A 72,089-nucleotide genomic window follows, 5' to 3' on the forward strand; every position below is an offset into this window, starting at 1 on the left:
AAACAATGGACTACGCCACCGAGCAAACTTGTAACGTGATTTCATGCACAGTAACTGTCAAAGAGTGTCTACATTTTCCTGGAAGACTATATTTCAGTGTACGTGATATGCGGGACGCATCTATGGAAGTAAGTTACGAGGCGTAGGCCAGCCTACGAGGTCGAATAAACTACAGAAAGAGGGCAAGGGAGGCGGTTAATGTTCAGATGTGACCGTGTCCAGGTCCGAAGGAAACAGCCGAAGTTACTCTGAGAGAAAACATGCATAAAAGACTTGTCTGAGGTCTTCGAATAACCTTTTTATCCCAAAATATTCCTTGACTTACCACCTTGTACTGGAGGTAAGTCTCAAATGGTTCAAATGGCTCTGAGCACTATGGGACTTAACATCTACGGTCATCAGACCCCTAGAACTTAGAACTACTTAAACCTAACCAACCTAAAGACATCACACAACACCCAAGGTAAGTCTCATGGAGGAAGTTGTAGGAAAGTTTTTTGGCTTGATTAAGAACAGAAGCCTGGTGGCTTGCAACTATTCTCAGATGTTACTAGTGTGTTCGATAGTCTTTCAGAAGACAAGGTGTACTTGAATGGAAGCGGGACTATTTAGGTTGTTTGTCGGTGAGGTTATTGCTATTGGGAGTGATGTTCAGCTATCTGTGGAATTAAGCATATTTATAAATTGAACTCCAATTAGAGTACTCTGTTCTGTTTGTGAAAGTTAACTGAGCGCTGGAGTCGGGATGTGGGGAATGAAACAGCATACAGTAGAGCGTAACTGATTATGGGAATGGTATTCCAGATAAGCCACCCGGAACTCGAATTTCTCAGGAAAGTGGTGTGAATGATGGTAAGATTTATTCACGCTAACTGGGAGAGAGCAGTTTTGGTAGTATAAGTATATTGTTGATGAGACGGTGTAATGCTTTGTAAAACTTCATACAGTGCGAAGCTGAGATTTATTCGTTTGTTTTGTGTCTCCTGGAGTTTCTTTATTACTTTTCATCGTGTTTGAAAAAGCCACTTAGTGTTGTTAAACAATGCGATTCCGGCTGGCTGCCCTCTCTTAACGCTTAGCAGAGCGCTGAACCCGATCGCCGTCTTAACGCTTGTTTGGACCTCATCCGATTAACCGGGGAGGGGCGGAGACACAAACTGGGTTAGGGGACACGTCGCAGCCAGTGTGTAGCAGGTATCAGGTAGCAGGTAGCAGGTGCTGGCAGTGCGGCAAACCTTGTTACTGCCGCCGGGCTGACGCCTCTGCCAGACAACGGGATTACGGCGGACCCTGCCTGCTGCTGAACACGCACCAGGCAGAACCTGCGGATGGTTGCAGGCAGATCCGGCGTGTTTACGGGGCGGAACGACAATCTCACTTTGGGTCATTAGCAGCCCAGGGATCAAATCAAGTCATGCCAACGACGGACGGGACGAAGCGCTACACAAATTCGGAAAGGACAATGCTGTGTATGTCATTTTAATGTCACCCGTACTCACACCCGCTTCAGATTACTTTAAGCAACCATAGAACATTGTATTTTAACAACTCCATCACGGCGGCTACAGCCCAGCGGTACAGTTTCTTTTTGCAAATCCACTGTTTCTTTAGTATTTGTGTCGATGGTTCGTAGATTAGCTGTTGCAGTGTGCAAGAATTTACTATAACGCGTTCAACTTACTGGGGGAAAGTGTAAGATCACTCTAGGTCTTCACTAATAACGTTCAACCTTAGCAGGGAGCCCAAAATGAAATGAAATGTCGTGTGGCTAGGGCCTCCCGTCGGGTAGACCGGTCGCCTGCTGCAAGACAAAAGACTCAATGTTGACGCAACTTCGGCGACTTGCGTGTCGATGGGGATGACAGGATGGTGAAGACAACACAACACACAATCCTTGAGCGGGGAACATCTCCAACCCAGCCGGAAATCGAAGCTGGGCCGCTTTGAACAGCATTCGTCCGCGCTAACCACTCAGCTATCGAGGCGGACACATGAAGCCCCTAAAGAATGGGAGATTAGTGTTCAGCATTAACTTACTCCGTTGCTGAAGAATGTCAGCATGGCCAGTTGGCGTGCGCAGCATCCGTTGTTCCAGTAGAGCTGTTCCGCAGTGTTCGCGACTTTAAATAGCTCATAAGACACACAGCCTCGCGTTAACACCACAGCTACACTGATGCAACGAACTGCGCAGTGTAGGCGAAAAGACTCTTTTTTATATGTTTAGACGCCTACATTGGAACCATTCACATCTGTACGTACGGACCGTGTTTAAAGTGGAACAACCGCATAAAACTAATCCCCGGAAAGGCGGATGCCACACTTAGGTACGTCGGAACAATCCCCAGGAAGAGCACTCCGTCCACAAAGAAGGAACCTTAACAATGAAATTCCAAAATGTTCAAATTTGTGTGAATTCCTAAGGGACCAGACTGCTGAGGTCATCCGTCCTTAGACTTACACACTACTTAAAGTATCTTAAACTAACTTATGGTAAGAACAACACACACACCCACGCCCGAGGGAGGACTCGAACCTCCGGCAGGTGGGGCCGCGCAATCCGTGACATGGCGCCTCTAACCGCGCGGCATGGAATTCTAAAACCGCTGAAAAAGCAGTGGCTGTTGCAGTTTGAGTTCAAAAGGAAACGCCCAAATGATGACCGGCAAAAGATACAGAACTTCGTGCGTCTGTAAAAAGATCGACGCACGAAGCTTAGAACGACTACCATTGTCATACGTATGCAATAGATCTTGCCGAGAACCCGAGAAAATTCTAATCGTATGTAATCGCTTGACCAGTTTGGTGTGGCAGTAGAAGATAGCAAAAAGAGCCGTAGTTCCAAATTTCGCATTTATGAAATTGTTCGCGCAGTAGAATCGTACAAACTTACCGTCGTTTAATCATCGCACAGACTCGCGTATGGAGGACACAGCATTAACCATCCTTGGTGTAGAGAAACAGTAAAGTCGCCAGGTCCGGATGGAATCGCAGTTCAGCTTTACAAAGAGTACTGTACGGCATTGGCCCCTTACTTAGCCTGCATTCATCGCGAATCTCCCTCCCAGCGCGACTGGACAAAAGCAGAGCTGACTCCTGTATATAAGAAGGATAAAATAACGGACCCACAAAATTACAGGCCAATATCTTAAACATCGGTTTGTTGCAGCTTCCTTGAACATATTCTCAGTTCGAATATCGTAAACTGCCTTAAGAGGGGAAAGCTTCTGTCCAGAAAAGAGCGTGGTTTTAGGAAGCATCGCTCCTGTGAAACTCAGCTAGCCCTTTTCTCTGTTAAGATGCAGCCAACCATGGATGAAGGGCATTACGAAAATTGCAAATATCTAGATTTCGGTAAAACTGTCGACTGTTAACAGAGGCACAAGCAAACGGAATAGGCTGTCAGGTATGTGACTGGTTCGAAGATCTATTAAGTAACAGAACCCAGTATGTCGTTCTCGACAACGACTATTCATCAGAGACGAGGATGTCGGCAGGAGTGCCCCAGCGAAGTGCGATTTGCCATATATGTATATGATCTGGCGGACACGGTATGCCGGCCGCTGTGGCCGTTTGGTTGTAGGCGCTTCAGTCCGGAACTACGCGGTTGCTATGGTCCCATGTCCGAATCCTGCATCGGGCATGGATGTGTGTGATGTCCTTAGGTTAGTTAGGTTTAAGTAGTTCTAAGTTTATGGGACTGATAACCTCAGGTGTTATCCCATAGTGTTTAGAGCCATTTGAACCATTTGACACGGTATGCAGCAGTCTGCAGCTGTTAGGTGACGACGCTACGGTGTATGGGAGGGTTCCGTCGTTAAGTGACTGTATCAGCTTACGAGATGACTTGACAAACTTTTTAGTTGCTGTTGAACCAATGGTAGCTTCTTCTAAGTGTAGAAAAATATAAGTTAATGCTAATGAGTAGGAACAACGAACCCGTAACCTTCGGGTACAGTATTAATGGTGTCCTGCTTGACATAGTCAAGTGCATTAAACATCTAGTCGTAACGCTGAAAAGCAGTATCACATGGAAAGAGCGTGTCGGGATTGTAGTAGGGAAGACAAGTGGTCGACTCCGGTTTACTGGGAAAGTTTTAGGAAAGAGTGGTTCATCTGTAGAGGAGAGTGGAGACCGCTTAGAGGGCACTAGTGCAACCCGTTTTTGAGTACTGTTGGAGTATTTGGGATGCGCATAAGGTCTTTTTAAAGGGAGACATCGAAGCAATTTAGAGGCGGGCTGCTACATTTGTTACCGGTACGTTCAAACAAGTAAGCTATGCGAGATGCTTCGGGATCTCGACTCGGAATCGCTAGAGGGAAGACGACGTTCTTTCGGAGGAGCACTATTGCGAACATTTAGAGGAGCAGCATTTGAGGCAGACTGCAGAACGATCCTACTGGTGCCAACGTCCATTTCTCCTACTGTTTATGAAGATAAGACTAGAGGTATTCGGGCTCGGACGGAGGCATATAGATAGATGTACCTCCTTCGCCCAGTTCGCGGGTGAAACAGACAGAGCAGTGCACCCTTCACCACGCGCGGTACCGTGACTTCAGGAGAGTTTATGTAGTGCAGAACCTTACAGAACCACCAGCTGTCCGATATTTCAATACTTTAGTGAATGCAGGACACGTACGAGATGCTAATAACAGATGAAACAGATGAGGTTCAAAGAAGAGTAGTGCGTTTCGTCACACATTCTTTGAGTAAACGTCAAAGCGTCTCGGCATAAAATCAGAGAGGTTCGAACTCACGAGGAGGCAGTTGACCACGTACCTTCCGGTGCGCCATTGGCGGCAGGAAGAAAAGAGGACGGAAGTGACCCTTGGGTCACAAAATACACTCTTCCACACGTTGTAAGAATGTTTGCGGAGAATAGCTTACAAGCACATGTAAATGCAGATTCAAGTCGCACTCGTTTCAGACATCAAATGAAATTTAGCAAGAAATTGTGTCTTCACCTTATCATCACAGTATGTTAAATCTCATGTCGTGCTTTTGGTGGAATATTCTTGGTTTTATAAATTATTCTCCAGTGTTATTGAACAACTAGCCTTACGTGGAACGACTGTTACTTGCCATACAACTTACGGTAATGTGTGGTAACTCAACAATAATAATAGCTACTAAAACCGTACAATAGTATAATTTGTATAGATGTTTGTTGAGGCAATCAGATTGATACGTGTTTTTAATGAGGTATAGTCTCTGAATATGAAAATAAATCTTATGACTGACTATGACTACCTAATGTATGTCGTCGTCCGTGAGAGGATGTTACCAAACGTCTTGAGGCATTCTGTTTTAGGCTGCGGTGAATGACCACTGCCATGTGCAACAGTACGAAAACGACAGATATCTTTTTAGTAAGGAAAGACAGAACGGAGGAAGCATCTCGAAGGTATTTTCCAGTGACTACCGTAGAGTTACTAATCACCTTATTGTCCATCAAGGTTAGTTTATTCTGTGAACCAACACACGGGTAAAATTATTCCATGCAGAATCTGTTTAATTCGTGGCATTTTTCTAAAGTTAATGACCACGTCTCTGCCCACGTATACACAATTGAAATCAACGTGTTGTTTTTTAAAGCTAGCGTTATGTTTTACCTCTAGCATCCATAAATGTTCGAATCTTTATCATCTTTCTTTGGTACATTGGCAGTGGATCCAAATATTCGGAAGCCGATCTTTAAACAATGCCTTTCTTTCCAAGTCAACCATTCCTCTATGCGGTCTCTATACATACTTCCATCTATTTGGATGGTTCTGCATACAATGGCTTTGTAATCCTTTACACAGACTCTGTACTCGGCCCCTTCTAACATTCAAACAAAAAACAAAATCATGCATCTCAGAAAATCCTCAGCGACCTTATATTCTCCTATTATCACAACGTTCTTAGTCCTTTTAAAAATCTGAGCTCATGCTAAAATTTTGAATAAAAAATTATCGGTAAATACAGCAGAGGACTTCCAGTATACTGACTCACACACAGTCTGCTAACGGTCTCGTCAAAGAGCCAGATAGGGTGGAGGGGAGGACCCAAAGTCGGGGGAGCCTTTTGCCCTGCTTCTAAGGGCACGAGAATAAGCAGTGATTAACAGTAGAAGGCAATGGAGACACATAATGTGTACCCAAACGACTTGTGCGTTGTATTTAAAGAAGTTGTCATGATGGTGTCTCCACTGGGAGAATATTCCGGAGGCCATGAGAAAGAGACTGAATTAGGAAAGTGCAACAATTCTTGGGCCAAGTCTGAATATGACAAGTAAACCAGAAAATCTGGGAAGGGAAACTGAGAGTTGTTGTTGTTGTCTTCAGTTCTGAGACTGCTTTGATGCAGCTCTCCATGCTACTCTATCCTGTGTAAGCTTCTTCATCTCCCAGTACCTACTGCAACCTACATCCTTCTGAATCTGCTTAGTGTATTTATCTCTTGGTCTCCCTCTACGATTTTTACCCTCCACGCTGCCCTCCAATACTAAATTGGTGATCCCTTGATGCCTCAGATCATGCCCTACCAACCGATCCCTTCTTCTTGTCAAGTTGTGTTACGAACTTCTCTTCTCCCCAATCCAATTCAATACTTCCTCATTAGTTATGTGATCCACCCATCTAATCTTTAGCATTCTTCTGTAGCACCACATTTCGAAAGCTTCTATTCTCTTCTTGTCCAAACTATTTATCGTCCATGTTTCGCTTCCATACATGGCTACGCTCCACACAAATACTTTCAGAAATGACTTCCTGACACTTAAATCTATACTCGATGTTAACAAATTTCTCTTCTTCAGAAACGCTTTCCTTGCCATTGCCAGTCTACATTTTATATCCTCCCTACTTTGACCATCATCAGTTATTCTGCTCACCAAATAGCAAAAATTATTTAATATTTTAAGTGTCTCATTTCCTAATCTAATTCCCTCAGCATCATTCGACTTAATTCGACTGAATTCCATTATCCTCGTTTTGCTTTTGTTGATGTTCATCTTATATCCTCCTTTCAAGAAACTATCCATTCCATTCAACTGCTCTTCGAAGTCCTTTGCTGTCTCTGACAGAATTACAATGTCATCGGCGAACCTCAAAGTTTTATTTCTTCTCCATGCATTTTAATACCTATTCCGAATTTTTCTTTTGTTTCCTTCACTGCTTGCTCAATATACAGATTGAATAACATCGTGGAGAGGCTGCAACCATGTCTTACTCCCTTCCCAACCACTGCTTCCCTTTCATGTCCCTCGACTCTTATAACTGAAATCTGGTTTCTGTACAAATTGTAAATAGCCTTTCGCTCCCTGTATTTTACCCATGCCACCTTTAGAATTTGAAAGAGAGTATTCCAGTCAACATTGTCAAAAGCTTTCTCTAAGCCTACAAATGCTAGAAACGTAGGTTTGCCCTTCCTTCATCTAGATTCTACTTTAAGTCGTAAGGTCAGTATTGCTTCACGTGTTCCAGTATTTCTGCGGAATCCTAACTGATCTTCCCCCAGGTCGGTTTCTACTAGTTTTTCCATTCGTTTGTAAAGAGTTCGAGTTAGTATTTTGCAGCTGTGGCTTACTAAACTGATTGTTCGGTAATTTTCACATCTGTCAACACCTGCTTTCTTTGGGATTGGAATTATTATACCCTTCTTGAAGTCTGAGGGTATTTCGCCTATTTCATACATCTTGCTCACCAGATGGTACAGTTTTGTCAGGACTGGCTCTCCCAAGGCCGTCAGTAGTTCTAATGGAATGTTGTCTACTCCGGAGGCCTTGTTTCGACTCAGGTCTTTCAGTGCTCTGTCAAACTCTTCACGCAGTATCGTATCTCCCATTTCATTTTCATCTACATCCTCTTCCATTTCCATAATATTGTCCTCAAGTTGCCATCTGAGCTCTTGATATTCATACAATTGGTTCTCTTATCTCCAAAGGTCTCTTTAATTATCCTGTAGGCAGTATCTATCTTACCCCTAGTGATATAAGCCTCTACATGCTTACATTTGTCCTCAAGCGATCCCTGCTTAGCCATTTTGCACTTCCTGTCGATCTCATTTTTGAGACGTTTGTATTCCTTTTTGCCTGCTTCATTTATTGCATTTTTATATTTTCTCCTTTCATCAATTAAATTCAATATTTCTTGTGTTACCCAAGGATTTCTACTAACCCTCGTATTTTTACCTACTTGATCCTCTGCTGCCTTCGCTACTTCATCCCTCAAATCTACCCATTCTTCTTCCACTGTATTTCTATCCCCCCTTCCTATCAATTGTTCCCTTATGCTCTCCCTGAAACTCTTACCATTATATAATCTATCTGATACCTTTTAGTATCTCCAGGGTTCTTCCATGTATACAACCTCCTTTCATGATTCTGAAACCAAGTGTTAGCTATGATTAAGTTGTGCTCCGTGCAAAGTTCTACCAGGCGGCTTCCTCTTTCATTTCTTTGCCCCAATCGATATTCACCTACTACGTTTCCTACTCTTCCTTTTCCTACTACCGAATTCCAGTCACCCATGACTATTAAATTTTCGTCTCCGTTCACTATCTCAATAATTTCTTTTATTTCATCATACATTTCTCCAATTTTTCGTCATCTACAGAGCTAGTTCGCATATAAACTTGTACCACTGTAGTAGGTGTGGGCTTCGTATCTATCTTGGCCACAATAATGCATTCACTATGCTGTTTGTAGTAGCTTACCCGCATTCCTATTTTCCTATTCATTATTAAACCTACTCCTGCGTGACCCCTATTTGATTTTGTGTTTATAACCCTGTAGTCACCTGACCAGACGTCTTGTTCCTCCTGCCACCGAACTTCACTAATTCCCACTATATCTAACTTTAACCTATCCTTTTCCCTTTTTAAGTTTTCTAACCTACCTGCTCGATTAAGGGATCTGACATTCCACGCTCCGATCCGTAGAACGCCAGTTTTCTTTCTCCTGATAACGACATCCTCTTGAGTAGTCCACGCCCGGAGATCCGAATGGGGGACTATTTTACCTCCGGAATATTTTACCCAAGAGGACGCCATCATCATTTAATCATACAGTAAAGTTGCATGCCCGCGGGAAAAATTACGGTTGTAGTTTCTCCTTGCTTTCCGCCGTTCGCAATACCAGCACAGCAAGGCAGTTTTGGTGAGTGTTACAAGGCCAGATCAGTCAATCATCCAGACTGTTGCCCTTGCAACTACTGAAAAGGCTGCTGCCCCTCTTCAGGAACCACACGTTTGTCTGGCCTCTCAACAGATACCCCTCCGTTGTGGCTGCACCTACGGTACGGCTATCTGTATCGCTGAGGCACGCAAGCCTCCCCACCAAAGGCAAGGTCCATGTTTCATTTGGGGGTGAGAGAGCCAACCTAAATATAAAATTCTGCTCAAAAACGTAAGACAAAAATACCAACATTTCCGTAACGAAAGTATGACATAGTCACCACTGCTTACCTGTTTCTTTCCTTAATTACTTTCGGTGTGAATACATACGGAAAAAAATCAGAGCACCTATAAGGAATTGTGCGACATAAAGGAAAGTTGATAGGCCTGTTTCTACATCTGAAAGATCATTTCTATTAAAATTTCACACCAGTCGCAGAAGAGTGGCGCCAGTATCGCCACTATGAGATATGCTCTAAATGCACGCCGTAACAGTTGTTAGCTTAGTTACCTTTGAGTCAGGACATGATGAGTTGACGTTAGTGAAGAATAGCTTTAAGACGATGAAGACGCCTTTATCAACGTCTCACTGAATGTGAACGAGGTCGTGTAATTGGGATACGAAAAGCTGGATGTTCCGTCTTCTGTGTCGTCCGAACAAGACACAGCCAGACGAAAGCACCGCAGGCGAGCTGGCGCCTGGCCAACAGAGACTCGCCACTTGCGCGACGTCCATCGGCGCCACGGCCAGCGCTGAGGATGAAGATGTCGACTAGGCCTCGGGCAGCAGCCGGCCGTGTTCAGTGCGCCAGTGACCGGACCACAGCGGACAGGCATGACAGCAGCTGTCGCTCACTTTGCTATAGACCGTCGTCCAGGGCTGGCGGCGTTTACTCAACTCTTAGTACTGAACATACAGCTATAAATAGCATTTGCTATGTACCGTAAAGTTTACCTGCGGTTATTTGCACTTAGCCATTGAGGCCCCTTTTGTGTTGTATTACATGCAGCGTTACTGACTTTATTATTCAACTAGTGACAAACATAAGTAATTCTTTTAACCTACTTGTGTAACTTTTTTACTGATTTGTTGGACTGTCGTAGAACTTTCGTTTACCTATCTAGTTACCTGACACTCGAGCATAGCTGTGTAATAGCGGCAGGGAGAAATTGTCTTAGTAGTGTACTGCTCCAGAAGGCGTCTCACGAACTCACAAACTCGGCCTACCGTAACAACAGTGGCAACACGACCTCCACAATAGTAGTGGTGTGACAGCAGGAGCATTTTACCGCAAATTTCTACGTCAGCCTCCAGATTCTACCTTTTGTGTCGCCATTCCTGAACAGCATTAGGGGTGGTGTTTTACAATTGGTTAACGCTCGTCCACACACCGCTGTTGTAACGCAACAAGCTCTAAGGAGTGTCGACATGTCGCCTTCAACTACTCGATCGCCAGATCTGTCTCCAATCGAGCTCATATAAGACATCGTTGGACAACATCTCCAACGTCATTCACAAACAGCATTAACCATCCCAGGACTGACCGACCTAGTGCAACAAGCGTGGAGCTCCATTCCACAAACTCACATCCGGCACTTGTACAACTCGACGTATGCTCGTTTTGCATGCTTGCGTTCAACAGTATGGCGGTTACACTAGTTATTAATTTACCAGCATTCCTTATTTTCATTGGGTTATCTCGCCCTTACATTAACCTGTGATCTTACAATGTTAATCGCTTACGTATGTTACCTAGACAAATGCATTCCCCAAATTTCATCACGCTCTAGTAATTACTTTTTGGTTTTGCGAGTTTTTCCGTCAGTGTAAGTGGTTAGACAGACAACATAGTTTCTCAAAGATTTTAATGTTTAAAATTATGATGAAACTGAAAAAACTGAATTAAAATTTGTACTATGGCTGGGACTTGAACCCATGTCTTCTTGCTTACTTGGCACCAATGGTAGCTGTTTCACTACCACAGCTCACATTGCTGCATGGACTATCCAAGTCCAGTGCTCTCCCCAACACAAAATTCACTTCACATCTTCAGCTTATTTCCTCATTCTTGGGGACGGCGTTGGAGGCGGGTAGTCCATGCAGCAATTCAGCAATTCAGCTATAGTGCTGCAGTGGTAAAATGGCTAGAATTCCTGCCGAGTACTCAAGGAGACCCTGGTTCAAGTCCCAAAAATGGTTCAAATGGCTCTGAGCACTATGGGACTTAACAGCTGTGGTCATCAGTCCCCTAGAACTTAGAACTACTTAAACCTAACTAACGTAAGGACATCACACACATCCATGCCCGAGGCAGGATTCGAACCAGCGACCGTAGCAGTCGTGCGGTTCCGGACTGCGCACCTACAACCGCGAGACCACCGCGGCCGGCTTGAAGTCCCAGCTTCGGTACAAATTTTAATTACATTAACGTAGGTAAAGATGAGTCTCAAATTTCTAGAGGAAAATTTAATCAAAAGGTATACAAATCCACATGTTTGTAGTCACTGAGCTAAACAAAAGTGCATTATACAAACAACAACGTAAATATGACTTACAAAACTTTTTAGGGGGTTTTGTGTTACTTTTACCATGACACATAAAGTTGGGCTAGGTAGGTACCTAAACTTTTATCCACTTTCGGTCCAAATCACCGAAGTCATCCTTAATACAATGATAATATTCTACCATTACTACTACTTGCTAAAACCTTTCGCCACTATATACATTACTTCTAATCTCTGTTTACTCCTTCAAAAGACTCTTAACCACGTATCTGCAAAATTTTTCCTATGTCAGTTCACAGTGAACAGGTTGAATGGAATGTTGGTTTCTGTTCTTAATTTCCTGTTTGCATGTCCTCTCACTGGAACAAGGGGATAACAGGCTAAAAGTAAGATTTGAAAGTAGGTCATAAACTACTTTTGTAAGCAAGGGAGATAATGGGAGAGAGCCAGTGCCACTTACGTAACAAAATGGACGTGATTAATTTGTACAATTTTATGGAAAGGTTATTATATAGTATACATTTAGTATCGTAATACCGAAAAACTGGTCGCAGATGGAGCAGCAGTTTGTAAGAAGAAGAAGATACCAGTGCAAGAAGACTATCGGATTTGCAAAGCTTCGAGGATTGGTGGAGAGACGCTGGATGTAACCCACTGTGCACATATAGAGGAAGAAATCCAGCACTCGTACACCATCGCTGGAAACAGTGGTTACTGTAAAATACGTTGGAGTAATCGACGTAAAGTGGAATGAGGCGATGTGCCCGAGCGGTTCTAGGCGCTTCGTCCGGAACCGGGCTGCTGCTGAGGTCGCAGGTTCGAATTCTGGCTCGAGCATGGATGTGTGTGATGTCTTTAGGTTAGTTAGGTTTAAATAGTTCTAAGTCTATGGGACTGATGACCTCAGATGTTAAGTCACACAGTGCTTAGAGCCATTTGATCCATTACTTTTTGGAGTGGGTAGATTAGCAGAACGGAGGCCGAGCTGTGAGAAATGTTAAGGAAATCTAATTCATCCACGGAAGAAGTCGTTTCTCAAACACTACTACTTATAAAATGGCGTAATGGCGCTACATGATTGGTTGTGACGAATCATGTCGCTGTTAGGATTGTATTAGTTTAGTATTTCCATTTGAATAGGTAACAGGAAAAGCTCACGGAATTCACAGGGAAATGACGACGTAAATCTCGCAAAACATTATGGGGTTGATATGCATTCAAAAATGCATTCAGCGAAGATTGTGATATTATTAATGCGGGTGTTACAAATCAGGTTTCTCAGTACAGTTTCTCTAAGGACATTAGGATCGTCTGGGAAAGTTGCTGCATTTCTTCTACAGAATCTAGTTTAAATTACAACAAAACTTATGTATCGTACACTAGTGTGATTACAAATCGGTGTTCGCTATGATAGTGTTTTCGTTTTAGGACCTAAGCAGTGGAGAGGCTAATGACCTGTCGGAGGTCGCTAACCTTGGTGGTGGTATGGGACCTAATATCGAATGTGAATCAACTTTTCCTAACATTAGCGGTTCTTCGATGTTGTGCAGGAGTCATGGGAGCACGCCGGTTTCGTCGTTGTGGATGAGTACACTGTTGGACGATCGTGAAACTGAGATGTAGCAATTACAGAAAGAGAGGAATGCAGTGCTAACAAGTAGGCAGTGTAACGAATAGACTTAAACGCGGCTGTATTACAGAAATTACTTCTTGGTTTCTGTAACAGAGGGATGAAATGTACGCTACCCTACGCTGAATCCTATATCAGAGTCATTCTACTCTCGAATAACATGTGTGAGAAACGAACAGTGCACTAATCTTTACATATCTCGTTGTTATGTGTGTAGCTTTGTAAAGCAATATAGATCTGGAAGTATTAATTTTACTTTTCGATCTACATACTGTATACCACAGAGCATTGTACATGGCGGAGAATATGTGGCACACTTTTTTTATTGGTTTTTCAGCCATGTTAAGCAGCGGAATAGCGCATTTCGATGAGATATAAAACTCCTATTGCTGCCCAAAAAAGAATCTGTATGCGCCTGCGCATTAAGAAGGAGGTGTTAAATATTTAGATTTTATTTGTGTGTTCTAAATATTTTACAAAACAAAACATGATTAGGCTGCATGTTAATGTTGTTCATTTAATACGTTTGGTTAGCTAATTTCGAGTCTGCATCATTCTCAAGTACCTCAAATTAAAATATACCAATGTGGAAGAGAATAATACAGTCTGCACACTTAGTTTTGTAAATTTAAGGCATTATACAGATCTCATTAACGTGACCAAACCATAGTATGTGGCCACTCGCCATGATTCACATATAAATATCGACAGAATCCACATCATGACGCTACGCATCACGTGTCCTACAACAATAACACTAACTGCGTGTACTGCAGTCCCAAAATACTAACAGCTTTTCGAGCACTTCTAGGCGCTTCAGTCCGGAACCGCGCTGCTGCTACGGTTGCAAGTTCGATGTGATGTCGTTATGTTAATTAGGCTCAAGTAGTTCTAGGTCGAGGGGATGTTAAGTCCCATAGTGCTTAGAGTCATTTGAACGATTTTGAACTAACAGCTTTTATCATATTGTCAAAGATATTCTTATATCTAACAAGGCATAACTACCGATAGCAACATACATGTGATATAGGTCCCGAGTTCGAGTCTCGGTCCGGCCCACAGTTTTAATCTGCCAGGAAGTTTCATATCAGCGCACACTCCGCTGCAGAGTGAAAATCTCATTCTGGATACATGAGATACATTACACAATTTCCTAACGTGTCGGGTGTAAATCCCGTATTGTGTAATAAGTGTACAGTGACGGAAGGATGTTTGATTTTGTTGAGAGATCCACAACCTCACTTTCACTTGCATTGCTCCATCACTACCAAAGTGATCCTCGAAGGTGTGTTTTAAATTCTGGAAACACATGAAAATCAGATGAGGCCAAGTCGGGACTGTGTGGAGGATGAACAATGACAGTGATCGTAAGGCGTCGGGTTGTTGAAGGTGTCGCAGCACTAGTGTGCTGGGGAAGAACGAAGAGGTCGACTTTCACTGCATTTGTTTTGTTTAAAGTTTCCATATAAAAGAAGTGGAGGCAATGATTCTCAGTCCGCCCCCATACCTACATTCGAACTCGAGAGTTACGGCACGTGGAAGACAAAGATAGATAGAGAGAGAGGGGGGAGTGGCAGTGGGAGGGAGGAAGGTAGGGTTTATGTGTGTATGATAAATCCCTTCACTGGGGAATTTCCTCTCTTCATACCTGAAGACGTGTCACTGACCTCATGTGTACTGAGACTGTAACACACGCAGCCTAGTAACCTCTACCGCCATGAGTGGAACGCATAAGTTCCTGATGATGTCTTCTACAGTTGTTGTCGTCTGCGCAAACAACAGCACGTCGGTCGCGAGTTCTTTAGCCTGAGGTTGTAATAGATTGTTAGCGAGGAGCTGGTATTGTATAATTAAATTTTAAATTGGTTTGTTTAAAAGAGATGCCACTCACTTTTTATTATCAGATTACGAGGAGCTGCACAATTATAGTCCACTTTATGAAACACAAATACTTATCTTTCTTCACACTTTCAAGGAAATAAAGAAAATAGTGACTTGCGTCTATGCCTAAGTGCTATCAAAGTAGTTTTCAACTACATGTTAAAAAAAAACAGAGTCTGATAATTAAGGTCTTAACCGATATCGGCCGCGGCAGACTACATGTCTGTCTTCCGAGGCTGCCTAACCAGTTCTGATCTTACAGTCGAACCACCTTGCCCGCCATCCAAGTTAAGCGAGACCCGAAGATCTTCTAAGTACTTTGGCTGCCTTTTCGTTTAGCAACTATTTAATATTATGCTGGTGATTAACATGTTAGAGATAGAGGATAGCCTGCTTTTGAGAGACACTTTTTACATGAAATGCAAGTACATTTCCTTTTTAGTTTTATTAATACAGAAATTTGTCATTTTGGCGCGCTACTTCCGAACACATCAGCCAATCGCGGAGAGGAACCACAATTTTAGGGCTGTTTCTGACGTTACTCGTACCGATTGAACCATCTGTAACCGGTACGTCAGACGCAATTACGTCGTCTTTCCACTGCCTTCTAAACTGCTCTGAGTAGAGCTTCTTGTAGCTGAAAATAAGTATTACATAGTCTTCCTACTCTTTTTATTCTTCCTGAGTGTGGTCTCTGTTCTCCAATGACGTTTCATGATACTGATCGACAGACGTAGAAAGTACGAGTAGTGAGTCCACTTGATGATCATGAGTGTCATCCCCAGACGAAGAAAGGGGAGGAGCTATCACAAAAATGGCGTGTCTTGCTGCCGACTTATACGTCATCCAGAACCTCAAGGTGACCATAAAGGTAAAAGCTACTCACAGCCATGTTATTATAGTAGGTCATAAATCAACCTTCGTGAAGCAAGTGAAAGAAACCGAAAGCGCAAGTGTGCTCCTGGGTGGGTAACACGAAAGAACTGCCAAAGAAACTCGCCGGTCTTAAATACGTAATCTATAAGACCACAAGTGAGCGGCATGTTTAACATAATGGCTCAGGCAGGGCTTTTTTACTCACAAAGCCTAGTGACCGGTTTGTTTACGTAAAAGATCTTTGGGTCCCTACCCAATCGTCTCTTACGGGGTACCTAACAGGATGCTGCTTTCAAGGATAGGTATACAATAATTCCAGCAAATCACATTAATAGTTTTTATTACAATAAAGAAGATTGACAGAACTTAACTTTGGAATTACCACGACTCGTGACAGTTTGTGGGTCACAGATAACGGCTATCGTAGTGCTCTCTTGTAAGGCGTGGTTCCTACCAGCGTCCGTCTTCTCCTCTCCCTTTACTGTCCGGCCGAGGCTGAACGGAGCGGCGCTCATGTTCTCGTCTTGCGAAGACCGCTCCTGTCGCCGTGCCGTCCTTGTCAGCGGGATACTGGCTGCTTTCGTCTCACGGCCTTCTCTGCTCTTCCGTTCGTTGCCTTCGTGCTTTCGCTTGTCGATACGCCGGAACATTCCTCCCCCCAAAGCGACGGACCGTCGTCTTGTAGGGAGTACAGCCACGGCGGGGGAGGCAGGAGAGAGGGCGCATCGCGGGACCGGGAGCTGTGGCTGCAGGGGGCGTGAAGCTTCCGCACGTACCCAACCATCCGGTCTAACGTCTGGCGGAAACGTCCCCTGGAAAACGTCCAGAAGGATACGCGTCCACCTCCTGCTGTCACGAGCCAGATGAAGAAGGCGGTGACTGCTGAAGTGTGGGCGGATCCAGCTCCATTGGTAGGACGAGGAGGCGGAGGCGGAGGCCTCTTCCCGGTAGGGTCGTCCGGCGTTGTCGTGATGACACCCTCTGGCAGCTGATGTGGCCGCGCTGTCCTCTGGATCCGCGAATGAGGGGGAAGAGGCACTGAAAGATAGTTGATTTCGGTGGCGGCGCTGCAAGTCATCTGGTTCTGAAATAAGATACACTCAAGCGCCAAGTCGACGGACGATGTCGCCTCGCGTCCATCCTCTGCTGCCACTAAAAGCCCTATAAACAGCAATATCATGCGGCGCGAAAGTATTTGCGACTTTCCTTCGGTGGCGGATGCTGAGGAGGGTGGAGCGGGCGGAGCAGTGTCTGAGGGCGACCGCCGTGAAGCAATTCCACCTGCGATGGTCCATCTCGTGGGTGCGAACGATATGAGGCGAGAAACAGATGCAATGCTTGATCCCTGGTCTGTGCGGAGCGAAATTTGGCCATGTACTGCTTGAAGGTTCTGACAAAACGTTCCGCTTCGCCGTTTGGCCGTGGATGGAACGGTGCACTAGTTACATGCTGAATGCCATTGTTCAAAGAATGTTTCAAATTTATTTGAGTTAAACTGAGGTCCGTTGCCTAACACTATTACTTCAGGTAACCACTCAGTTGAGAGGCAGCTTCTACAAACAAGGAATGTTGAGGAAATATTGAGAAATAGCGAATTGTTTAACAATTTCGGAAAACTGATAAACAAAATCCCAAAGGAATCTCAGGGAGCCTACCTGCGGAGATGTTAAATGGCGTGTGCGCGCTCAAGATCTACTGCGCAAATGTAAATATGAAAATATATTGTTTGTTTAAGTCTGTGATTGTCTGTAGATTGTAGTTGTGGTTAGTTCAATATGGTGGTGGAGGGAATACAAGAATGGTAGTAGGTTAGGGACGGGAAACTCTCCGGGAGGATTCCAGAGAGGCTAAGAGGCCGTTCAACGATGTTGTTGTTGTGGTCTGCAGTCCTGAGACTAGTTTGATGCACCTCTCCATGCTACTCTGTCCTGTGCAAGCTTCTTCATCTCCCAGTACCTACTGCAACCTACGTCCTTCTGAATCTGCTTAGTATAGTCATCTCTTTGTCTCCCTCTACGATTTTTACCCTCCACGCTGCCCTCCAATACTAAATTGGTGATCCCTTGATGCCTCAGAACAAGTCCTACCAACCGATCCCTTCTTCTGGTCAAGGTGTGCCACAAACTTCTCTTCTCCACAGTCCTATGCAATACTTCCTCATTAGTTATGTGATCTACCCATCTAATCTTCAGCATTCTTCTGTAGCACCACATTTCCAAAGCTTCTATTCTCTTCTTGTCCAAACTATTTATCGTCCATAATCGCTTCCATACATGACTACACGCCACACAAATACTTTCGGAAATGACTTCCTGACACTTAAATCTATACTCGACGTTAACAAAATTCTCTTCTTCAGAAACGCTTTCCTTGCCATTGCCAGTCTACATTTTATATCCTCTCTACTTCGACCATCATCAGTTTCTTCAGTTTTAATCTACATTTCATAACCAATAGATTGTGTTCAGAGTCCACATCTGCCCCTGGAAATGTCTAACAATTTAAAACCTGGTTCCTATATCTCTGTCTTACCATTATATAGCCTATCTGAAACCTGTCAGTATCTCCAGGCTTCTTCCATGTATACAGCTTTCTTTTATGATTCTTGAACCATGTGTTAGCTATCGTTCAATGATGCATAATGATACATACTATTATCAATGATACATACTATTATTTTGTTTAGTTGCTTGGAAGTGTGGTCACATTAGGAAATAACTTTTGTAAAACTAATAGCAAAGTTTAATGTTAACATACCCACTCAAAAGTCTTAGAAATTCGGTTATGTATGTATCAGTATAGAGAAAAAAACTGGAAATGTCCATACCCTGCCAAGTACAGTGTGGATGCGCTAACTGTTTCGTACGAACAATCCCCCAGTATCCTTGGTGAAAAAAAAACGCAATTTTTTTTCACAGCTTTATGGATCAACACACGTGACTGTCCACCGTCATTTTGAACAAAAATGACACCGGTCTGTTCAGCGAGGCTATGCCAGCGCTCTATAGAGTTCTTTGTGCAATGCGGAATGCAAGGAACGAGGCCTAGATGTTCAAATCCGAATCAGTTTCCGTGGCCTGTGCATTTTTCCTACAGTTCAGCGGAAAAACGTAAGTCCGTTTGAATAGGGCATGGAAGGCCCACTGGTACCGACCGGCCGCCGTGTCATCCACAGCCCACAGGCGTCACTGCATGCGGATATGAAGGGGCATGTGGTCAGCACACCGCTCTCCTATCCGTAAGTCAGTTTACGAGATCGGAGCCGCTACTTCTGAGTCAAGTAGCTCCTCAGTTTGCCTCACAAGAAAGTTCAGCGGAAAAGATTGAAGCTATTCAGAATGCCGAGCATCGATGTGACAACAAATGCAGCGGAAGCGTCAAAGTCTGTGCCAGGGCCAATCGGAAAAGGTGAAAGTGCGTCAGCATTACCGTGTTAGCCTTCGGACGGTGCACGATCTCGTACTGGTATTGAGACAACGACAAAGCTCATCTTTGCAGTTTTCGGGCAGTCCGTAGAGGAACGGGTTTCATCGGATGAAACAAGGACTGCAAAGGCGTGATCCGTTACTAAGGACTCGAATTTTGTGCCCTACAAATAGTGGTGAAATAGCTAAATCCTCTTTATCAATTTGTGAGTAGTTATACTGCACGTTGAACAACGCTTCAGGTGCGAAAGTGATAGGCCTGTTTTCATCACCAATTCTGTGCGAAAGCACTGCACCGTTTCCATAAGAGGAAGCGTCAACTTGCAACAAAACTGCTTTGTCAGCATCAAAGTGAACTAATCATTGATCACTTAGCAATGCGTCTTTAAGTTTTTGAAAAGCTACTTGGAACTCAACTGTGAAAAAAAAGGGAGGGGGGGGGGGGGGAATTCTTGCTACGCAAGCGATGCAATGGAGCCGCTATTTGCGCAGCATTCGGTATGGTTCAAATGGCTCTGAGCACTATGGGATTTAACATCTATGGCCATCAGTCCCCTAGAAGTTAGATCTACTTAAACCTAACTAACCTAAGGACACACACAACACCCAGTCATCACGAGGCAGAGAAAATCACTGACCCCGCCGGGAGTCGAACTCGGGAACATTCGCTATGAACCGAATGTAATAGTTTATAACAGTTCATTTTCCCTAACACAGACTGCAATTCTTTGAGATTGCGAGGAACTGACAAGTCTCATATGGCTAACAAATGCTACTGAAAAGGATGTACCCCCTGGCTGTTTATGACATGACCAAGATACTGCAATTCAGGTTTAAAAAAATCACACCGGTCCAGTCCACGCTTAATTCCCGCATCATACAACACACGGAAGAAAGCACGTACATTTGTAGCATGCTCTTCAGGTGCACCACCTGCTACGACAATACCGTCAAGATATATTGAACGGTTTGGCACTTGTGCAGACAGCTGTTCCAAATACCATTGGACAATGGTGGGTGCGGAAGCACTGCCAAAAGGTAAACGCAAATATTTGAACAAACCCAAATGACTATTTACGATGCGCACTTTTTTTGTGAATTTTCACCGCGTGGTATTTGGAGATATGCTTCGTGCAAATCTATTTTAGAAAAGTAGCGTCCAGAGCCTAATTTGTCTACAAGATCCTCTGGGCGTGGCAACAGGTAAGTATCAGTAACAGTTGGTGGGTTGGCTGTAGATTTAAAGCCAACACAGAGATGAATGCGGCTTGAAGGTTTGAGGAGCAAAGCCGGTGGACTTGCCTACTGACTAGCTTGTATGGGAGAAATAGTCCGATATCTTGCAATTATTTAAGTTCAGCAGCGATTTTGACCCGTAATGCAGTGGGAACAGGTCCGGCCGGCAAAATTTTGGCTGAGCATTGTCTTTCAGAGTAATACGTGCAACAAAATTGTTAGCCTCGCCTAAGCCTTCAGAAAAGAGTTCTGGGAATTCCTTTAGCAAGCTAGCTGCACTGTCTTTTGTATTGAATGCAGACACTGACAACACATTGTCCTGAATGTTAAGCCAAACAAATCAAATGAATCAAGACCAAATACGTGGTCCCGGCGGAGGTTCGAGTCCTCCCTCGGGCATGGGTGTGTGTGTTTGTCCTTGGATAATTTCGATTAAGTAGGGACTGATGACCTTAGCAGTCAAGTCCCATAAGATTTCACACATATTTGAACATTTTTTGAACCAAATACCTTCTCACACTCGCATGATTGTAGCACTGTTAAAGTCACTGTTCGCGTATGCGAGGGATACATGGCAGGCAAAGTACACTTTCCGACATTAGGAATGGCTTGTCCACTATAAGGCGTCAGTTGCGTGCTAGTTTTAGACAGGGGTGGGGAGCGTAACAGTTAATATGTGTGACGATTCAGCAACGTGACAGAGGCACCAGTGTTCCCACGTTTCCCACAAAGAAGTAAATGAACAAAAAGCTTGTTGGACTGGCTTATTACTGAAGAAATGGCAGGCTTGCTAGGTTTGCTAATGCCTGTAGCAGAATTAGAATAAACTTCATTAATGCTATCAGCCTTGTGACTAGATTTTTGTGAGTTGGCCGGATTCCTATGTTTCTTCTGTTGCAAACATACGGATTGCACGTATCCTTTCCTACCACAAGCGTTACACTGAGCCTGTTGGAGTTTGTGTCGTGAATAACACAGAGGGTAATACTTAATTATGTTCACCTGTGTAGCCGCCTGCTTACGCAGTGTGGAAAGGTGTTCACTCGGCTTGGCTAGCGCAAGCTGCCGCCAACTGGCTCAATGCGACAAATAGCTGGCAGCTCAAATTTATCGACTGATAGGGCACCTAATTTGTACTGATCCAGTATGCTCACTACCTCCTGAAATAATGGATCGGACTGCTTCAAAATCTGTTCCCTAACTTTGACATCAGACACATTGTACACGATCGCATCACGCAACATCCTGTAACATTTGAATACAAAGCACCACAAGTACATCTGAACTTGCATATCCTTATCATACCCTGAAAATATGTTATCCACTCGCAATAGCCGGCCGCTGTGGCGGAGCGGTCCTAGGCGCTTCAGTCCAGAGCCGCGCTGCTGCTACGGTCGCAGGTTTGAATCCTGCCTCGGTCATGGATGTGTGTGATGTCCTTAGGTTAGTTATGTTTAAGTAGTTCTAAGTTCTAGGGGGCTGATGACCTCAGATTTTAAGTCCCATAGTGCTTAGAGGCATTTGAACCACTCGCGGTAAGTTTATTCTGATCGTTTTTGTCAGTTAAAGAATTAATACCTAGCTGCTACCACATTCACTTGGTCATAATAGTTCGTTAGCGAGTCTACCAGTTGTTCATAAAACTGTTCACTCTGATTGGCGTTAGGAAACAACTTCTGAGTTAAACGGTACACTGCACTTCTGACCGTGGATGGATATGGAAGTTTCACAGTACCTGGTCCGTTGTGAGCTAGTAGGTGTACCTCGAAATGGGACAAACACTCGAACCATTCCTCTTCTTGTTCACAAAACTGTCGAAAACGTCGTACAGCAGCTGTGGCAGGCGCTGCCTGTTTCCCCGGGCGCAGCGTTGACCAGTATCTGCTACACAGTGTTGAGTAACGTAGGATTTGCTTGTCTGGAACTGGAACATCTGCATTAGCTGTGTCGCATCTAACGCTTGCGGCTGAGGGATCTGAGCAGGGGTCGGACTGTTGGGGTGGGCATGTTGGAAGAGACAAATGCAACAAACAGACAAGGCAAGCATGCGGAATAAGGACAAAAGCAAAGAAAATTTCTGGAATGCCCACCTGCAAACAGTGATTAGCAAATACGACAAGAAACATTTTCTTCATCTAATTCTTTAATTTCTGTAGATCATTCTTATAACATTCTACGAAAAATTTTGTATATCGTCTTCACTGCATGTGTTATGGCTGGTTCAAGAGTATTTTATATAACAACTAAAAGATATTGGTATTAGTTTTCGATGTTTATTAAGAGAAGCTTTAAAAGTATTTAGTTGCCAAGAACTAAAAATTTTTAAAAAACGTTCGAAATCAACATGTATCAAGGAAGGTACACTTAATTAATTATTACAGTTTTTCTGTTTAATTTTTTCTCCCTTGTTAGGTACGACAGTTATTACTTTTTGCATCTTTACAATTGTTTTCGTGGTTGTCTAATTTTTCTAGAGAATAAAAAAAATCTTAAAGATCTGTCACAAATACAAATTTATGATAGATGTTTAGTTTTTTGTGAACTAATTAATCTAGATGAATCTCTTATCCAGTGATAATACATACTGCCCTCTTTTTTAATTAAAGCATGACTAACATGTTTTTTTGTTTATCTATTAGTATGGTAAAGAGGATACAAAATAAATTTTTTCATTACAAGCCTAAACATTAATAGAAATAGTTTATTTCTCTTCAAATCTTTTTCTCAAAAACTTTATCACTTCTAGGCCAATACTTTTAGATTTACTAATTCATTCCTCATCAAGCTTGCTGGATGTAAAGCCCATATGGGAAACATTTCTGATTATTTTTCAAATGAGTCACACCTTTTTTATCTTTGATTACTTTTAGTAAATAGATATCTCAAGAGCCAATAATTGGATTGTGTCCGTTAACAAGTAATTCTAATTCTTCTCTGGATTATAAAGACCAAGTTGATGGCTGTCTTTGCGGTTCTTCCATTTCAGTTAGTAATTTATTTGTTGATCATTGTAAATAATCATTTAAATCTGTTTTTCTTAGTAAAACTTGGTTGCTTGTGTAAAAACTAAAGTCCTATGCTTCCTCATGTCTCTCAAAAGTACAATAAAATCTCATTAACTTTTTTGGTTTTTATAAAGAAAAAGTTTATAATATATTTTTAAAAATATTAATCCATTTAGATTTTTAAATCAAAATTATTATGAAGTTTAAATAAATAGAGTTACATATAAAAATATCACATAACAAATTTAACATTTCGATTTAGTACTTTTATTTTTTGTTTTTAATTTTTTAATTCTTTAGTTATTTAAGTGATTTATCTAACCAACTGCCATTATTAGATTTTTAATCAGTTAAATGGATATCAATTAACATTTTAATTTTGACATAAATGATTTATCTGTTATTTTGGGGAAAAGGAAGGTAACTCTTATGAGGTAATGTACTGGTTAGTTCTTAAATATTTTCTGCCTTTATGTTAACTAGTTCTACTATAACACCAAGGAATTTTTTGGTTTGAAAACAGTAAAACTTATATTTGTATTTTGTATGACAAAATTATTCAAATTTTGCTTTTCAGTTATTTGAACCAGAACCAGAAAGGGTGTACTACTATGAACAGCATTCCAAGGGTAGTTTTCCGACAGGATTAAACTCATCCACATCCCGCTGCTCTAACCTTGCTTGCTCTACTCAGTATCAAGATGTTGCATTGGCCTTCCAAATCAACAGATTTTTCTCCAATCAATCAGACGTGGGAATCACTGGACAACTCCAGCATCGTACGCAACTAGCATTAACCATCCCTTTACTGGCCAACCATTTGCAACAGGTATGGAACTCCATCCCACAAACTGACTTTCAGCACGTTTACAACACAATGCATCCACCTTTGCATGCTTGCATTTGAAATTCTAGATGTTACACTGGTTATTAAACTACGAGCATTTCAGTAACTTGACCTGCCGAAAATATCTGTATGCAGATGACCTGCCAATTTCATATCAGAGTGAAGACCTTTATGAATGTGCAGAACACCTAACGAACAGCCTTACTAAATTTTATGAGTATTCTGAGACATGCCAACTGAGACCAAATGTTTCTAAAACCGAGGTAAGCCTGTTCCATCTCTCTACTCGCCTTTCATCAGCAAAGATCAGTCCACAGTTCTGCCCTCTTGGCACAGTCAGATATAACGAAAGCCCAAAGTACCTGGGAGTCACTCTAGACAGAACTTTAACATACAAAAAACACCTCTCCAACTTGGCCAAGAAGATAGAAACACGAGTGATCCTTGTGAGAAAGCTGGCAGGCAGTACATGGGGAGCAACCACATCAGTTCCCCGAGGAGCATCCCTTGCACTGGTATATTGTGCAGCAGAATACTGTGCACCAGTTTGGCTCCGAAACACCCACTTTGCGACAGTGGACGTCCAACTGAACTCAGTTATGAGTGTGAGTAGTGGTACTGTCCAGTCTACACCTACTTGCTGGCTACCAGCGCTTTCAAACATCTGTCCACCAGACCTCCGTCGAAAGGGTGCTCTTTACAACCTCTGTCAGCAAGTTTCTGAAAACAACTCGATCTCTCTTCATGACGATTTGCTATCACTGCCCAGGAAACGCCTCAAATCTAGAAGACCAGCATATGAAATGGGAATCCAAATGCTATCCATAGGATTCGAGCAGGATGCAGAGTGGAAACGTGAGCGGCTAGCTACAAGAACCCGAAACCACTAACTTGTAGACAGTCCAACAGTTCCAGTTCCAGGCTTCCACCAACCAATGGAGGTGTGGGTGCAGTTAAACAGACATCCGATCGGAGAGGATGGGTCCAAATACAACATGCACAAGTGGGGATCTTCAAGTGACTGTGTGTGACTGTTGTGACACCAGAACAATGAGTCACATTGTGAATGACTGTCCAATCAGAAGCTTCAGAAGCATTGAGAAGCTCCATCAAGCATCCAACGAGGCACTCCGCTGGATCGAGTACATCAACATCCGAGTATAGTCTGAGCCGTTTTAAAACTTGTGTACTATTTATAATTTCATATGTTCATTTTTATCCTTTTTTGTTTGTTTTGCTAAATGTGTAATACTGTAATTGATGCATACGACAATAATAAGTGGGTTCTCTCGTGCTTAAATTAAACTGCGATACTGCTGTGTTACCTCGACCCGAAATATCACTACTCGACATTAATTATTTTTTGATGTTACGGTTCTTGTCTGTCATGATCTAATAGTGAGAAAGAGATTTCGGAGTTAGGGTTCAAACTGTAAGGCATTTCCAGGGGTAGACGTCAACTCTGACCACGACTTATTGGTTGTGGAATCTAGATTAAAACTGAAGAAATTGTAAAGAGGTAGGAAATGGAACCTGGATAAATTTAAAGAACTACAGGTTGTTGAGAGTTTCAGAGGGAGCATTAGACAACTGTTGACTTGAACACGATATGGGAATACAGTAGAAGAAGAATAGATAGCTTTAAGAGACCAAAAAGTGAAGAGAGAAGGGGATCCAATAGGAGAAAAAAGACAAGCCATAGTAGAAATAGTTCGATGACACAAGAGATACTGAATTTAATTTAGTAAAGCAGAAAATATCAAAATACAGCAAATGAAGAAGGGTAACGGAATACAAACATCTAAAAAATTAGACTGACGAAATGGCTAAACACGGGAGAAAGATACATGGGGCCTACTGGAAAATTAAAGAGGCGTCTGCAGAAAAGAGAAGAAGCTGTACGAATATCAATAGCTCACATAGAAAAAGTGCCGTATGTAATGAAGAGAGAGTGGAAAGGTGGAAGGAGTATGTAGAAGGTCTGTACGATGGAGATGAACATGATGCAATATTTAAATGTTATCTGCGGAAACAACGTTTTCGCACTGTTGTGTACTGACAAGAGAGAAGAAAACACGACTGTGGTGTGCATCTCCTTGCTCAAAGAAGAACAGCAAAGTCGTCTGGAAGAAGATAAACAGAGCAGTAAGTGGCCTCCAGAGCTAAAATTAAATCAAAACATTATGCTTTCAACTATCTAAGTTTTCGTTTATAGCGTATTTATTCATAAAAATGAAATGACAACATTTTTACTATAAACTGGCTAAAATGAAAAGCTTCCGCCGCTTTATAGAAGGTGCACGGTTTACCTGCGTCTCTGTCTTTTTACCTGAATGACATTTCACCTTCAGTGCAGACGATCTCAGTAGGACGTCAGTTGTTTTTTATTATTCTCTACAAAGCACGGGTGCCCTACGACACAACGAGCCGCAAGTGTGTCGACTACAACCGCCAATGGGCAGTTCAATAAAATGCGAGGTGGCGCAGTGGTAAGGACACTAGGCGTGCATTCGGGAGGACGACGCTTCAAACCCACGTCCGGCTATCCTCATTTAGATTTTCCGTTATTTCCCTAAATCGCTTCATTTAAATTCCCGGATGGTTCCTTTGAAAGAGCAAGGCCGACTTCCTTCAACATCCTTCCCTAGTCCGATGGTCTCCTTCCCCGAAACAAGACACCAAAATGCTGAACCGAAAGGTACGCGATAACAAATCAAAATGATTACATAACAATAAAGTGCGTTCGACGAATACAGCAGTATCAAGCAAATAACAAAACAGGATGCAGGCATATCCAAGGTTAAGATATGTGGGTAACGATCAGATTGTGATGACGTACGTACAACCCGGAAGGAAAAATGGAAAAGAGGGTAGTCGCAGTATTTGATTGAAGACATTGTAACATTATTGAGATTTCCGTCGTATGAGAGCTGTGGGTACCGTTGGAAAGGCATTCACCTATCGGTATATTAAATGATCAACTTATGAGATGAGACCTATTCTTTGAAAGACATTTGTTTTATATAATCTAGTAACTGTAAGGATGCGCACCTAGCACGGACGCTAATACATCAGTTGCGCAGTCAAAGAAACATTTTAACGGAAGCTGAACTGAACGTTCCGCTTCGATCTAAATAGAAGATGACAGTAAAAACCTTTGTAGATCTTCAGATTTTGTCGTACTTCTGCTTGTAATGTGAAAGCGTAAAGAAGGTCGTCTTTAAGCCATAAAAGTGATAGGTCTTGCCAGCGTGCAAACAACATTTATTAATTAATAAAATTCATGTAATTTATGTTCGATACTCTAAACACGCAAAGTATTGTTATGAAGGTGTTGAACGGTGCAAGAATTGTCTCGAAGGAAGGAGAAAAGTAATGACTGTAATTTGTGACAAAAACAGGCTCAAATCTGATCGCACTACACAGTTAGAAAATTACTTATGTAAGTTATACTGTTTCTAATCAAGGCCTAATTGCTTGTGAGAATTGTTTGAATATAGTTAGTGTTTACCAGATTTCTTATCCTATTATTTTTCTTTATTTTTTTCCCTCCATGTCATATTATTTTTATTCATGTCAAACAGCCTCTACTACAGCAGAGAATACTGCGGCATCCTGGTCGTAGACAGAAGGCCGCTCCTTGTCTTCTATACAACTTATAGCTGCCCCATTTATTAATGATTTCATCTGCAAATGCAATTTTTTATTATTCATTGTTAAAGGTCCCTTAGGTAATTATAAAATTCATAGTGATTACGTAAAGAAATCCAGGTTGTTCCTTTCCAAATAATAGAAGCCTTTGCGTTATCGAAAACTAGCCTCCATCTAACAACGATCGGGAGCCGACCAGAAGACCGACGTCTTCGACCGCTATCGTGTTTCCTGTGGCAAGACTGAGCCAAACAGGGAACACGACATTCTAGTATGAAGCACAGATATATACATAATTATCAGATTAAAATAGAAAGAAGAGGGACCTGATCATCATCATAATCACCATCATCATTTATGACTGATTATGCCTTTCAGCGTTCAGTCTGCAGCATAGTCCCTCTTATAAAACTTGGTGCCTCTTCTGGTGTTAAACCTGTTACTTCAAAATCATTCTTAACCGAATCCAGGTACCTTCTCCTTGGTCTGCCCCGACTCCTCCTAACTTCTACTGCTGAACCCGTGAGTCCCTTGGGTAACCTTGCTTCTCCCATGCGTGTAATATGACCCCACCATCTAAGCCTGTTCGCCCTGACTGCTACATCTATAGAGTTCATTCCCAGTTTTTCTTTGATTTCCTCATTGTGGACACCCTCCTGCCATTGTTCCCATCTACTAGTACCTGCAATCATCCTAGCTACGTTCAAATCCGTAACCTAAACCATCTTAATAAGGTAGCCTGAATCCACCCAGCTTTCGCTCCCATACAACAAAGTTGGTCGAAAGATTGAACGGTTCCCAGATAACTTAGTCTTGGTACTGACTTCCTTCTTATAGAAGAGAGTGGATCCTAGCTGAGCGCTCACTGCATTAGCTTTGCTACACCTCGCTTCCAGTTCTTTCACTATGTTGCCATCCTGTAAGAATATGCATCCTAAGTACTTGAAACCGTCCCCCTGTTCTAACTTTGTTCCTCCTATTTGGCACTCACTCCGTTTATATCTCTTTCTCACTGACATTACTTTCGTTTTGCAGATGCTAATCTTCATGCCATACTCCTCAAATTTCTGATATAGCTCTGAAATATTATTTTGCAAACTTTCAATCGAATCTGCCATCACAACTAAGTCATCCGCATATGCGAGACTGCTTATTTTGCGTTCACATACCTTAATATTACCCAGCCAGTCTATTGTTTTTAACATATGATCCATAAATAATATGAACAACAGTGGAGACAAATTGCAGCCTTGTCTTACCCCTGAAACTACTCTGAACCATGAACTCAATTTACTGTCAACTCTAACTGCTGTCTGACTATCTATGTAAAGACCTTCAATTGCTTGCAAAAGTTTGTCTGCTATTACATAATCTAGTAGAACAGACAATAATTTCCTCCAAGGAACCCGGTCGTATGCCTTTTCCAGATCTATAAAGCATAGATCTTCCCTCGTTCATAGACCTTGCCGTTGGTGGGGAGGCTTGCGTGCCTCAGCGATACAGATAGCCGTACCGTAGGTGCAGCCACAACGGAGGGGTATCTGTTGAGAGGCCAGACAAACGTGTGGTTCCTGAAGAGGGGCAGCAGCCTTTTCAGTAGTTGCAGGGGCAACAGTCTGGATGATTGACTGATCTGGCCCTGTAACAATAATCAAAACGGCCTTGCTGTGCTGGTACTGCGAATGGCTGAAAGCAAGGAGAAACTACAGCCGTAATTTTTCCCGAGGGCATGCAGCTTTACTGTATGATTAAATGATAATGGCGTCCTCTTGGGTAAAATATTCCGGAGGTAAAATAGTCCCCCATTCGGATCTCCGGGCGGGGACTACTTAAGAGGATGTCGTTATCAGGAGAAATATAACTGGCGTTCTACGGATCGGAGCGTGGAATGTCAGATCTCTTAATCGGGCATGTAGATTAGAAAATTTAAAAAGGGAAATGGATAGGTTAAAGTTAGTTATAGTGGGAATTAGTGAAGTTCGGTGGCAGAAGGAACAAGACTTCTGGTCAGGTGACTACAGGGTTATAAACACAAAATCAAATAGGTGTAATGTAGGAGTAGGTTTAATAATGAATAGGAAAATAGGAATGCGCTTAAGCTACTACAAACAGCATAGTAAAAGCATTATTGTGCCCCAGATAGATACGAAGCCCACACCTACTACAGTAGTACAAGTTTATATGCCAACTAGCTTTGGAGATGACGAAAAAATTGAAGAAATGTATTATGAAATAAAAGAAATTATTCAGATAGTGGAGGGTGACGAAAATTTAATAGCCATGGGTGACTGGAATTCGGTAGTAGGAAAAGGGAGAGAAGTAAACGTAGTAGGTGAATATGGATTGGGGGTAAGAATCAAAGAGGAAGCCTCCTGGTAGAATTTTGCACAGAGCACAACTTAATTATAGCTAACACTTGGTTCACGAATCATAATAGAACGCTGTATACATGGAAGAATACTGGAGATACTGACAGGTTTCAGATAGATTATATAATGGTAAGACAGAGATTTAGGTACCAGGTTTTAAATTTCAGATAGATTATATAATGGTAAGACAGAGATTTAGGAACCAGGTTTTAAATTGTAAGACATTTCCAGGGGCAGATGTGGACTTGGTTATGAAATGTAGATTAAAACTGAAGAAACTGCAAAAAGGTGGGAATTTAAGGAGATGGGACCTGCATAAACTAAAAGAACCAGAGGTTGTACAGAGTTTCAGGGAGAGCATAAGGGAGCAATTGACAGGAATGGGGGAAAGAAATACAGTAGAAGAAGAATGGGTAGCTTTGAGGGATGAAGTAGCGAAGGCTGCAGAGCATCAAGTAGGTAAAAACACGAGGGCTAATAGAAATCCTTGGGTAACAGAAGAAATGTTGAATTTAATTGATGAAAGGAGAAAATATAAAAATGCAATAAATGGAGCAGGCAAAAAGGAATACAGACGTCTCAAAAACTAGATCGACGGGAAGTGCGAAATGGCTAAGTAGGGATGGCTATAGGACAAATGTAAGGATGTAAAGGCTTATCTCACTAGGTGTAAGATAGATACTGCCTACAGGAAAATTAAAGAGACCTTTGGAGATAAGAGAACGAATGTATGAACATCAAGAGCTAGGATGGCAACCCAGTTCTAAGCAAAGAAGGGAAGGCAGAAAGGTGGAAGGAGTATATAGAAGGTTTATACAAGGGCGATGTACTTGAGGACAATATTATGGAAATGGAAGAGGATGTAGATGAAGACGAAATGGGGGATACGATACTGCGTGAAGAGTTTGACAGAGCACTGAAAGACCTGAGTCGAAACAAGGCCCCCGGAGTAGACAACATTCCATTAGAACTACTGACGGCCTTGGGAGAACCAGTCCTGACAAAACTCTACCAGCTGGTGAGCAAGATGTATGAGACAGGCGAAATACCCTCAGACTTCAAGAGGAATATAATAATTCCAATCCCAAAGAAAGCAGGTGTTGACAGATGAAAAAATTACCGAACTACCAGTTTAATAGGTCACAGCTGCAAAATACTAACACGAATTCTTTACAGATGAATGGAAAACTAGTGGAAGCCGACCTCGGGGAAGATCAGTTTGGATCCGCAAAAATGTTGGAACACGGGAGGCAATACTGACCCAACGACCTATCTTAGAAGCTAGATGAAGGAAGGGCAAATCTACGTTTCTAGCATTTGTAGACTTAGAGAAAGCTTATGATAATGTTGACTGGAATGCTCTCTTTCAAATTCTAAACGTGGCAGGGTTAAAATACAGGGAGAGAAAGGCTATTTACAATTTGTACAGAAACCAGATGGCAGTTATAAGAAGCAAGGGACATGAAAGTGTAGCAGGGAGTGAGACAGGGTTGTAGTCTCTCCCCGATGTTATTCAATCTGTATATTGAGCAAGCAGTGAATGAAACAAAAGTAAAATTCGGAGAAGGTATTAAAATCCATGGAGAAGAAATAAAAACTTTGATGTTTGCCGATGACATTGTAATTCTGTCAGAGACAGCAAAGGACGTGGAAGAGCAGTTGAATGGAATGGATAGTGTCTTGCAAGGAGGGTATAAGATTAACATCAACAAAAGCAAAGCGAGGATAATGGAATACAGTCGAATTAAGTCGGGTAATGTTGAGGGAATTAGATTAGGAAATGAGACACTTAAAGTAGTGTAATAGTTTTGCTATTTGGGGAGCAAAATAACTGATGATGGTCGAAGTAGAGAGGATAGAAAATATAGACTGGCAATGGCAAGGAAAGCGTTTCTGAAGAAGAGAAATTTGTTAACATCGAGTATAGATTTAAGTGTCAGGAAGTCATTTCTGAAAGTATTTGTGTGGAGTGTAGTCATGTATGGAAGCGAAACATGGACGATAAATAGTTTGGACATGAAGAGAATAGAAGCTTTGGAAATGTGGTGCTACAGAAAACTGCTGAAGATTAGATGGGTAGATCACATAACTAATGAGGAAGTATTTGAATTGGATTGGGGAGAAGAGAAGTTTGTGGCACAGCTTGACCAGAAGAAGGGCTCGGTTGGTAGGACATGTTCTGAGGCATCAAGGGATTACCAATTTAGTATTGGAGGGCAGCGTGGAGGGTAAAAATCGTAGTGGAAGACCAAGAGATGAATGTACTAAGCAGATTCAGAAGGATGAAGGTTGCAGTAGGTACTGGGAGATGAAGAAGCTTGCACAGGAGAGAGTAGCATGGAGAGCTGCATCAAACAGGTCTCAGGACAGAAGACCACAACAACAACAACAACAACAAATGCATATATACAATTCCCTGTTCCACTCGTAACACTTCTCAATTATTTGCCGTAAGCTAAAGATCAGGTCCTGACAACCTCTAAGAGGCCTAAACGCACATTGATTTTCATCCAATTTGTCCTCAACTAATACTCGCACTTTCCTTTCAACAACACTTGAGAAGATTTTACCCACAACGCTGATTAAAGAGATACCTCTGTATTTGTTACACTCTTTTCTGTTTCCATGTTTAAAGATTGGTGTGATTACTGCTTTTGTCCAGTCTGGTGGAACCTGTCCCGAATCCCAGGCCATTTCAAGTATCCTGTGTATCCATTTAAGACCTGACATTCCACTATATTTGATGAGTTCCGACTTAATTTCATCCACCCCAGCTGCTTTATTGCTCTGCAATCTATTGACCATTTTCTCCACTTTCTCAAATGTGATCTGAAACATTACTGATCGTATTTTCACCTCCATTGAGCAACTCTTCAAAATATTCCCTCCATCTGCCCAAGGCATCAACAGGATTCACCAGCAGTTTTCCTGACCTGTCCAAAATACTTGTCATTTCCTTCTTATCTCCCTTTGGAAGGCTGATAATTACACTCCAGAATGGTTTTCCAGTAGCTTGACCCAAAGTCTCTAACCTGTTTTCCAAGTCTTCCCAAGACTTCTTCTTGGATGCTGCAAGTATCTGTTTGGCTTTGTTTCTTTCTTCAACATAACTTTCTCTGTCCACCTGAGTTCTAGTATGTAGCCGTTTTTGATGCACCTTCTTTTTCTCTTTACAGGATGCCTTGACTGTCGTTGCACCAAGCTGTTCGCTTCATCCTACCTTTGCACACTAACGTTCCAAGATATTCTTTAGCCACTTCTAGTACTGTGTCCCTGTATCTTGTCCATTGCTTTTCCAATGACTGTTATGTACTTGTGCCTGATTTCCTTATCCTGAAGTTTCTCCGCTCTTATCCTCCTACATATGGACCTGACCTGCTGCACTTTCGGCCTCACAATACCAATTTCACTGCAGATTAAATACTGGTCAGTGTCATCAAAGAATCGCCTGAATACACGTGTGTTCCTCACAGCCTTCCTGAATTCCTGATCTGTTATTATATAGTCAATGACAGATGTGGTTCCCCTGCCTTCCCAAGTATACCGGTGAATGTTCTTATGTTTAAAAATGAGTTTGTGATTACTAAGCCCATACTGGCACAGAAACCAAAGAGCTGTTTCCTGTTCCTGTTGGCCTCCATATCCTCCCCAAATTTACCCATAACCTTTTCATACCCTTCTGTCCGATTTCCAATCCTGGCGTTAAAATCACCCATGAGCAGAACACTGTCCTTGTCCTTTATTCTAACCTCCACATCACTGAGTGCCTCATAAAAGCTATCCATCTTAGCTTGATCTGTCCCTTCACAATGCGAATATACTGACATAATCCTAATTTTCTTGCTAGACACTGTCAAATCTATCCACATCAGTCGTTCGTTTACAAACTTTATGGCAACTACGCTGGGTTCCATTTCTTTCCTGATGTAAAGCCCTACACCTCATTGTACTATTCCTGCTTTGACTCCTGACAGGTAGACCTTGTATTCTCCCACTTCCTCTTCTTTCTCACCCTTTACCCGAATGTCACTAACAGCTAAAACGTCCAACCACATCTTACTTTCAGCCTCTGCCAGCTCTACGTTCTTCCCAGAGTACCGTCATTGATATTAACAGCTCCCCATCTTGTTACCATTCGTTTGTCAAGTCGTATCTTAGGAGTCCTTAGTTTGTCAATTAGAGGTGGAACTCCGTCATCTCCAAAGGTCCGAGGCATTTTGCTCTGGTTGTTGCTAGCATCACATTTAAAGGACCACTAAAACAGTTTGCTAGCCTTACTTTCCCTGGGTCCCATTGAGTTTTACCCCTAACGGTTGAGGGACTAACCGGTGGATTTGGTAGTCTTTGCCGTATGAGCACAAACGTGACCACGACTCAGAATATGTCCGAGATGCCCAGCCTTCTTCCAAAGAAACTGGTATCCCGACTGTCAGGACCACTTACTTGGCCACTCATACGTTGCCCGTGGTTTATGAACTAGGACATGACTACAGGAACTCACACCATGCCCTGATTTAAAAAAATCTGTTCTGTTATTGTCTCAAGACATCATCCGGTGGACATGGGGAAGTCGTAAAGGAAGTACTGAACAAAACCGTGGAAGTATTAAAAAAAATCGAAAAATAACAGCAGTGCGCAAAACGACGTATGTAAGTACGGTTTTCATTACGCATAGACTCCCGCGTATTGTATAAAAAAACTGATTTCCGGGATTTATTTCCTTACTGCTTCATTTTATCCTATTGCTGTTAATTTCCTTTCAGATTTGCTTATTTGCGTAGTTAGAATTCATTTCTGATCATCTGTAGTTAGAATTCATTTTCTGATCATCTGTAGCTAGAATTCATTTCTGATCATCTCTTCATGCAAAATTTATTTATCACCATTATTAGTATCTTCATTGTTGCTACGGTTAACAACACCAGATGGAGGCCATAATAGCATGATTCAGTGTCTAGTAGGTGACCGTCACTTATTTTCAAAGCTAGGTGCCACCTTGTCTTCTACCCGGTATAGCTCTGCAATCGTCAGCTACCGCGGTGTGACGTTTGACTATCAGCGCGCGCATCCGAGAGTTGACGATCGGCGTGCCGCGAAATATTTCTTTGAGCAGTTACGTCACAAAATTGAAAATAAACATGGCAGATGACAAAGGAAAACCGACAAACAATGTGGATGACGGTGATGACACAGTTGTCAAGTCATTGCCACTACGTTCGCGAACGGGAACAGGCAGACCCGATTCGCGAATGGAGAGAACGGCAGACGATGATAGCGTGCGTGACGTATCGTCACAGCAATCATCGTCACAGCAAGCGGGAGAAAATTCGATGGTTGATGAGAATTTTTTTCAAGAAAGAGAACAGGAGAAACTGGAAAGGGAAGCTTATAAATTACAACAACTACGTGATATATAAGAAAAGGAACAAAAAAAAAAAAGGGAAAAGGAACAGCAGACAAAGCGAAAACTGTTTGATCTAAATACCACCATCGATGCAATGAGAACTCGGTTTCATAATATTGATGCCAACTTAGAGGCAAGAATAGGGACAGTCACGGTGGAATATATCGCGGAATTAAGTACTAAAGTTAATGAAAGGATAGAAGGTATTCTGCAGAAGGTAGATGCATGTGAGAGTACAGTAGGTAACATGTACAAAGACTTCAAAGTACAAGGCGAAAGTTGCCAGGCAGTTACAATGGAAGTATCAAAGAAGACCGCTAAGCTCGGAACTAAAGTAAACAAACTTGTAGACGATGTCATCACTCTGCAAGGCCAGGTCAATGACCTGACACAGGCGCTATCCGACATTAACATTGAAGAGAGGGTGAATTATGCTGCCGCAAACGTACGTTCCACGATAGGAAAAGAATTTGTAGAATGGGTCGAGACTAAAGAACAGTACATAGAAAACAAGGTTCAACACGACTTAATAGAATCTGTTCAGTCAGCCAGAGTTGAAGTTTTAGTTGCTCCAGGTATATCAGGAGACACGCTTCTCAGTGAATTAGGAGAGATTCGTTGAGTTTTTCACCGAGATCTTCCCGAGTAGAAACGATACCTCACTGAGGAACTCGAGCAATTGAAACAAGTCAATGATTTTCCTAATGGCAATAGAAGTGATTATTCACACTTGCTTTCTCCAGAACATGAATACAGAACATGAATACTGCTGAGCAGTATTCAAGCATTGGGCGAACAAACGTACTGTAACCTACTTCCTTTGTTGTCGGATTGCATTTCCTTAGGATTCTTCCAATGAATCTCAGTCTGGCATCTGCTTTACCGACGATCAACTTTATATGATCATTCCATTTTAAATCACTCCTAATGCGTACTCCCAGATAATTTATGGAATTAATTGCTTCCAGTTGCTGACCTGCTATTTTGTAGCTAAATGATAAGGGACCTATCTTTCTATGTATTCGCATCACATTACACTTGTCTACATTGAGATTCAATTGCCATTCCGTGCACCATGCGTCAATTCGCTGCAGATCCTCCTGCATTTGAGTACAATTTTCCATTGTTGCAACCTCTCGATACACCACAGCATCATCTGCAAAAAGCCTCAGTGAACTTCCGATGTCATCCACCAGGTCATTTATGTATATTGTGAATAGTAACGGTCCTATGACACTCCCCTGCGGCACACCTGAAATCACTCTTACTTCGGAAGACTTCTCTCCATTGAGAATGACATGCTGCGTTCTGTTATCTAGGAACTCCTCAATCCAATCACACAATTGCTCTGATAGTCCGTATGCTCTTACTTTGTTCATTAAACGACTGTGGGGATCTTGACTTGATTCTAAAAATCTTCGTAAGGTTTGCTAACACTGGCCAGTTTACAAAAATCAATATTTGTAAAAAAGAAAGTAAAATTCCTTGGTCATATCATCTCTTCTGAGGGAATTTATCCCGATCCTAACAATCTGTCTGCTATAAGGTACTTCCTTGTGCCCTGCACCAAAAGACAATTAAAAGTTTTTCTAGGGTTAAGGTCTTTCTTTCGTCGCTTTATACCAAATCAATCAATAAACAGTCCAGTGTTACACAATCTATTAAAGGAAAACGTTCATTGGGCGTGGACCTCTGAATGTCAGCAAGCCTTTCGCAAAATCAAAGAAGCTCTTCTGAATAGCAATATCCTCAGTAATCCGGATATGAACTCAGAATTCTGCATTTCTTGTGACGCCTCATTTCAAAGCTTGGGCGCTTGTTCGTTCCAGCTAAAGAAAACTTGAGATAAAGAGGATATTAGGATAGTTAGTTTCGCCAGTCGTGTGCTAACGGAGTGCGAGAGACCGTACTCTGTTACGGAGTTCGAAAGATTGGCAGTCGTATGGGCTTTCCACCGTTCAATTATTACCTTTATGGTCACCCGATCAAAGTCTATTCCGACCATCAAGCTCTTAGCTTTCTCCTTTCGTGTAAGCTCTATCATCCGAGACTTACTCGCTGGTGCCTTTTTCTACAGGATAACAATTTCGAAATTGTTTACGTGAAAGGCAAGAACAACATCGTTGCAGATGCATTATCACGCATGCCGGAAGGTATGTCGGAGTCTACGGAACTTGTAGAACAGATTTACAATCACAAGATACTCCTTATAAAAGATCCCGTGAATCGTAGTTATTTTCTACGTCTTTGCCGACAGATGGGTATTCTGCAAGAAGGTGACCGTAAATGAAAGAGGGTCAAACAGCTTCTACAAGACAACCCCAATCATCGCTTGTAGAAATTTTATAAATCACACAATGGTGTTTTATTTCATCGTACATCAAAGTTGACGGAGAAATGGTGTGCTTGTATTCCTGAGGAGTATGTTGAATACCTCATATGGTACACTAACCTATCCTGGGGCCATTATGGCCCTGAGAAGTGTAAAAGAAGATTTCTGCCTATTGCTACGTACCCAGTCTGCATAAGAGAATTCATAAACTGCTAAGCACTTGTTTAATCTGTCAGAAGGAAAAGCCCTTCAATCTTTCGAATGTCATACCTTTGAATCCTATCTACACTGACCGTCCTAACCAAATAGTCAGTCTCTACTATGCAGGTCCACTTCCGAAAGGAAGTTTTGCTTGACCTCTTCACTAAGCACGTGCGTTTATACGCGATGAAGTCTTCCAGTGCAAAATCTTTAATAAGACGAATACAAAAGGATTATTTCCCTCGTTTTGGTAAGCCGGAAACCATGTTGTCTGATAATGCTTCAAACTTGATTGGAAAAGAGTTGAGACAGTTTCTTGCCAGTAATGGTATTAGACAGATTCTAATTTCAAGATTTAGACCCCAAAGTAACCCGACAGTACAAGTCTTCAAAGAATTTAATCGTTTTATTCGCACTTAAGAATTGAACCAGCAAACACGGTGGGTCGATTTGGTTACTCCATTTGAAGAGATCCTCCCCCCATGAACCATGGACCTTGCCGTTGGTGGGGAGGCTTGCGTGCCTCAGCGATACAGATGGCCGTACCGTAGGTGCAACCACAACAGAGGGGTATCTGTTGAGAGGCCAGACAAACGTGTGGTTCCTGAAGAGGGGCAGCAGCCTTTTCAGTAGTTGCAGGGGCAACAGTCTGGATGATTGACTGATCTGGCCTTGCAACATTAACCAAAACGGCCTTGCTGTGCTGGTACTGCGAACGGCTGAAAGCAAGGGGAAACTACAGCCGTAATTTTTCCCGAGGACATGCAGCTTTACTGTATGATTAAATGATGATGGCATCCTCTTGGGTAAAATATTCCGGAGGTAAAATAGTCCCCCATTCGGATCTCCGGGCGGGGACTACTCAGGAGGATATCGTTATCAGGAGAAAGAAAACTGGCGTTCTACGGATCGGAGCGTGGAATGTCAGATCCCTTAATCGGGCAGGTAGATTAGAAAATTTAAAAAGGGAAATGGATAGGTTAAAGTTAGATATAGTGGGAATTAGTGAAGTTCGGTGGCAAGAGGAACAAGACTTCTGGTCAGGTGACTACAGGGTTATAAACACAAAATCAAATAGGGGTAATGCAGGAGTAGTTTTAATAATGAATAGGAAAATAGGAATGCGGGTAAGCTACTACAAACAGCATAGTGAACGCATTATTGTGGCCAAGATAGATACGAAGCCCACACCTACTACAGTAGTACAAGTTTATATGCCAACTAGCTCTGCAGATGATGAAGAAATTGAAGAAATGTACGATGAAATAAAAGAAATTATTCAGATAGTGAAGGGAGACGAAAATTTAATAGTAATGGGTGACTGGAATTCGAGTGTAGGAAAAGGGAGAGAAGGAAACATAGTAGGTGAATATGGATTGGGGCTAAGAAATGAAAGAGGAAGCCGCCTAGTAGAATTTTGCACAGAGCACAACTTAATCATAGCTAACACTTGGTTTAAGAATCATGAAAGAAGGTTGTATACGTGGAAGAACCCTGGAGATACTAAAAGGTATCAGATAGATTATATAATGGTAAGACAGAGATTTAGGAACCAGGTTTTAAGTTGTAAGACATTTCCAGGGGCAGATGTGGACTCTGACCACAATCTATTGGTTATGACCTGTAGATTAAAACTGAAGAAACTGCAAAAATGTGGGAAATTAAGGAGATGGGACCTGGATAAACTGAAAGAACCAGAGGTTGTACAGAGTTTCAGGGAGAGGATAAGGGAACAATTGACAGGAATAGGGGAAAGAAATACAGTAGTAGAAGAATGGGTAGCTCTGACGGATGAAGTAGTGAAGGCAGCAGAGGATAAAGTAGGTACAAAGACGAGGGCTGCTAGAAATCCTTGGGTAACAGAAGAAATATTGAATTTAATTGATGAAAGGAGAAAATATAAAAATGCAGTAAATGAAGCAGGCAAAAAGGAATACAAACGTCTCAAAAATGAGATCGACAGGAAGTGCAAAATGGCTAAACAGGGATGGCTAGAGGACAAATGTAAGGATGTAGAAGCTTATCTCACTAGGGGTAAGATAGATACTGCCTACAGGAAAATTAAAGAGACCTTTGGAGAGAAGAGAACCATGTGTATGAATATCAAGAGCTCAGATGGCAACCCAGTTCTAAGCAAAGAAGGGAAGGCAGAAAGGTGGAAGGAGTATATAGAAGGTTTATACAAGGGCGATGTACTTGAGGACAATATTATGGAAATGGAAGAGGATGTAGATGAAGACGAAATGGGAGATACGATACTGCGTGAAGAGTTTGACAGAGCACTGAAAGACCTGAGTCGAAACAAGGCCCCCGGAGTAGACAACATTCCATTAGAACTACTGACGGCCTTGGGAGAACCAGTCCTGACAAAACTCTACCAGCTGGTGAGCAAGATGTATGAGACAGGCGAAATACCCTCAGACTTCAAGAAGAATATAATAATTCCAATCCCAAAGAAAGCAGGTGTTGACAGATGTGAAAATTACCGAACTATCAGTTTAATAAGCCACGGCTGCAAAATACTAACGCGAATTCTTTACAGACGAATGGAAAAATTGGTAGATGCAGACCTCAGGGAGGATCAGTTTGGATTCCGTCGAAATGTTGGAACACGTGAGGCAATACTGACCTTACGACTTATCTTAGAAGAAAGATTAAGAAAAGGCAAACCTACGTTTCTAGCATTTGTAGACTTAGAGAAAGCTTTTGACAATGTTGACTGGAATACTCTTTTTCAAATTCTAAAGTTGGCAGGGGTAAAATACAGGGAGCGAAAGGCTATTTATAATTTGTACAGAAAGCAGATGGCAGTAATAAGAGTCGAGGGGCATGAAAGGGAAGCAATGGTTGGGAAAGGAGTGAGACAGGGTTGTAGCCTCTCCCCGATGTTATTCAATCTGTATATTGAGCAAGCAGTAAAGGAAACAAAAGAAAAATTTGGAGTAGGTATTAAAATTCATGGAGACGAAGTAAAAACTTTGAGGTTCGCCGATGACATTGTAATTCTGTCAGAGACGGCAAAGGACTTGGAAGAGCAGTTGAACGGAATGGACAGTGTCTTGAAAGGAGGATATAAGATGAACATTAACAAAAGCAAAACGAGGATAATGGAATTTAGTCAAATTAAATCGGGTGATGCTGAGGGAATTAGATTAGGAAATGAGACACTTAAAGTAGTAAAGGAGTTTTGCTATTTAGGAAGTAAAATAACTGATGATGGTCGAAGTAGAGAGGATATAAAATGTAGACTGGCAATAGCAAGGAAAGCGTTTCTGAAGAAGAGAAATTTGTTAACATCGAATATAGATTTAGGTATCAGGAAGTCGTTTCTGAAAGTATTTGTTTGGAGTGTAGCCATGTATGGAAGTGAAACATGGACGATAACTAGTTTGGACAAGAAGAGAATAGAAGCTTTCGAAATGTGGTGCTACAGAAGAATACTGAAGGTGGATAGATCACGTAACTAATGAGGAGGTATTGAATAGGATTGGGGAGAAGAGAAGTTTGTGGCACAACTTGACTAGAAGAAGGGATCGGTTGGTAGGACATGTTTTGAGGCATCAAGGGATCACAAATTTAGCATTGGAGGGCAGCGTGGAGGGTAAAAATCGTAGAGGGAGACCGAGAGATCAGTACACTAAGCAGATTCAGAAGGATGTAGGTTGCAGTAGGTACTGGGAGATGAAGCAGCTTGCACAGGATAGAGTAGCATGGAGAGCTGCATCAAACCAGTCTCAGGACTGAAGACAACAACAACAACAACATTTGAAGAGATTGTAAATAACCTTCCACACACTTCGACCGGTTTCACACCTTCAGAACTAATCTCCAGGCAAGAGGAAAGCAATGAATGGACGGATACTATCCCCAAGATACAAGGTCCAGAAGTGAACCTAGAGACAAGCCCTGATCTCTCTCACAACTCATGCTAATTTAAGAAAAAAGCATTTGACAAGCATGTCAATAAAGTTCTGTCGTATGGTTTGAATGAGCGTGTTCTTCTGAGGACACACTTCAAAGCATCTCTCATCTTACGTAAAAATCGTATGTGGAAACACCTATACGGGAGACCGTTTGTTATAGTCAGGAAACCACATATTGGTTGTTATGTGTTGGCAGATCCAGCTAGCGGACGAGTAAAAGGACTTTACTACCATGTAGACCTAAAGAAGTACCATGAAAAACATAAAAAAATTCATTTATTATGTTAAGCTGCAATTTGAAACAAGATTGTGATGTGTTGAGAAAGTATGTGAGTCAACAGCATGTACATGTATCCTGCAGGTGACGTAATCATTTGAGTGAGGTGGACGCAAAGTAATGATGGAACTTGAAGGACATGAAGTAATTGAAGAAGGTACTCTACGTATTTGGAAAATAAGATTTACCTTAGTTTTAAGGTAGTTTTAAGATTCTTGAGCCATAGAGGATTGGAGTCGTTGAATTGAGCAAGGGATCTGCTGAAGTGCCACCTGCTGCTTTAGTTTTAAGTTCTGGCAAATCTCCTTTTTACCAAGCAGTAAAGGTTTTCTTTAAATCATTGATTCAGACCAGATTGTCCGTATATGTGAAGTAATAACCTTAGTTAAACTTTCAAAAGATTGATATTTTAAGTCGCTAGAACCATGTACGATGCAAAACTGATACAATGTAATCTGTAGATTACACCGAGTATAAGCAGCTACATATAGTTAATGTACAAAGAAATGAGTAAAAGCGGTAGAGCCGAAGAATGAATTTGCCAAACTGATTATTTCGCCAATTATCTGTCTTCGTATCTTTTATTTCTTTGCCCTATCCTATTATAGTTTTCTTCTTTAGCATTCTTACCTTTCTACCTTACCCGGTAGGGGAAGAAATTTTGAAATTGGTTCAAAAGACTTGATGTGCGTATATTGTGTGTATTAACGATCGTGACTCATTGGTTAATGCGTATCTGCAGTTACTTATCGAAACGTAATGTAAATCTCATCTTCTGTGACCCAAAGCATCCTTGGAAATATGAATAATTTTCACAAATTCTGTTAGATGAAGTTTTAAACGTGAACTGTTCTGCACGCCAAAGAGGGTATATTTTACTGGTGATTGATATAATGGAGTAAATGAACAAAGAAACTGAAAAAGGCTGTTATAGAACAATAAGAAAAGGAAAAGAATCATATTTAAAATACATATAAAATCTAACGTACTTCAGAAGCACAGTTCAGAATATCAAACACGCTTTCGTTAGGTCTTGGGCATTAGTCTAGTTAAAAAAAAACTATGTTTATTTCGTAAATGATCCTTTCATGATAAGTAATTTTAGCATTACCTGTGCTACTCTTAGCATGAGGACACCTATATGCACACGTATGTATTGATGCGTGTGACTCACTTAGTGACAAAACGATGGACACGTATATATATATATATTGGTGCGTGTAAAATCGTAATCTGACACACTCGTAAAACTAGTTATCTCTTGTGTGAATCAAAACTGTGATAAACTATGGACACGTGAGATGTTCCGCGTGTGAAGTAGCATTATAAGTATTCTCTCGTTGCAGCGACGATACAATGACTATCAGTCAAAGGATAGACAAGCTATTGTACTTATCACAATAGGTAATAGTAGTCATTTTCATCGACGACTGTTCTTCGCCGCTGGCGCAGTCAGTTTACCGTCCAAGTTGACCATGTCGCATTGACGAGCTGCTCCAGTACCCATGATTCAATAAAATGCACAAGTTATAAAAAGGTTGGTAGCCACTGAACTATCTGCCTGGTACAGGACGCGGACTGCCAACGCTGTTAAGCCGCCAGTTCGTTACCACGTGACTGTGAAGCACTGTGGCAACATTCAATGACCGCTCGCCGGCCCGCGCTCAACAATAAGCGTTCCTCTCCATAACGGGCGCGAGCGTGCTCCACATTTGAAAAATAATAAAACGTTGATAAACTACGCACGATTTTACAAAATGTACATGAAAACGACACTAATGGTGACTTTTCCCTAACTATGAAAATTGCTACGGTAATATTGCTAGATACATTGCTTAAGAAAGACCTGTACAAGTCGAAACGTGTTTTGCTAATGCTTGCTAATAAAAGAATATGAAACCTAGACACAAACCATGAATAATATATAGTATATATGTACATAGTCTGTATAGCAATTTTTATTGTTTTAAATGCTTACTCTTCCCTTAGATTAAGATACTAGTTCATGAGCAACACCAAATACAATTTTTTTTCTGTATTCTCATGTGCTGAAACATGAATTGGAATGAGATTACGACAGCCACCAAACTGACTCATTCGTCACTGAACCAGTCATCAACTTTCCTCATTCCCGACACGACCCATGAATCGTCGATTCAAGAAATACCCATTCCCCCTTCAAATTGATAAATTCCCAGTGTTTTCCACCAGAATGTGAAAAGGGGATCCCCAGTTAAAGTGCAGTGAGAAGTAAAAGGTGATGAAAGAATTCCCCAGTGAAAACCACGCGAGCTCGTAAGAAATACTCCCAATCACAAAGTGAAGGTGACGTCGCTACGAGAAAGACTGATAAAAGTTTTATGTTCAATTCAAAATTGGCAGAAATGCACCAATACTTCAAATGAATTCCTGTAATCACATTTTTTCTTCTTCTTGTCAATATTTGTGTATATATGTATGTGTATGTCTATTTGATTTGTATGTGCTTCTATGTTAGTATTTCAAGGTTTCTATTGATTGATAGTTAAGACAAGAAGAGAGCAGAAGCTTTCGAAATGTGGTGCTACAGACGATTGCTGAAGATTAGATTGGTAGATCACATAACTAATGAGGAGGTACTGAGTAGAATTGGAGATAAGAGGAGTTTGTGGCACAACTTGACCAGAAGAAGGGATCGGTTGGTAGGACATATTCTGAGGCATCAAGGGATCACCAACTTAGTATTGGAGGGCAGCGTGGAGAGTAAAAATTGTAGAGGGAGACCAAGAGATGAATACACTAAGCAGATTCAGAAGGACGTTGGCTGCTGTAGGTACTGGGAGATGAAGCAGCTTGCACAGGATAGAGTAGCATGGAGAGCTGCATCAAACCAGTCTCAGGACTGAAGACCCCAACAACAACATTGACTGAATGAGAGTAATTCTTGAGAATACGCAAGAAGGAACCTATGTTAAATCCTTTAGCACTTATGATGGCATCATGCCACAACCAAGTTTGTTAATGATCAAGTAAAATGGTTCAAATGGCTCTGAGCACTACGGGACTTAACATCTGAGGTCATCAATCCCCTATAACTTAGAACTACTTAAACCTAACTAACCTAAGGACATCACAGAGAACCATGCCCGAGGCATGATTCGAACCTGCGACCGTAGCGGTCACGCGGTTCCAGACTGAAGCGCCTAGAACCGCTCGGTCACACCGGCTGGCAATGATCAAGTAACTGTGATTAGTTTTGACTACTTAATGTGAAACGTATATACCTCTATATGCCTTATCTTATATTTGTTTTCCTACCTACAAAGAGAGACCCTTAAGTACTTCATTCACTGAGTACGTCAATCCAATAATATTACACTTACGCGTCAATCGTAACAATCTTTCAGAATCATTACTCCTTACGCAAGAAGCGGTTTAATATTATTGGGATTTCCGTCGTATGAGTACCGTTCGAAAGGCATTCATCTAACTGTATATTAAATGATCAACTTATGAGATGAGTCCTATTCTTTGAAAGACATTTGTTTACATAATCTACGTAACTGTAAGGATGCGCATCTAATGCGGACGCTAATACATCAGTTGCGCAGTCAAAGAAACATTTTAACAGAAGCTGAACTGAACGTTTCGCTTCGATCTAAATAAAAGATGGCAGTAAAAACCTCTGTAGATCTTCAGATTTTATCGTACTTCTGCTTATAATGTGAAAGCGTAAAGAAGGTCGTCTTTAAGCCATAAAAGTGAGAGGTCTTGCTAGCATGCAAACAACAGTTCTTAATTAATAAAATTCATGTAATTTATATTCGACACTGTAAACCGGCATAGTATTGTTATGAAGGTGTTGAACGGTGCAAGAATTGTCTCGAAGGAAGGAGAAAAGTAATGACTGTAATTTGTGACAAAAACAGGCTGAAATCTGATCGCACCACACAGTTAGAAAATTACTTATGTAAGTTATACTGTTTCTAATCAAGGCCTAATTGCTTGTGAGAATTGTTTGAATATAGTTAGTGTTTACCAGATTTCTTATTCTATTATTTTTCTTTATTTTTTCCCTCCATGTCATATTATTTTTATTCATGTCAAACAGCCTCTACTACAGCAGAGAATACTGCGGCATCCTGGTCGTGTACAGAAGGCCTTTTCTTCTATACAACTCACAGCTGCCCCATTTATTAATGATTTCATCTGTAAATGCAATTTTTTTTATTATTCATTGCTAAAGGTCCCTTAGGTAATTATAAAATTGATAGTGATTACGTAAAGAAATCCAGGTTGTTCCTTTCCAAATAATAGAAGCCTTTGCTTTATCGAAAACTAGCTTCCATCTAACAACGATCAGGAGCCGACCAGAAGACGGACGTCTTCGGCCGCTTTCGTTTCTCCTGTGGCACAGCTGTGCCAAACTGGGAACACGACTTTCTAGTATGAAACACAATATATACATAATTATCACAATAAAATTGAAAAATTGAAATACATTTAACTTATTTTTTTCTTTTATTGTACTAGAACATCCACTGAAAGTACTACACAAAAATATTTCTAATGAATGGCAGAAAGCTAAAATCTGAATGATGTACATACCAGTGGGCTGAGTAACGGCTAAGAAAATTCACAACGCTATTTATTTACAGATGACTTACTGAGAACAATGGAAGGTGACGCTCCTTTGTCTGCAACACCTGTAATCGAGATGGACGAGTTATGTTATGTGAGGTATCGAGATATAACACAAGTGTGTGTGGATCAACGGGCAGTTGAAAGTTTCAGCCATATAAAATCAAGATCACTTTCTTGGAAATGATCCAGATCTACTTATCATAGTCATCAAGAAGTTAACTTCGTAGCAAGTTCGATATTTACTGCATCCTGGATGTATTACTGTTCATGAGGAGCACTAATTAGCAATTGAAAAGACAAGCGCCTACCATAGTCATTTCGACAAGGTTGGAAGAACTGCCAAAAGGAAAATAAAGAAGAGAGACAGAAAAGAAACAATGGGAAATTATGATTTTCCATATTTTATGTGTTCAGATTCAAGAGAGTGTTAGACGTAAGCTAATATAAATGCCTTAAATGGCGTTCTTGAGAATGTTACAAGCATTCGGCAAAGCAAGTAAATTACAAGAAACTGGGTAGGGAGAAATATAACGGAACACAGAATACAGACCAGTGAAGAATTAAATGAAAGTAATGTGTACTGTAAACGTCGAAGAAAAGATGTACCAGGAATTTCTTGTATGACAACGCCTCCCAATGATGGGCCATTCTCTTTGACTGAATTCCTAACGAGCTATCGAGACCTCCTCGTTAGGTACGTTAATCTTCCGTATTCTTCTGAACAACCACATTTCAAAAGCCTCTATTCAATTCTGGTCTAACCTTTTTGTCGTCCACGTTTCACTTCCATAAATGGCTACACTTCACACATATACTTTCAGAAAAGACTTCCCGACACTTAAACCTATATTGATGTTAACAAATTTCTCTTCTTCAGAAACGAGTTTCTTTACTTCGGCCATCATCAGATATTTTTCTGCCTAAATTCGAAAACTCATATACTACTCCAAGTGTATCGTTTCCTACTCTATTTCCCTCAGCGTAACCTTATTTTCTATTATGCTTCTTTTTCTTTTTTATGCTCATTTTATACCCTTCTTTGAAGACAATGTCCGTTCCATTAAACTGCTTTCCCAAGTCCTCTGTTCTCTTTGACAGAACTACAATGTCATCGGCAAAGCTCAAAGTTTTATTTGTTCTCCATGAGTTTTAGTTCCTGCTCCAAATATTTCTTTGGTTTTCTTTACTCTTTTCTCAAAGTATAGATTGAATAATGTCGGGGATGGGCTACAACCCTGTCTCATTTCCTTCTAAAACACTGCTTCCATTTCATCCCCGTCGACTATTATAACTTCTGTATGGTTTCTCTACAAGTTGTAAATTGCCTTTCGCTCGTTGCATTTTATCTCTGCTACCTTCACTAATTCCAAGAGAATATTCCAGACAACATTGTCAAACGCTTTCTCTTTGCCTACAAATGCTATAAACGTAGTTTTGCCTTCCCTTAACCTAATCTCCTAAAAGAAGTCGTATGGTCAGTATTGCCTCGCGATTTCCTGTGTTTCCCTAGAATCCAAACTGATCTTCCCCGTAGTCGGTTTCGAGTCAGTTTTTCTATTCTTCTGTAAAGAATTCATGAAAGTATTTTGCAACCATGGCATATTAAGCTGATAGTTCCGTAATATGAAATTTGTCAGCACCGACTTTTTTTGGAATTGGAATTATTATACCCTGATCATATGTATTCACTACTTTTAATCATTTACTGTACATTAATGTATTCTGTGAGTGAATTACAGTCACATACATAGGTCAGTATGAATGGAGCATGTTGACGACCTTATGCGATGGCATAGCGTCTGAAACTGTGTCTACATATGTATTCCGCGAAGCACTGTGAAGCGCATAGCAGAGAGTAATTAGAATTGTATCAAATAACATAAATTTGAGCTTTTGGTCCTTTAAGTCAGCGCCCTCTAGCTGCCATTTTCAGGATAACGGCGACTTAATATCATTTGCAAGTGAAAGGTGTTTGTTGCATATGCACATTTGGGTAATTAATCTGATGAGCCATGCATTGAAAATGTTGCCTTTTGTCTTTGACATTGACGCTTAGAATTACTATATACAGGCATACGGGAAGAAGAGAATGAGCTCATGAAACCTAACAGTGCAAAGACTTCAGCTGATAAATAACTATATAACTATAGCAAATGTTTTGATCTTGACCGTTGTATCAAATATCAGGGATTGTTCCCATTCCATTTGGGCACGTAGTGTGGAAAGAACGACAGCTTAAGTCCTTGTGTGCGCCCTGTAGTTACTGTAACCTCTTCCGTGGTCTCTACGACAGCAACACGACCCGGTGGCATTATGTTCCTACATTCATCACCTGGTACTTAAGGCTTTGCTGGGTAGTTGGCACTTTTAGGTCATTAGGCCAGAGAGACCTGTGACCACCCGTGCTAGCCCCCTTGTTATGCGTTCATTATCCCCCGTTACTCTCGCACACACTAGACTAGAACAGTATTCTAAGATGGGACGCTCAGGTGTTTAATGAGCAGTCTCCTTTGTTGGCTGACTACCTATTCCTAGTACCCTGTTAAAGGATCGTAGTCAGTACCCGCTTGCTTAACCCATGATTGTGTTCATTTCATTCTGTTCCTCCACAAATTGTCACACCCAAATTTGTATGAGTAGTGAGATCCCAGTTGCTATTGTAGTAATGTGATACTAGGACATTTTTTTCGTTTCGTGAAGTGCAGAATTTTACATTCTAAGACCTCGACCGTGTCAATGATAAGCGAAAAGTTGGTTGTTTTGAGAAATTACGCATTAACATTTCAATAAAATCCCATAAATACCGTATTTCAAGCAGATCCATTATGATATTTTAATTCAGATAAATCATGTTTTTCCGTATTTTCAGACTAAAGTCATACGTATTTTTAATTCGTAAATTCTAAGCAAAATGGTATTCTTAAAATTTCGTCAATGGGTACTAAACGTTTTCTACTTGCAAACTGACGTCGTTTAGCATTGACTTATCGCTGTTCACTTGCTGGGCAATCTAAAGAAATATTACTGTGAAACCTCTCAAAAGAACAAATGTAAAAGGTTGTTTCAGTTTATGGTATTAAGATTTCCATTAGATACTGTTAACGGCCATAAAAATTAAAATATTAATAAGGGTAATAAAAAACTAATGTTTTACGTCGCTTTCGTTCACTTGTTAAATAATGGTAAGGATGGTCCTTAATATTTCTGTCATTACACTTTCACACACATTGACGTTGGCTCTGTTAACAGGAAAAATATTGTTTAGTTGCTTCAATGGCTATACACATTTATGCGACAAGAAACAATTTTCGAAGCACATTTGAAATATTAAACATATTCAGGATCTTTATCTGCGTGTCAGTTATCCGCAATATCCTTGGATTTGTATAAATTGCTCCTTAAAAGCATTTTCCTGACACGAAAAGCAAGCACGTTACTAATACTGGAAATCAAGTTTCTGGTAGTTACAGCTGCACACATCCCGAGAAATCTTACATTACACAGAATTTTAAATTCGAGATGGGTCAGCCATTTCTCGGTTTTAGTAGAACTGTCAGTTAATATGAGTAAAGCACACCACGCGCCATGTTTAACATGTCACAACTGGTTCTCATCGACCGTACCTTACCGCTGATTACAGCAGAGTTCTTCATTTTTGTGATTGTAAAACTATTCCTGATACTTTTCACAGTATTTCAATCGTATGAAGTAAGAATGGCTGATGGTGAACGCAGATAATAAAATATTCTCAACTGAATATCAGCCATGGAGTTGAACAGGGTGGATAAAATAACATTAATATTATCAAAAACTGACTGGACATTTGCAGGTTCTTCAGAGACAATACTTCGCTGTACGTAATTGCAGCACCATCGGGAAGTCTGAGGCTACTGTTACTGTTGTCTGCCAGGTCACCAATACACAAAATGAATAGCAAGCGCCGTAGCACACTTCCCAGAGGCATGTGCAACGTCTGCCGAAATCTCTGCATTTGCGGTGATGTGCTGCGTATTCCTCACCACGAAACCGTCACTCAGGTCTAAACTTTCGTTTAATGCCCCACGTGATCGCACTTAAATTAATAACAGAGGGTGTAATACTGAGTCATCAGCTCTCTTTAAGCCAAGAAATACTACAGTCACTGGACTGCATAGGCCCACGGCTTTCCGGATGGCACGTGAGTAAAACGAGGAAAACAAAAGATGACTCCGCATGACCGCTGCTTGCGGAGGTAAAGCTCACTTCCACGGAGGAGGTCATTCTTCCCAAATACGCTATTACGTCCGAGATCAGAACATTTCGTAACATTTTACTTCAGACTGATGCTAATTAAACAAGGCCTTAGTTACGTGTAGCACTTCAACTACCCATCTTGTAGACGAGTGTGACCTTTGCCTTCTCCAAAATATTGAGGTGTATAAGGTAGGTTATGGTTGTGACGGGGAAAATCTCAGCCGCAAATTATGAGTATAATGTGATGACACTGTCTGAGTACTGTAGCTATGCTCAGTTTTAGCGTTTTCGGGTGTTACTCATTGCTACTGCTGTATCGCATATCTTTGCAATACTGCAAGAGTAAAAGTGGAACTTCCTTCTGTACCTTCCTCTGTAAACAAATGTTTAAGTGTGTGGTTACGTAAGACTCGAATGAAACAACAAATTTACATCTACGAGTCACTGTTTATTTATAGCCACAGCGCGTTTCGAAGGTCATCAGTGGGATTTGCATTTGCTAGTATTACATATGTGTGTGTTGTGTTACGATTTTGGGGTTAACTTGTGGCACTGTCTAGCAGAAACGCTATTTCAGAATATGATATGTAACTAAAAACCAAACGTATATCTAAAGGTGAAAATAAACAAGTAAATTACAGTGCCAAAGAAACAGTAATATGCATGTGTACTCCAATACAGAGACATGTAAACAGTCAGGCGCTGTATAAGACAAGTGTCTGCCGCAGTTGTTAGATCGGTTACTGCTGCTACAGTGGCAGGTTATCAAGTCTGAGTGAGTTTGAAGTCGGCGCACGAGCGATGGACAAAGCATCTACGGGTTAGCGATGAAGTGGGGTTTTCCCGAACGACCATTTAAAGAGCGTACCGTGAATATCAGGAATACGGTAAGACATCTAAACTCCGACGTCACTGCGGCCGGAACTTGCAGATTTTAGTACCGGGCCATCAACAAGTTTCAGCATGCGGATCATTCAACGAAACGTCATCTCTATAGGCTTTCAGAGCTGAAGGCCCACTCGTGTACCGTTGATGACTGCACTACACAAAGCCGTACGCCTCGCCTGGGCCCATCAACACCGACATTGGACTGTTGATGGCTGGATAAATGTTGCCTGGTCGGACGAGTCTCGTTTCAAATTGTATCGAACGGATGGACGGGTACGGGTATGGAGACAACCTCATGAATCTATGGACTCTGCATGTCAGCAGGGGACTGTTGAAGATGGTGGAGGCCCTGAAATGATGTGGGGTGTGTGCAGCTTGAGTGATACGGGACGCCTGTTACGTCTAGATACGACTCCGACAGGCACGTACGTAAGCATTCTGTCTGATCAGCTGCATCCATTCTTGTCCATTGTGCATTACGACGGACTTTGGCAATTCTAGCATGACAATGCGACACCCCACACGTCCAAAATTGCTACAGAGTAGCTCCAGGAACATTCTTCTCAGTTTAAACACTTCCGCTGGCTACCAAACTCCCCAGATATGAGCGTATCTGGGATGCCCTGCAACGTGCTCTTCAGAAAAAAGAGATCTACACCCCCTCGTACTCTACCTGCAGGGTTCATGATGTCATTTCCCCCCACCATTACTTCAGACATTAGTCGAGTCCAGGCCACGTGGTGCGGCACTTCTGCATGCTCGGGGGACCCTACACGGTGTTAGACATGTGTACCAGTTTCTTTGGCTCTTCAGTGTAAAGTACCTGCAGTGGTCACAGACTCCTTCTTCTTGTTGTTGTTGTGGTCTTCAGTCCTGAGACTGGTTTGATGCATCTCTCCATACTAATCCATCCTGTGCAAGCTTCTTCATCTCCTAGTACCTACTGCAACCTACATCCTTCTGAATCTGCTTAGTGTATTCATCTCTTGGCCTCCCTCTACGATATTTACTCTCCACGCTGCCCTACAATGCTAAATTTGTGACCCCTTGATGCCTCAGGACATGTCCTACGAACTGATCCCTTCTTCTAGTCAAGTTGTGCCACAAACTTCTCTCCAGTCCTATTCAATACCTCCTCATTAGTTACGTGATCTACCCACCTAATCTTCAACATTTTCTAACATTCTGCGTGGTGTCTGTTGTTCTATATCGTGTCTCCCTACCGCTTTCGCGCAACGATGCTCTGAGCGTGTTTTTTAGGGTATTGACTAGTTTGAACCTGGGACCTGTTGCTGGTAAGGAGACGTCAGACCACACATGACATGTAGAGTTCAGAAGAGTTGAGCGGGACTAGCGATGATGTAACTAAATACTTAATGATTTCAGCGTCAGCTCCACTGCTCTCCCTGTAAAAGAATCTTAATACTAACTAAATTTAATGGAAGGGGTTCAAGGCTTTCCTATTATCTCTAGGATTCTTCCATGTATACAAATTTCTTTTATGATTCTTGAAACAAGTGTTAGCTATGATTAAGTTATGCTGTGCAAAATTCTACCAGACGGCTTCCAATTTCATTTCTTAGCCCCAATCCATATTTACCTACTATGTTTCCTTCTCTCTTTTTTCCTACTGTCGGATTCCAGTCACCCATGACTATTAAATTTTCGTCTCCCTTCACTACCTTAATCTCGTCATCTGCAGAGGTAGTTGGCATATAAACTTGTACTACTGTAGTAGGCATGGGCTTCGTGTCTATCTTGGCCACTATAATACGTTTACTATGCTGTTTGCAGTAGCTTACCCGCACTCCTATTTTTTTCATTATTAAACCTACTCCTGCATTACCCCTATTTGATTTTGTATATATAACCCTGTATTCACCTGACCAGAAGATTTGTTCCTGTAACTGTCACATTTTGTAACCGAAGGTGATGTCTGGAAACTGCTATCTGCAAAGAAGATATAGCAAAACACAAACATTATCTCGAAGTACAAAGACATCATAACAAAATTATTGTTTTGTAGTAAGTTTTAAGTGACTAGTAACAGTAATCTTGTTTTTCATTCGATATCAGCAACCCTCACGGTAAAATGGAACCTAAGATGTTCGCATTTAAAGTTAAGTATTTCTGTCTTTTATTTTAAAGCTTGCAGTTTTGTTTCCTGTTTCTTCATGAGTTGGCGAAACTGAAAGCTAGCGTAGTCGGGGACACAGTTTGCGTGAACCTTTGTCTTTTCGTTATGGTGAACTGTAGGGCTTTACTAACAGCTACACAGTATAAAAGGCAATGAACCACACTGCTACCAACATGATATCAACTCACCTGTATCCTTAGTATACCTCACCGGGAACCAACTGCACCGCAGTTGGGAGTTAACGAATGCCGAATTTAAAGCAAAAACGGTTTAACAGAAAGGTCTGTTTTATTGTACCATTAAACAAGGAAGGGAAATAGTCATCTACAAAAATTACAGTCAGGGTTGTGCTCTTTTAAAATTTTTGTGAACGGTAAGCCTATCCTCATTGAAAACAATCGTTCCCTAATTTCATTATGCAATTACGTGAGAAATCGTTTACATTGAGAGTTTTCGCATACAAAACTATATGTTCCTAAGTTACCGGCACGGATGTTTTAGATATGTAACTTATTTCGTAGCAGATGAGCGTTTGTGTTTCACGGTTGCGCCAAATAATGTGTATCTCTGAAGTCCATTGTATATCAACGCACTTTTGAGAATTTTCAGAATTTACTATTGTCCTGTGTATAATCTACGAGCCAATTGTAGAAATCGGCGTTTGTGATTTAGTTACAGTAGCAGATTTTCTAACTAACGTATTGTGCTACTTATGGTTTTCCCTTAAAGAGGTGTAGCCCTACATATTATCTGCATTTATCTGAAATTAAGTCTGTTTTGGAGTTTGCTAACAGGTATAATTAACCTCAAAATATTTTACGAAACCAGTAGTTTTTACCACAGGTTTTTGTGTTGCCTCAATAGAAATCTCGTTTTGTGGGTTTGCTTCAATTGTAATAAGAAATTAGCAACTTTTTAGGCAACAGATTAAAAGATAATCGGCGGACAGTTTTAAGTTATTTGTTCACTATTATGTAATACATCACCATAGCGAAAATGCAGCCCCACTGTGAATGTTGTTCTCGAACACAGGATTAGTTGACTGACGTTCGTAAGTTGCTGAAAGTCGCTCTGACTACTGTCATACGATTGGCAGATACTGCGAATCGGTGTGTTGGAAGAGCTCCAGAGAGTCGTGTACTCGTGATACCTGTAAGGGGCATCTCTGGTTCTATCCTGTCTCGTGGGTCATGTTTACTCCGCAGGAAGCACTGGGCTGCGAGTGGAGTGTCAGTAGTAAATACAGGCATCCTGTACAGGGTGGACGGGGACAAGGGCGCACTTAGGGTGTTGTACCGATCCCCTAACCAACGCGTTTTAGGTGCTGTCTTTCACCTGTCCTGAGGGGGTCCATTCATCTTCGGCAGTTCACACCTACAGCGAATGATGGTACCCCTTATGAAAATGTGAGTAAGGGACAAGAAAGGACACTAGGTGCACTGAGCGCTTGTGCCTGGGGGCCACGTCCAGCATGCTGAAGAGGCTGTTCCGGCAGCCACTGCGGGAACAGGGTGTAACCAGCTACAGACTGTGGCGCACATTGGAACAAATTATGCCTGTCGACTGGGCTCTGAGGTCAAATTTGGATCATTCCAGCGACACACAAGGCTGAGAAACCAGCCTTACACATGTACTTTTAATTTGCTGTATTGTTCCCAGGACTAATGGTGGCCCTTTGAAATTTTGAAAGTTCTGTGACAAGCTAGGTTAAGACTCCTGGACTTGCGCCTTACGGCTGAGAACTGTGGTGCACCCTTAAATAAGTCAGCTGTGAACTGCACATCAGAGACTGAAACTCTGGTAACTGATTGTGAGTGGGATGCACAGCAGGTTTTTTTTTATTTTTTAGGTTGGGCAGCTCTCCATCTAATCGAGCTATAAGTGTAAGATCGAAAGAAATGCTTTCCACATGTGAGAGGGTTCAATCCCTAATGGTAAGCTGCCGAAGCGTTCGGAAGAAAGTGATAAGAGTTTGAAGTTCTCATGAAAAGCTGTGACGCTCACATACTACAATGTACAGAAAGCTGGTTGAAAACTGAAATTTATAGCAGTGAGGTTTTTGGGGAAAATTTAAGTGTATATCGAAAGGATAGGCAGATAAGAAATGGAGGCGGTGTATTTGTCGCAGCAGACAAGAAATTAAAATCCACCAAGGTATAAATAAAAGGTGCATGTGAGAGTGTTTGGGACAAAACTCAGTATCAGGTGTGGACACAAAATGCTAATTGGAGCCTTCTATTGCCCACCAAAGTCATCGCTTGATGTAACCGAAAATTTTAGAGAAAACATCAGTTCACTTGTACGTAAGTAATCAGTGGTGGAGATTTTAATCATCCCATTTTAAGTTGGAAAATTACACTTTTGTTAGTGGTGAGCCTGATAAGACATCCTGTGAAACGTTAGTAAATGACTTCGCTGAAAACTACCTAGAACAGTTTGGGGTCCCCCACATGACGAAAGTGTATTGGATGTAACGGCAACTAATCGACCTGACCTCTTTGTGGGTGTCGTCATTGAAACTGGTATCACAGACCATGACGCGTTTGTGGCAACAATGGTTACCAAACTACAAAGTATAGCTAAAACACGGTGGAAGATATGGATGTTCAGTAAAATGAAGAACTTGAAACTTTCAGCACGGGCAGGTGCAGGTAGAGGAACCATGACTCAAGTTTAAAAGAATAGTTGATCATGCACCAGATAGATACGTTCCTAGTTCAACAGTTCATAATCGGAGGGAACCTCCATGATATACAGTCACTGTAAAGAATCTTCTAAAGAGACAGAGATTACTGCATAATAGATGTGAAATAAAAAGTGGGGCTATGGATAGAGAGTTTACGAATAAAACGCGTTTTCCGGCCAAGAGAGCAATGCGTGATGCCTTCATCGACTACCGTAGCAGAAAGCTGTCAAACGACATTTCAAAAAATCCAAAAAAATTCTGGTCGTATGTAAAGGCTGTTAGTGACACCAGAATTAGTGTCCAGTAACTAGTGAATCAGACAGGAACTGAAATTGAGAGTAGCAAAGCAAAAGCTGAAAGTCTTAACTCATTTTTCAAACCAAGGAGAATTGCCCCAATTTAATCCTCGTCAGTAGTGCTGAAAACAGCTTAAATCGTCAAAATGGAACGAAGCACCAGTGCCCAATGGAATCCTTGTCAGATTTTATACTGAATTTGCGGCTGAGTTAGCCCACCTTCAAACAACATTCTGTCGTAAATTACTGTAACAAATAACTGTGCCCAGTTCTTGCAAAGGGCACAGGTCAAACTGCGTACGAGAAGAGAAGTAGATGTGATCCATAAAGCTACTGTCCAATATCATTTACGTCAATTTGTTGCAGAATCTTAGAACATATTCTGAGCTCAAATATAACGAGCTATTTTTAACAGATTGATATCCTCAATGCCAACTACCACGGATTTTGAAAACATTGATCATATGAAACGCAATTCGCGCTTTTATTACACTACATACTGAAAGCTTTGGATCAAGGCAGGTAGATGCTCTATTTTTTTGATTTCCGGAAAGCATTTTACTCAATACTACACCTATGCTTGTTGTCATAGGTTCGATGATACGTGGCATCAAGTGAAATTTGTGAGTTGATTGAGGACATTTCGGTAGGGAGGACGCAATATCTTGGATGGAGAATCGTTATCTGTAGAAGTGACTTCGGGTGACACTGCGCAAGTGTGTTGGGATCCTTGCTGTTCATATTGTATGTTAATGGCCTTGCAGACAGTATTAATAATAAATCGGGATTTGTGCAGACGATGCAGCTCTCTGTAATGAAATACTATCTGAAAGAAGCTGCGTGAATGTTCAGTCAGATCTTGATAAAATTTCAAAGTGCTGCAGAGATTGGCCTCTTGCTTTAAATGTTCATAAATGTAAAATTTTGCACTTCGCAAAACGGAAAAAGACGTACTATCCTATGACTATAGTGTCAATGAGTTGCTATTGTAATAGGCCAGCTCATATACATACTTGGGTGTAGCACTATGTACGGATATGAAATGGAAGGATCACGTAGGTTCTGTCGTGGGTAAAGAAGGTGATAGATTCGGTTTATTAGCAGAATACTGGGAAGTACAACTAATCTACAAAGGAGGTTGCTTACAAATCTGTCGAGCGTCCGGTCCTATAGTATTGCTCAAGTCTTAGGGACCCGTTAACAGATACGACAAACAGGGGATACTGAACAAACAGAGAACGCCAGCAAGAATGGCCACAGGTTTGTTTAATTCGTGGTAGAGTGTCACAGAGGTACAGAAGGAACCGAAGTTGAAGACTCTTGAAAACAGACGTGAACTAACCCGGGAAAGTCTGTTAATGAAATATGAAGAACTGGTTTTAAATGATGATTCTAGGAATATACTACAACCCCTACGTATGCCTGACATAGCGTTCGTGAAGATAAAAGTATAACTACTACTTCAGGCACAGAGACATTCAAACACTAATTATTTCCACACCTCAGACGTGAATGAAAGAAGAAGAAACCTTAATAAATGGTACAATGGGACGCCCCCTCTGTCATGCACCTCGCTGTGGCCTGCAAAGTATAGATGTAGATGTAGATGTAGGAGTAAATCTGAGCGGACTTCTTACATTATTTTCAGATGATGCTGTCATTTACCGTTTAGTAAAGTCATCATAAATACAAAACGAATTGCAAAATGACTTAGACAAGATATGTGTATGGTTAAGACTGTGCCAATTGAAAACTGTATTGTGGTCCACATGAGAATTAACAGGAATCGGTTGAATTTCAGTTGCACTGTAGATTGCACAAATCTACAATCTAAATTCAACTAAATACCTAGGAATTACGATTACGAAGAACTGAAATTGGGAGGTGGAACTCTGTGAGTATGCTACAAACCAACTAAAGAGATTGCTTGCACTACTCTTGCCCATCCTGCTTTAAAATACTACTGTACGGTATTGGATGCTTGTCAAACAGAATTGATGGAGGACATCAAAAAGTTCGTAGATTGGCAGTTCGTTTTGTACTACGGCGAAACAGGGGAGAGGATGTCGTGGATATACTACGTGAGTTGGACCGGAAGTTATTAAAACAAACGCATTTTTCGTTGCAGCCAGACCTTTTCACGAAATTTCAGTAGTAAAATTTCTCACCAGAATGTGAAATATTCATGTGACACATGCCTATGTAGGGACAAATGATCGTCGTCATAAAATGAGACAAATGAGGACTCGTGCGGAAAGTTTTAAGTGTGCGTTCTTCGACGTATCCTCTGATACGACCTTTGGTGTTAATTGCAGAATAGCCATGCAGACGTAGGCGTAGGTGGAGATGTGACAGTGCAGAGCGCCGGAGGTGCGCGGTCGCACACCGACGTGACGGTAGAGCGAGTCCCCCCCCCTCACGTCTCGGCCGACTCTGCACTCACCGTCGGTCCTGCTGAAGGCAGAGGAATGGAGGCTTCGACCGTATATCAGTGGGATGTGAGCGTTTCCTTACAGCGGAAGGAGTGCGAACGGAAATTTGCCAAACAATGGCACAAGTGAACGACGAACACTGCATGTCCATTTCACGTGTCAAAGCGTGGAACAAGCGATTAAAGGAAGGGCTGATGTCGTTGGCCGATGCGGCACGATCTGGAAGATGACACTGCACTACCCAGTCCACTGTGCTGGTGTGGATGCCGCACTGAAACTGAACGTAGCTGCATTATTCTCCTGCCATTGCTTAATGAATTTCCTTTCCTCCACTCCTCCCGCTATAAGGCAAAGCACAAGAGAACTTTGCTCTTCATCTGAAGCCACGACTGGGTGCACGTCCACGCCACGTGCTCACCGTGTGATGAAGTGAAGAAGTGCTCCGCGAAAACCATTAACAGCGTGGAGGTTTTCCTTCGACATTTTGGCGATAGTAATTTTTTTAAAGTAGATTATACTTTGTGTTGTGACGGTGCAAACTTGCTTTCTTTTTTAATCTGGTTCAAAAAATGATTCAAATGGCTCTGAGCACTATGGGACTTAGCTGCTGAGGTCATCAGTCCCCTACAACTTAAAACTACTTAAATCTAAGTAACCTAACGACATCACACACATCCATGCCGGAGGCAGGATTCGAACCTGCGACCGCGGTCGCGCGGTTCCAGACTGTAGCGCCTAGAACGGCACGGCCACTCTGGCTTGCTATAATCTGGTCTCTGATAAAAATGGCAAGGTAAATATTAATCAGAAAACAGGGAGGGGTTGCGATATAAATAACAATAGCTTTATTCATTCTTAACATCACAAGATTAAAATAAAAAAAATTGACAAACGCTTTACTATATGGGGACTATGGTGGAGAAAGTGGTCAGCTGGGGATCGACACATGACACTAACCAAAACACTAACAGCTTTATGTTTGATACAGGTGAATCTGAGGTATGGCACAAAAACTACGCCACCATCAAGCATCTGTACTGTTTCAAAAAGAAAAAAATATGGTTCGAAGGGAAACGGTGCTCAGGAACATTTATTGGAGTCCTACGCCGTAGCAGCGAATACTTTACCCTTCTGCTGGTCACCACGATGGGTTCGGTGGCTGAAGCCATGGACGGCGGAAATCTGTTATTAATGGCGCACACCCGAAAAACGCAAGTACGTGGTCTCAAGTTCAGATAATTCGGAACGCAGGCACTCTCCTATGAGCCTCTGAAACCCCGGTGGATTCCAGTGTGCGGGTTGATATGCTTGCTGATCTTCCAAACCAGTTTGACTCCGTCCCATGACTATGCGTGATGGAATATATCAAATGTTGACACGGTCGACTCAAGACAAGTAAGTACACCCACGCATCACTCGTTGTGTGCGTGATGCTACAAGCAGTACCTCTGACGGTTCAGAAGGTGTTTGGCACAGGCTCTAAGTGGCACACTAGCAAAGGACACAAGTCTCACCGTTTAGGTAGAGATCTGCAGGTCTTGACTAGCGAAGCGCCAGTACAAGACTCACCTCTTTTCTTTCTATTCTCTTCACTCGCCAGCTCAATAGCAAAGCACATTTACATCTTAGACTTCTCCCAAATTAGTACAAGCCAATCAGGAACTGTAGCGCCACAATCGAAGATGAGAGACTGCTCTTTGCTCTGCATGCACCAATTTGATCATTTAGAGACTTTAAAGTTAAATGGAAGAAAAGAAAAGAGATTCAGCTTCGAAGCCTCTTACCAACGCATTTACGACGTGCTTGTTGCCAACACCATGACCAGGATAGAAACACAGACCACCATAAAAAGACTCTTATCTCCCGTGGTGCGTCCATTTCGAAGTTTCCAAAGAACGGCCATAAACTTGCTAAAAGCCTCGTGCCTTCAGAAATATGTTTTCTAACAGAGTCTGGACGTCTGGACGCCAGTGACCTGTCCCACGGAAATTCGCAGAATGCTCACAGTCGTCTAATCGACTTCCTTCCTATCAAGGACCATCCTCTGATTTATTGCCGGTCTACAATACAATGCCTATTGCAGCAACGACTTCTCGGTGCTAGTTAGTCTACCTGGACGCAGCTGCCGACTGACCGGCCCCAACTAACGTGTCTGCACAATGAGACCACGGAACTCGGCAGTCTGGAAACGTTTTCACCCAGGTTCTGCAGAAAAAACGAACTCCCCAAATCAGTCAGTCGCTGCAAGCTTTTACTGCAGTAGTTTAAATCGTCACCCTATTTCTTTGAATGAAGGAAAAGCTTACTGCTATTCCTTCACTAGAGCACACAAGCAAGAGCGTCAACTACTGCCCACAATTTTATCATGATTTATGTAGTCAGATCGTAATAAAGATCATCCCCCCTAAGAACATTAAGTGGCATGACACTGAATCAGAAGTGAGACTGCCCTGCAATCTCTCAGTGGGTTGTCACAAATGAGTTGGATTTTATACAGGCGATGTATGGCATGATTAATGATTGCATAAAATGTAAGAACTGAAAAATATTTACAGCCATACTCAACACTCTCTTTGGTTATACGACTTCTTCTTTGTTGTGAATATGGGTCAGAGCGTAGGTATATTTATATATATCGACAGAACCAGGCTAACGTGACTAAATAGACTATGTAAATTGAAGATGAAGAAGGGAAAAAGCAAAGGGACTACCAATGTCAGCTGCACTCATATGTTTTGCTTAATCTATTTTTTTTTTTTAAAAAAGAAATTCCTCCCGCTGTATTTAAGATTTCATATTTATTTGGCTACTTGTTTCGACGTTGCGTAAACGTCGTCTTCAGGCTCATACAATTTGGCGATATCAGTTGCTTGTGGCTGAGTACTATAAGTGTGCGGTGAGACCAATACGTGCTCCAAATGGATAGCGGGCAGTATTGACACAATGGACTTCTAGTACTCAGCCACACACAACTGATATCATCAGAGTGTACTGGCGTGAAGACGACGGTGACGTAACGTCAAAACTAGCGGAAAAATAAATATGGAAATTTAAGTACAGCTGGAGGAGTTCCTTTTTCAATAAAAAAAATTATACCAGCTGATGTCCCGCCATCATCCAACTTAAATATGGCTGTACGAATATTATGCATAATCAGTGGTTAGAACCCAGGATCTCGTGCTAACATGGCAGTTGCGTTAAACACTGCACACCCAGACAGAGTTTTTACCACAAGTGTGCGCACTATCTCGCCGTGCCTTCCGACTGACCCACATTCCCACCTAGCACAACCTATCCGCCAACCCTGTCCACGTCTTCCATGTTCGCTACTATGAAATTCCCACAGGAAGTCAGATGTAGCTCTGATCAGCACTGAAGAAGGTAGATTCGCTACCACTCGAGACGAACAAGTTACATCAATTCTTGGACTTTATTCCTTCAGACATGTCTACGAGAACAGACACCATGCTTTCATATGAATGAAATAGACTGTCGTTAGTAATACAATTCAAAGCACTGTTGAAGAGAAACTCTTCCTCGTAGCTATGTTCATTTCATAGAAACTCTTTTTCATAGTTCTGGTCAAAGATGAAGTTCATGAACATACTCAGGGACTTGCAAATTAAGTTGGAGAATCTGACTGGGTGTCTGTAACTTGTTGTTGCCAGACACACTTCAATATTACTCGTACTTTTGTATATGATAGTGCAAGAAAAAGGATGTTGGTAGATCTCCTAAATTCATACGATATGAGGCAGACTGTGTTTTTCGAACGAGGACGCAGGGGAACAGTAGCAGAGCCATCGACAATATTTTTATTCATTCTTCATTACTAGATGGGCATCCTGTAAAAGCGTGAATGTCTTTTCAGACCATGATGCACAAATTTTAACACCAAAAGGCGTTTGTACTCAAACCAGTGTTATATTCAATGACAAACTATATAGTTAAATTAATCCAAGAGCAATATATAGTTTTTTAAACTTTGTCAAGGAACCAGAGTGGCGGGATGTTTATAATTCCAATAACATAGATGGAGAGCTGCATCAAACCAGTCTCAGGAGTGAAGACCACAACAACAACATAGATGATAAATATAACGATTTCTTTAACACATTTCTCATGCTCTTTAAGAGTTGCTTTCCATTAGAACGTTATAAACGTGGCACTAACAGTAGTAGGCTGCCTGGGTGGCTAACTAGTGGGATAAGGATATCTTGTAGAACAAAGAGAGAATTATATCAAAATGTTAGAAGTAGTCGCAATCAAGCTACAATAGCCTATTACAAACAGTATTGTAAGGTGCTTAAAATGTTATTGGGAAGGCAAAGAGTATGTGGTACGCAAATACAATACCTAATTCGCATGATAAAATTATAACCATATGGTCAGTTGTAAAGGGAGTGTCTGATCACCAGCACAAGTTCCAATGCATAAAGTCAGTTCGCAGTAAAAATATTTCTGTTAGTGATAAATCAGATATATGTACAGTATTTAACAATCATTTTCTGAGCATTGCTGGTGAATTAAATAATAATTTAGTTTCTACAGGAAATCGTATAACTTTCCGAGACTGATGTCTGAAATACTCCTCTGTGATACAGACAAGAGGGAGATTGAGTCAATAATTAAATAACTGAAGACTAATGACTCTCACGGTGATGATGGATTTTCTAGCATTAAAGTACTGTCCTGCACATGTTAGCCCTGCATTTAGCCATATTTGTATTTTTTCCTTTAGGAATGGTTAGTTTCCTGAGTGATTAAAGAACTCAGTAGTAAAACCACTTTATAAAAATGGAGAAAGAGATAATGTTGATAACATTAGACCTATTTCTATGCCATCAGTGTCCGCAAAAGTTATCGAAAAGGCTGTGTATGTAAGGATAATTGATCATTTTATATCACACGATTTGCTACCAAATTTACAGCTCGGCTTTAGAAGTCGTTTAACAACTGAAAATGCAATTATCTCTTTTCTCTGTGAGATACTGGATGGGCTAAACAAAAGGTTTCGAGCGCTTGGCATATTTTTGATTTAACTAAGGCATTTGATTGTGTTGATCGCAAAATATTGCTCCAGAATTTGGACCATTATGGAGTTGGTGTAGTAGCCCAGGCAGCAAAAGGTCGTTATTCACGATGTTGGCAATGGCTGTGATGTGGGGCTGAGTGGTGTACAGTCAAGTGGGAGGGAGGTGCCCCAGGGATCAGTGTTGGGGCTGCTCCTGTTCCTTTTTTATATAAATGAAATGATATGCCCTCTAGTATTACAGGTAACTCTAAAAGACTTCTGTTCACTGATGACACTAGCTTGGTAGTAAAGGATGTTGTGTGCAACATTGGCTCGGTTTCAAATAGTGCAGTTCATGACCTAAGTTGATGTTTTGTAGAAAATGAACTAACGCTAAATCACAGTAAGACTCAGTTTTACAGTTTCTAACACACAGTTCAGCAAAACCTGACGTTTTAATTTCACAGAACGGGCATATGACTAGTGAAACTAAAGAGTTCAAATTTTTATTTGTCGATATAGATAGTACGCTGTTGTGGAAAGCCCACCTTCAGGATCTAGTTCAGAACTTAACACTGTCATTTTTAGTATTCGAACGGTATCAGAAGTGATGATCGTTTGACACGAACATTAGTCTAGTTTGCTTATTGTCTTTCAGTTATGTCGTATGGTATTATATTTTGGGGTAACTCTTCCCATTCTAGAAGAATACTTTTGGCTCAGAAACGGGCGGTTCGGGCAATAAGTTGTGCAAGTTCATGAACCCCTTGTCGACCCGTTCATGAGTCTTGGTATTCTGAAATTGGCCTCTCAATATATATATATTCCTTACTGTCAATTCTTGTTGACAATATTAGATTATTCCCAATAATAAGCAGCTTTCGCTCGGTTAATATTGGTCATAAATCTAACCGGAGTGTGCATCGGACTTCCGTAACTCTTGTGCAAAAAATTGTGCAGTATACTGCTGCATCCACTTTCAATAAGATACCACTCGAATTCAAAAATCTTAGCAGTAATCCACGCGCTTCCAAATCGAAACTGAAGGGTTTCCTCGTGGGTCACTCCTTGTATTCTGTCAAGGAGTTCCTTGAAAAATTAAGCTGATTCTTATTTTATTGGTGATTGCGTAAACTTAGACTTGTGGACTGACTTTTTCGGGTTCACAAACATTTATTTTTCTCTGTTATTACTTTTATGTTGTAATTTCATGTACTGACACGATCCATGAACTTGGCCCTACGGAACGTGAAGTGTAAATAAATAAAAAATAGCACGGTTCAGTACTCTTAGCGCTGCCAGTTGTGGACTAGGTGTCGGCGCAGCGCAGCCTGACGTAGCATTCACCACCTGTCCGCGTGCCCGCTGTGTTTAAAGGCACGCCGCCGACGTAGCGCGGAAAACCTCTTCGGGAGTGTCTTGCTACAGCCGTCTCACTGATGTGACCTCGATAGAAAGGAGGAACTTTGTGGTGTCGGTAGGAGGCATCAGCGCTGCGCCTTTCGACTACACCACAATTTCTGTGTTATTAGTTATAATGTAAATTGGAGTAATCACTAAATAAAACAAGTTGATGATTTTTTAAAATTTTGTTAACCCTCAGAATAAAAAAGGTGTACTATCAAAGCGTCAGGACTCTGAAAACGTCCTCTGTCCTCTGTCAGACGAGAAGTTCGGGAAACCTTGCACTAGTTGCGATTGTGGGGGTGCACAGCTCTTTATGGGACCATACGTTCTTCCGTAGGCGATGGTGTTGTAAGATGGCAAGAACTATGCCCCTTACATGAAGTCATTAAAGATCAACTAACTCACGTTGAGCGAACAGTAGGGCTGAACAAAAATGACTGACAAGGCACAATGCATCTTGTAGAGGGTACAGTATGGACGTATTGGAATAATTAATGTCAGGTGATGGTTTTAAAGTAATTCACACGACATGAAAACTTTGTGGAAACGCGTCGATTTACTGGAGGCTAGTTTACCGCAGGGAAGTACTCAGAATTGACCGTGGCCGCCGGGTGAGCGGCTAAGGGAAGCGACAATAGGCAACTTAGGATGGCTCGAGCTCTGAGAAAGCTGTAACGGTGTGTGGCCTGCAGCCACCTTAAGATGAGTGACAGTGAGTGGTTGGTTGACCGACTCCATGCCGGTGTACCGGGAAACCGACGGAGAACTTGTACGCCTGTCGATAAATGTCCATCGTCCCGTTTTCTGTGAAACGTGCGAGAAAGCCGCGCAAAGCTACAGAGGAGCGGTCAACAGAGGTCAAAATATGCGGTTTCGTGACTGTAGCAACTTCACGCTGAATTCACGGTCCACAGAGTCTGAAGAAAATCAGATAAAGAGTGACAGAATGAAATACACCGGCCTCCGATGGGAACGTAGGACCGAGGAATTTGAAGTACTCTCCTGGGAGTCAGAATTCCGGAAAAATTTGTTTTTCTGCAGATGCTAACCTTGATGGGTGGTCTGGGAGGAGCTAAGTAATGGAAGTTGAGAGGAAGGAAAATTTTGTGGGAATTTCTTCACTTCCTAGAGCAGGCATTGGTTGGTGCTGGGAAGCGACGCATAATTAACGCGACTTGCGCTGCAATTGGTGTAAGTGGTTTTGCTGGAGGAGAAACCGAGGCAAAAAGTGGACTGTGAGAAGTCTCCATAGAAGTCTTCCATTACCAGCTTGCCTAGAGTGCGGACGTGGCGTTCTTTACTCAGCTTGCCTGAGAAAGAGTGAGCATCTCTGCAGTTTAGGATTTAGCAAATGGAACGATTGAGCTTGGAGACAGAAAGTTTTGGTTCAGCTATGTACTGAGCCAGATAGCTAGGGGTGAATAGACGAGGGCAGCCTTGCAGCACCGCGAGGCCGGCCGACGTCCACACAACGACGCCGCTCCGCCACGCTGTATTCGGTGATATTGCGCCCGCTCCGGCCACTGATTAATTTGCTGGATCACGTCGGCAAAGTTTCCACGAGGGTTTCATGGGCCGTGTATTGTAGAATTCTTCTCGCACTTCGCATTACGTCTGGGTCAGTCGATAGGAATTTTGATTTATCGCGCTTTACTCCACGCAAACGCAATTTATTACCACTGCCTGATAGGAGAGTCTTGTAAAGTGATGATTGAAGGTCGGGAGTTAAAATAAATTTGTGCTAATCGACTGCATCTGTTTTTAATCAAGTAGTTGAAATCAAAAGTCACTTTCTTATTAATTCTACGTTCAACATTTGCATCTGGTTTTCAGTAGCTGAATATAACATCAATGTGCACCCCTTTTTAATGAAAAGTGTCAATTCTGAATAAATTAATGTCAACACTGCCACCACGGTTCAATCAGAAGTCACAGGGCCATATTAATTTTTTGCATTCTCCGATATTGCGACAGTTTTGCACTCTCTGTTGATCTGTTAGTTAATTAGTTCTACATCCTCAGCGCTTTTCATTTTACAGAGACCGACTAGTTTATTTCTGATCACACGACACACAGTGATGAGTTGAAGTATTATGACTACGTATTTAAAAGCGTGTTGGAACACATCTGGAACGCAATTGAGTAGTGATTCTCTGTGCCGTGGATTCGACAAGAACTTGAGAGTTTGCCAGAGATCTGTGGCACCAGATACCTATCGACAGGTCACACACTTCCCGTAATTTACGGGCTTTTGGTTTGCGGGCGCGGAGGTGGTGCCCGATAGCGTCCAGGTGGATTTCATCGGATTCACATAAGCCGAATTCGATGCCCAAGACATCAACATGAGTTCACTATCATTGGAGCACTATTCTGGCCTTGTAGCACGCACAGGTATCCTGCTGCAAGATGCCATCAAGCATCAGGAGTTATGTCCCTAATAATGTTCACGTAGTCCACATACGTCACGATGCCTTCGATTACCGCGGCATGTCACACGGAAGCTCAGGTGAGTGTCTTCCTTAACGTAGTACTTCTCCCAATGGCCCGCGTCCGTAACGCGCTGCGTGTTTCGACCAGCCTTTCACTTAGGCCGGTATTACACTGTCAAATTTCTTTGTCAAAGATTTCATCAAAGATGTGACCAAATATTCCGTCAAATATATTTGACAAAGATATTTGACGTAGCGCTAGAAGGGGTCATCAAATTTGTCGTCAAAGTTCAAGATGGCTGATAACAACTTGTTATTAACTCCAGCAGTTGCACGTACCGCAATTGCATCGTGCGCACATGCGGAAAAGAAGTGGGGGAAAAAAAGGAACCATACATACGAGGTTGACAATCTTAAATTCCTGGGATTACAACTTCATTATAAATTCAGTTGGGAGGAGCACATCACAGAGCTGCAGAAACGCCTTAACAAATCTGTATTTGCAATTAGAGTGTTAGCAGACATAGGCATTATTTGTGGACTAAATTCACGGACGTCGTGCAGAGACCTCCTCAAAGAACTGGGTATCCTAACTACTGCCTCTCAGTATATTTAGTCCTTAATAAAATTTGTCCTAAATATTATATATCTGTTTTTCCAACAAAGAACTCAGTTCACACATACAATACCAGGAACAAAAATGGTCTGCACAAGGATTTAAAAGCACTTATTTTAGTTCAAAAAGGTGTCCACTACTGACGAACACTCATCTTCAATAATTTACCAGCAAACATAAAAAATTTAGTTACAAATAAAGATCAGTTTATAAGGAGCCTGAAAGAGTTACAAGTGGCGAACTCCAACTTCATTGACAAAATTTTTAATAAAACAAATGATGTATTGTATTTATTCATACTATTAGTATTGTTATTTCAGCTTTAAGAAATTGACATGTTCCACATCCACGAGGATCTTCTCAGCACGGATCTATGGAACGAAAAACTAATCTAATCTGGGTGAAGCTGTGGGATTTACGACGACACGGTAAAAGCATTCAACAAAACTTCTTATGTGAGCTTACAGTGGAAGACGTCAAGTCGTACATCAATTACTTAAGAATGGATGAGCACACATTTCTGTATGTGCTCAGTGAAGTGTATCCTCATATCACAAAGCACAATATTCACTTAAGAATTGCTACATCTTCAGAAGACAGGCTCAGTGTAACATTCCGATTCCTTGCTACAGGAGAGGGTTATGTTATGTTATGTTAGGTTAGGTTAGGTCAGGTCAGGTCAGGTCTCCAATCTTTATAATCAATTTTTGTATTCAGGGTGCCTCACGACAGAACGCTGCAGTGATGCTAGCGCTCCATGTGGTAACATGTCACATTGCAGTGAACAGAAGACAAGCTATTTCTTTTTATCAAATTTACAGCGGGGCCCTATATTTGATCAAATATTGGACGACGTTTGACAAAGTTCCTATTACATCATCAAATATCTTTGACAAAGCAATTTGATAGTGTAATACCGGCCTTAGACTACATTCTAGTGGTGGGCAGGAAATCGCGTATCTGTTAGAAATCAGTCATTGAGAAGTCACAGATATCACAGTAACAACTTTACAAAATCTAACTGCGATTTCAGTCACAGTTAGCAGTCGCAAGTAGCATTTCACAATAAACGCCGTGAGCCATCTGTTGGCCGAATTCCATACTGCTTTCTGCGATTTCCGTGACAAATCGCAACTAAGAGTCGCAAGTAGCAACTAAAAAGCGCAGTTAACAGTGCCATCTGTTGGCCAAAGTTCGTATTACGCTCATCTCTGCGACACGCTATCGAGTCTAACTGCGATTTCTGTGACAAGTCGCAACTAAGAGTCGCAAGTAGCAACTAAAAAGCGCAGTTAACATTTTTTTCCTAGTGCCATCTGTTGAACGACGTACGTACTTCGTTATAAGAGCCTTGTGCCTCACGAGAGCGGTGTGCTGTGTGTACGTTTGAAGGACTTATTTCATTAGTGGTACAAGTCCATTTTTGTTCATTTTGAGATACGGAGTCGTAAAGTTAAATGAGCGCTGAAAAATCTTCAGTTGAGATACCAGAAATATTCAAGCATATGGCTTCTTGCTATAAATGAACCTTTATTAATGTTTGTTTGGATCATTAATTTCAGAGGCATTATAGACAGAAAAGTGGAGGTAATGGACTTGTACCACTATTGAAATAAGCCCTTCACATTATATGACGACATGCACATTCAGCATCAGTTATGATTGGTCAAATATAGCTGTGACTCTGAATGTATTGTATTAATAAGAAGCGACATTGCCTTTTTCTCCTGAAAATATCAAGTAACGCAACAAATGTGATTCTGCTTCCAATATGACAATTTTGGTTATTACTTCACATGTCTACAGGACTTTGCAATGTTAACACAGCAGAACTCAGATATCTGTATAAGTGTAGTGAAATGAAAACAGCATTATTGAGTCGTATAAATGCCTCACTTTTATTCCGGCACAGTTCAAGAATCGGGATAAAAGTTTTGCCCCTGGTGTTCTACATGGCAACTTCACACACGAACTTTTTGCCGACACTACAACCACATACATAAGTAAGCTTTTCCTGTGTTATTTTGAAGTACTGCTATTCCTGATTTAACTGGAAGATCTGTACTTCCCACTTTCATATCAACAGCCTCAAAATGCATATTCTATACCTCGGGCTGTGTTACAGGTCAGTGTCACAACAAGATTGTGGAGAAGGGGAGGGGGGGGGGGCGGCGGCGGCATGTCACTCTTCAACTAGTGTTTACCAGTAAATATGTGGCGGAAAATTACGGGCATAGGACGGCTTAAACATGTGGAAAATGAGATTTTCATTATTCAATCACTGTATTTAACATTTATTATTCCTTTAAAATCGCATAACAACTCCAATAAAACACATTTTAATCACTCATCTGCACACTTATTTCACAATTACGTCACTTTTAAACTGCAAATCCTCTAAGAGCTGTCTTGAATCTTCACGAGTCTCTCTCAATAGCCTTGATGTGGATAGATACGTACAGCAACCAGTAATCAAGAGTCAGAACTGTGTCTGCAAAATCACAAGGATTATTAAACAATTTTTGCTGTCACTAATTACATGCAATATAATTGACAGAGTAGATTGCTAATATTTGCTGTAATGGAAGCCACTCAGTGGGGTATGTTTCACA

The sequence above is a fragment of the Schistocerca gregaria genome, chromosome 5, assembly GCF_023897955.1.
Source record: "Schistocerca gregaria isolate iqSchGreg1 chromosome 5, iqSchGreg1.2, whole genome shotgun sequence".
Taxonomy (NCBI): domain Eukaryota; kingdom Metazoa; phylum Arthropoda; class Insecta; order Orthoptera; family Acrididae; genus Schistocerca; species Schistocerca gregaria.